Raw genomic sequence first — 71184 nt, 5'->3', positions numbered from 1 at the left:
CACATGGCTTAAGCATATCCAGGTTGCGTGGACAAAGTTATGATGAGGTTAATAATATTGATATGCAGGGTGAGTTCAACAAACTCACAACACTTACAATGGAAGAGAATGAAAGTGCGTATTATGTTCATTGTTTTGCTCATAAACTTGAATTAACTCTTGTGGAAGCAGCAAAGAGTCATATCCATATTGCAACACTCTTTTATGTGGTTTCAAAAGCTTAAGCCATGTGTAGAAAGAAGCATCACTTCAAAAGCTTTACCCTTGTTGCTGTATTGAGTTCTAAAGCTTTGTTAAGTTGTTTAGTTTTCTTAAATGTCATGACTCTGTTATGTTTCTTTCTCGCATTATGTAGCAACCTTTTAATATTTTCACTTTTTGTATGTAGGTGCTTTTAAACTAGATTTCAGTCAAACATGGCCTTGCTGAGTTTTTTGACTTAGAAAAGCAATCTTACAAGGTACAACTCATACCATTTCCCTTGTTTCGTTCTTAATCATTTTTGAATGACAAAATTGTTGGCTACTTGATAGAGAATTCACATTGAAAATAATGATGTGTTACTCCTTTGTAAAATGTTGCCAAGTTTGCTTGTTGAGAGGTAGAAACATTCTCAATTCAATAGCGACTAAGGAATCAGACTGGAGATATTGACTAGCACTTGTTTCTATTGAGAAGTGGAAATTTTGTGATTAATTACAGTAGGCAAATTACAATATGGAGAGTATTGAATGGAAATGTTGTTCATAAGCAAGAAAACAACCTTGGAATTAATTGCTAATTGTATATGACAGTGTTGGAAGAATAAAGGAAACTTGGCACACACTACCTAATTCAACCATCAATCTTCCATTCTTAAATAGTTTGTACCTCTCTTATTTGCAACTTTTTAGTTTCGTCATTTTTTTATAATGATTTTTACCATAAAAAAACACATACATAATTCAACAACTTTTAACATTAAAAGTAAAGTAAAATGATATTAAAACACTACTTTTTTATTTTAAAATATACATCTCAAAACAATATCATTTTAATTTACCTTTAAGCTTATCGATATCTTCATCCACTTCGCAGGGTCTATTAGAGGTTAAACAACTCACAAACTTTGATATTTCTAAAAACAATTTGAATTGATGGATACCAGATATTTCTATTTTTTTTTTTTTTTTAATTTGTATAAACGTTGGGTAATGGGTTTTTAAGCTTCAAAGGTGATAAATGACGTTTTATGAGATTTAAAAAAAAAAATTACAATTTTAGTATAATTATATCAACATTTTCTTTTATAAGGCTAAAATCCTTAACTAACGTAAATGGCGTGAAAATATAAAGATAGGTAAAAAATACATAAAAAAAGATAATAATATTATTTTTTATCGGACTTATATATTTCTCCAAAACTTGAGAGAGAGAGAGAGAGAGAGAGGTGTAATTTATACCAAAAAAAAATATTATAATGTGTTTGGTTAGCCAAGTTCAAGAAAAAGAAAAGAAAAGAAAATATTAGACCTGTCTAACTTTTAGTGTAAATCTTTTTTGAGTTTTAAAAATAATTTTAAAATTTTTAATTTGTATTTTTTATATTTTTAATATTTTACATGTGTCTCACTATTTTTTTAACAAAAAAATTAAATTATTATTTTTTAAACAAATTGGTTTAGAGGTTGGACTCAGTCAGGTTTGGACAACTCTAAGTACAACTTGAGAAACCTCTCAACCCAATCGGATCTGCTTGAGTTGCACCCGTAGTTAAAAATTATTAGCTATCTTAATTTAAACCAAAAATCCTAATTGAATTGCTAAAAGTGCATGCAAAAAAATTGGTCATACAAATCAATTGGGATGTGGGTCGACTTTTTTGCTATTTTAGCTTGTGACTAAAAAGTCTCGTTTGGAATGAACTTTTTGGTTTTTTTAAACTTTTGTAAAATTAAAAAAAAATAATTATAGCTTGGATGTGACATTTTGTCTAATTAATTTTTTAACTTATTTTATTTTTTTATACTTATTTTAATCACGTAACCTCTTCCCAAACGAGTGCTTTGTAAATGTAAGAAGATTTCATTTCACATTGTCAAATTTTTGTTTCCTTAATTGTCTGTGGCTTGAAAGTACATCTATAACCAAATCTGGAACTCTAAAGAATTGAAAATTTTGATCATAAAAATGAGTACATGAGATCATATCTCAATATTTCACCAAAATTAAAATGGAAATAATTGTAACACAAGGTTGGAAAAAGTTGATATAAAGAGACTGCTGTTGGATGACTTGGAAATCTCTCTCACTCTCACTCTCTCCCTCTCAGTACGAGTTCGGCCACTTTGAAAGTTCAACATGTGTCAACTTCAAACTACTTATGTCCAGCCATTCCATAAGAAAACCAACTTGAACTTGGAAGTCATGGCTGATGGATAAATAACGTAGTTGCAGTCCTCGACGGGCTGCACAGCTCATTGTACACGCTTTCTAATACCAACTCCAACTTTTTCTTGACTGACCAATCTTGACTTGCTTTGGGACCATTGGCGACTCCAAATTTTTCTTATTAGTGGTATCAATCAAAAACTTAAATGTCATATATCTTTTAGAAAATTTACATTAATCGTTATATTATCTATGAAAAAAAAATTCAACAAATTAATTTAAGTTTTGAAATTATAAAAAAAAAATATTTCAATATATTGATATTATTGTTTAAATAAAAAGACATGCTAATACACGAGCTTCTATAATTGATCACAATGAGATTTCATATTTTGAAATCATTGCATAATAAACTCATTATTAACACTATTAAATACATCTTTCTTAATATATGTAACCGAACAATCATTCAACTATTGATCTCCTATTTGGTTACGTAATCGATTATTTATGAATTTCGTTGCTGAAAATGCTCTTTCCACTGTTGCAGTCGCAACTGGTAAGCTTTTTTTATTGGTGGGTTCAAAGTTTTGGGACTGAAAACTATGGATTCAAAATTGTATTTTAGTGGGTTCAATTGCTGATTTTTTTCCTAAAATCTAATAGTTATATAATAATATAAAATAAAATAAAATAAAAAATCATTCAGGGGGTTCGGGTGGCACTTTTGGCCATGTGTTGGAGCCGCCCCTGTTTACCAACAAAATTAACGCCTAAAATATATTTAGACAAATTATATCAATAGTTTATGTATTAATATTTGATAACAAACGCGTTTATCAATTTTCTAATAAAATGAATAATAAATCATAAAACTAACTTTATTTTATTAATTAATATAATATTTAGATATAAAATGATATATATAGTTCTTAAAATGAAAGAAAGCAACACTAGTTTATTAATTAATATTAAATATATGAAAATGCTATGGCGTGCACCTCACACCCCTTTAGGGATACATATTATATGTATCCTACCACAAACGTTACTATAAAATTTTCTAACATCAATCACAAAATATATAATTTTGTCATAAATTGACATAACAAAATATCTAATATTTTTTAAAAAATAAATCTTGTTTTCAAGCGTATTATTGAGTCCTATTAAATTTCAATAGACAAATTAAGTCTTGTTTTTTCTAGTTTATTATAAAAAAGTTCACTTTTCCCTAATAATTTCTTTTATTCCAGTTATACCATTCTTATTAAAATACGAACAACAATTATATAAATAATTTTAATTTACTTTTAAAAAATATATTTTTAATTTAAAAAATTGAATAAACTTTTTTTAATCAAAATCATACTCAACAATTTGATCAAAAGAACTATTCATCATTTTCTATTGCCTTGTACTATGAAAAATATATTAGCTAGGGCAATTTCCAACTTTTAATTGCTTCATGACAATTTATATTAGTAATCCTTAATTCATATATTTTTGCTCTTACATCATTTTTGTCTTTATAATTTCAATAGACTTGATTTTGATATGAATTTATAATTTTGTTTCAATTTAATATAACTAATTACAACTTTAAATTATTTTTGATGAAAAATGGGCACATGAGTGGCACGTTTCATACTTTTCTAAGTAAAAATTTATAAATTTGTTCAATTTAATGATTTAATCTCAACCAATTCAATAACATTTTTCTTTCAGGAACCTTATTCAGCCTTATCAATTAGATTAAATTAACACAAAATTTAATATTTAGAATTCAAAATTAAGCAAATTAAAATTACTCAAACCAAAATGACGCAATCGAAAAATAACAATACTACAAATCTACCCTTATCAACTCAAAAATTTACTTATAAAAAAAATTAATGATTCAAATTCATTACATATGTGAACTTCATACTTTATCAATTCAATATTTATGAGAATAAATTTGGGGTCCGTAAAATGGGTTTCTAGCAGTTTTCATGGAAAAATATACGAGTAGTGATGTAATTTGGCCGTTGGTTTTATGGCAAACCATTACTACTGGCTTTGGGACCACTGGAATTAAAGATAAAAAGACTCACTGTAGCCAACTTCAAAGTCATGGCTGATGGAGGAAGACTTTGCTCTGTAGCCAACTTCGAAGTCGTTGCCGTGCTTGACGGGTTGAGCTGCTCCACCACCACTATAGAAAGACTTTGCTCTGTATAAGAATGAGTAATTCATTTACTCCTCCTCCATCATCAAACTACTATCCATCTTACTCTACTCTCCTTTTCATATCTCTCTGAATCCTCCTACCTACAAGAAAACAAAATGAGTTTGCTTATGTTTCTTTTTCATCAATTTCTTATGTTGTTTCTCTTGTCTTCTTCTTCTACTTCTGCACGCCACACCTGCCTTGAGGACCAGAGATTTTCACTTCTCCAATTTAAAAGAACATTTACCATAACTCATTTTGCCTCTTTCTATTGTTTTTCTGATTCTCATCCTAAAATGGTGTTCTGGAATGAGAGTGCTGATTGCTGCTCGTGGGAGGGGGTCACCTGCGATTGGTTGAATGGTCATGTGATTGGACTTGTCCTCATTGTAGCTAGCTTCAGGGCACCATCCAAGACAACAGCACCCTCTTCCACCTTCGTCACCTTCAAAGCCTCAATCTTGCTTTCAATTACTTCAATTTGTCTAGAATTTCATCCGAGTTTGGTTTATTTGCGAGTTTGACCTATCTCAACCTCTCTTACTCTGGTTTTGAAGGTCCAATTCCTTCAAAAATCTCTCATCTATCCAAATTGATTTCCCTTGATCTCTCTCATGTAATTGATGCTTATTCTCGAGTGAGACGACTTGAACAACACACTTTCAATATGCTCCTTCGAAACCTAACCCAATTAAGAGAACTACACCTTGATGCGTTAAATATCTTTTCACCTTTACCTCATGCTTTGCTAAATCTACGAGAGCTCAATGTACAGGGAAATGTGCTACTCACAGGTAAACTTCCATACTTCAATGTGACTAGTTCCCTTCAATTTCTTGATCTCTCTGACACAAGTTTTTCTAGCCAATTGCTTGAATCAATGAGCAATCTTAAAGCCTTGAATATTTTGTCCCTCGTTCAATGCGACTTTACAGGATCGATTACAGCCTCTTTTGGGAACCTTACACAAATCACCAAGCTAGATTTCTGGTCTAACAATTTTAGCGGTCAAATCCCCTCATCAATTTCAAACCTTGCAAAGCTTAATAGCTTGTATTTTTCCACAAACAATTTGAACGGACAAATACCGGATTCCCTTGCCAACATGAGCCAACTTACTAACTTGTATCTTTTCGGAAACAATTTGAACGGTCAAAGACCGAATTCCCTTGGCAACATGAGCCAACTTACTAGCTTGGATCTTTCTGGAAATCAGCTAACTAGTACAATACCATCTTCATTGTTTGCTCTACCTTCACTGATTAATATAAATTTGAGTGACAATAAGCTACATGGACCAATTCCAGGATCAATTTATGAACTCCAAAACCTAACAGACTTGGTGCTTTCAACAAATAACTTAAGTGGTGTAGTGGATCTAGATAAGCTTCTAAAGCTTAAAAATTTGTACCATCTTGATCTCTCATATAATAGTCTCTCATTGAACATCAACAACAGTGTCAACTCTACCTTGACAAACTTTTGCACTATAGGATTAGCTTCTTGCAATCTAAGCGCATTCTCAAACTTCTTGAGAGAACAAGCCGGATTGCGTTCTCTAGACCTTTCAAACAACAAAATTCATGGTGAAGTTCCAAAATGGTTATTCCATGTGGGGAAAGATTCATTGTATGATTTAAATCTTTCTTATAATTTCCTTACAAATTTAGAGTATCTTCCATGGCAGAATCTAGCAAATATTGACCTGCACTCCAACTTACTCCGAGGACCACTCCTTGTTTCACCTAACACCACAATTGTTTTCTCTATCTCAAACAATAAATTGAGTGGGGAAATCCCTCCATTGATTTGCGGTCTGAGTTCACTTCAAGTTCTTGATTTGTCTAATAATAGTTTGAGTGGCTTGATTCCACAATGTTTGGGAAACTTGAGCAACAGTCTCTCGGTGCTGAATTTAGGGATCAATAGCTTTTCTGGCACCTTTACTGCAACATTTACCAAAGGCAATATTTTAAGGAATCTTAACTTGAATGGCAACCAAATTGAAGGACAAGTTCCGCCATCTTTGCTCAATTGTGAATGCTTGGAAGTTCTAGATCTTGGAAAAAAACAAGATAAACGATACATTCCCCCATTGGTTGGAAACTCTTACAGAATTGTAGGTTCTTGTCTTAAGGTTTAATAGGTTTCATGGTCACATAGGCACCTTCAAGACCAAAGGCAATTATCCTTTTCCTAAGTTGAGAATTATTGACATATCTTGCAATGAGTTCACTGGCCTTTTGCCAACAAATTATATCAAACAATTTGGAGCTATGATGAATGTTGATGAACATGTGAAATTGACATACATGGGCCAAACATATTATCAAGATTCTGTGGTGGTGGTGATTAAAGGAAATGAGATTAAATTATCACAAATCTTAACAGTCTTCTCAATCATTGATTTTTCAAGAAATAAATTCCAAGGAGAGATTCCAAAATCCATTGGGAGGCTTAATTCACTTCGGGGTCTTAACTTATCCCATAACAACCTCGAAGGCCACATTCCAACTTCACTTGGAAATTTGAAAAACCTTGAATCATTGGATCTTTCCTCAAACAAGTTTGTTGGGGAGATTCCTCAATAATTGAAAAGTTTGACGTTTCTTGAGGTACTAAACCTTTCGGACAACCAACTAGCAGGACCAATTCCTCAAGGGAGCCAGCTTAATACATTTGGAAATGATTCATATAGTGGGAACTTGGCCTTATGTGGATTCCCTTTATCAAAGAAATGTAAGCCACCGCCACCTCGACCAACACTACAACAAGATGAGAATTCAGACAACTCAAGCAGATTTAATTGGCAAGTTGTAATGTTGGGGTATGGATGCGGATTTGTATTTGGAATGGTTATGGGATATCTTATGTTTGTAACTCGAAGACCAAAATGGCTTATGAAAATTGTTGAAGGAAAACATCACAAGAAGGTGAAAAGGTCTAAGAAGGGTACCCATTGATGCAGTGAAAGAAGAAATCAACAAAGACAAATGGCGTTATCCAGTAATTGGAATTTATCTTTGCCGCATTACTTTGTTGAATTATCTTTTATGGTTTCTACGTATATGCTGTATTTGAGTTATTGATGTTCTTATTTCAAAACCAGGTCTGTTCCATTAAGTAGCACAATAAAGCAATGTATCTACTTAAAGGGGTGTTTCACCTAGCTACTACATTTGAGTGGGTGAGCATCTGGATAACAGCCATACAGGACCACTTCAAAAGCTTTACCCTTGCTGTTGTATTGAATTCTAAAGCTTTATAAGTTGTTTAGTTTTCTTAAAGCACTGAGTTAAATAAGAGTTTCATGTCATGACTCATTCTTGTTTTTTTTTTCTTGCACCGTTTAGCAACCTTTTGGAGATTTTCACTTTTGTATGCAGTTGCTTTTAAATTGGATTTCAGTCACAGAAGATTGGGCCTTGCCAAGTTTTTAACTTTGAAATGCAATTTTACAAGTTACAACTCAAACCATTTCCCTTGTTACATTCTTAATCATTTTGAGTAATAGAAATGTTGGCTAGACAGAGAATTCACATTGAAAATAATGTTACATGTTAATCTTTGAGTAGTGCTTTTACTCGTTGCTATTCTATTTTTTTATTTTTTCCATATTCAATGGCGATTGGAGGATCAAACTGGAGATATTTACTAGCACCTATTCTATAGACGTGGGAATTTTGTGATTAATTGTAGTATGAAAATGGTGATATGGGGAGTATTGATTGAAAAGGTTGCTCATATTTTTACTGGTGCAAGTGTTGTCATGAATAGGAACATATTTAGATTTTTTTAAAATTCAAGTTGTTTAGTTTATGCCAGGTTGTTTGACAAGTAAAAAATTTGGTGTTGCAAATTCATGTTTGAGTTTGGTATGTCTGTATCATTAAAAATATTAGTTACTCCATGAAGGAGATTAAAGGATTTGTATAGTTTTATTGTCTGGCCACAAGCTCATACATCCAATGAAGATATTAATCTCCACATTTATGAATAGTTTTAGTTTCCTGCAACCCAAAACCCTGGTGGCAATAATTAGCGAGCTTGGTATCAAGTCGTGTGGATTAGGGACTAGTGAAGAAGTAAACGTCACGCATGAGACCATAGGATTTACATGCCTAAGGTAAGGTTATATAAAGGTTCTAGACTTTGTAATGTGTGAAAACTTGGATTTAAAGGGGTGATAGGCTGTTAAAATTTTATAACTGTGGCAAGAATTGTTTAAACAAAAATTTGGGATCCCAGTTTGTGTTCTAGTGGATACTTTGTTCTAGGAATCTTCATTAAATACTTTATGACAAAAAATTATTTTTTGAAATTGAAATGATGGAAATGAGCATAGGTTTTGTTGTCTCCACTATGTTTTTAAATACTAAATAACTACTTGGTGATACTTTGGTGTTATCAATATTTAAATGTTGGTCTAGCTTGTTTGAAGGGTGGATGCTAAAATAATTGTCGTCCTTGAAGGGTGGATGAGAAAAATAATTCAGCTTAAATTTGTTGGTAATTTGAGCGTAACCCAAGTTCAATTTATTGAGATTGAGTCAGCCTTGGGCAAACAAAATTCGCTTAGAGGTCAGGTTTAAGGGGCTTAGGCAACCCCCAAAACAATTTGGATAACTCTTCATCTTATTGCATCTACTGAAGTTGCACCCCTAGTTACAAATTACTAGCTACCTTAATTTAAACCAAAATCGTAATTTAATTGCTAAACTTTCAATTTTCATTGCACATCTAACAAGACTTCATGTCTCAGTATTAAATTCTTTTGTTTCCTTTGGATCATGAATTTTGGTAAAGATTTGAAAAGGAAGAAAAAAGTGATTGAATAAAATATAAATTAGTTTTTTCTTCATTTCTTTTTCCATTTCTAAATCACTATCTAAATTTATGATTCAAACACAACATTAATGACTGCGTTTGAAAATTAGACTTTTCACATCTACAACATAATCTGAACTCAGATGAATTGAAAATTTTGATCATAAAAATGAGTGTACATGAGATCATATCTCAATAGTTAACCAAAATTAAAATGGAAAATAATTGTAACATAATGGTGGAAAAGGTTTTGTATAAGGTTAATATAAAGAGGCAGAAGCTAGCTAGACCTTGTATTGAATTTCTAAGTTCAACATGTGTCAACTTCAAACTCCTTGTTTCCAGTTACATTTCTTTAGAAATATCCCCCACCTACACAGGTTAGGTTGGTTTGTCTCCCATCTCTCTAACAATTTCATCAGTCTCAAACAAATTATTTATCAACATTCGATTGCGATTTTAAAATTAATGTGCATAAGATATATTGTAATAGAGTCGAATGGAGAAAAAAGATTCATGTAACCGACTTCATTTGATGAGACTTAATGTGCATAAGATATATTGCGATAGAGTCGAAAGGAGAAAAATGATTCATGTAGCCGACTCCATTTGATGGGACTTAAGGCTTGGTTTGGTTTATAAGATATGTTGCAACATGGAATTCAGGGTTTATGGAAGAGCAACTTGTTTGAAGGGTCTGGATAATTTATTAAATAATTTCATCCTTGATAGGATTCACCATAGAAAATACTTACTGTTACTTTGTAGTGTGTATCAGATTGAATAATAATACATTTAATCCTCTTATATATCCAGCTCAATCATCATCAACTATCCAATACTTATTCTTTCCTTTTGATATCTCTCTGGTTCATACCCACATAAGGAGAAAATGAGTTGGCTAATATGGCTTCATCAACTTTTTCTAGTATTTATCTTGTTTTCTCAACTAGTAGTTATGACTACATATTCACCATCATCATGGTCTTCTCCTACTTCTGCATGCCATACGTGCCTTAAGGACCCGAGATTTGCACTACTCCAATTTAAGAAAACATTTACCATAACTGAATTTTCTTTCCCACAGTGAATTTGATTCTCTCCCTAAAATGATGTTCTGGAATGAGAGTACTGATGGCTGCTCATTGGAGGGGGTTGCCTGCGACTGGTTGAATGGTCATGTAATTGGGCTTGACCTCAGTTGTAGTGCACTCCATGGCACCATTGAAGCCAACAGCTCCCTCTTCCACCTTCGTCAACTCCAGAGGCTTAATCTTGCTTGAATGACTTCAAATTTTCTAGAATTTCATCTGAGTTTGGCTCGTTTGCAAATTTGACCCATCTCAACCTCTCCAACTCTTTATTTGCAGGCAGAGTTCCTTCAAAAATCTGTCATCTATCCAAATTGATTTCCCTTGATCTGTCTCTTTTTCATTATGAGGTGAGTCTTAAACAGCACACTTTCAATATGCTCCTTCAGAACCTAAACCAATTAAGAGAACTACACCTTGTTGAGTTGGATATTCCTTCACCTTTACCTCATGCTTTGCTAAAGCTATCTTCTTTGACATCTCTTAGTCTTGCTTCTTGTCAACTACGTGGGAAATTCCCAGAAAACATTTTCCAACTCCCAAACCTACGAAAGCTCAATGTACAGAATAATTTGGGCGTCACATGATAAACTTCCAAACTTCAATGTGTCTAGTTCTCTTCAGTTTCTTGATATGTCCCTGACAAGTTTTTTTGGACAACTGCTTGATTGAATCAGCACATCTTAAAGCCTTGAATAGTTTGTACCTCTTTGAGTGCAACTTTTCGAGGTCCATTTCCAACTTCTCTTGGGAACCTTACACAAATCACTAATTTGGACTTCTGGGCTAACAGCTTCAGCTATCCCTTCATCAATTTCAAACCTTGCAAAGCTTACTTACTTGGATCTTTCCAAAAACAATTTGAATGGGCAAATAACGAATTCCCTTGGCAACATAAGCCAACTTGCTTTCTTGACACTTTCTGAAAATCAGCTAACAGGTTCCATTCCTTCATATGTTGTTGGGATCTCAAAGCAAACTTACAGCAGATTGCAAAATAACTCGCTCAATGGGACAATACCATCTTGGTTGTTTGCTCAACCTTCATTGATTTCTATAGATTTGAGTAACATATGCTGCAGGGACCAATTCCAGGATCAGAATATGAACTCCAGAACGTAACATACTTGAGGCTTTCATCAAATAACTTCAGTGGTGTAATCAAGCTAGATAAGTTGCTTAAGCTAAAATATATGTACTATCTTCATCTCTCATATAATGGTCTCTCATTGAACATCAACAACAATGTCAACTCTACCTTGCATTACTTTGAGACTATAGGATTAGCTTCTTGCAACATAAGCGAATTCCCAAACTTCTTAAGAGTACTGCTTGATTTGATTGCATTAGACCTTTCAAACAATAAAATTCATGGTGAAGTTCCAAAATGGATATTCGATGTGGGAAAAAATACATTGGATAGTTTAGATCTTTCTCATAATATCCTTACAAGTTTAGAGTGTCTTCCATGGAAGAATCTAGAATATATTAACCTGCACTCCAACTTACTCCAAGGACCACTCCCTATTCCACCTATCACCACAATTGTTTTCTCTATCTCAAACAATAAATTGACGGGAGAAATCCTAACTTTGATTTGCAGTCTGATGTCACTTGAAGTTCTTGATCTATCAAATAATAGTCTAAGTGGTGTGATTCCACAATGTTTGGGAAACAAAAGCATTAATCTCTCGGTGTTGAGTTAACGGATGAATAGCTTCAGTGGCATCTTTACTGCAGCATTTGCAAAAGGCAACATGCTAAGGAGTCTTAACTTGAATGACAACAAAATTGAAGGACATGTTCTGCGATCTCTGCTCAATTGTAGACACTTGGAAGTTCTAGATCTTGGAACAAATAAGATAAATGATACATTCCCCTGCTAGTTGGAAACTCTTCCAGAATTGCAGGTTCTTGTCTTGAGGTTTTATAGGTTCCATGGTCACATGGACACCTCCAAGACCAAGAGCAAACATCCTTTTCCGAAGTAGAGAATTAGTGACATATCGTGCAATGAGTGCACTGGCCTTTTGCCAACAAATTATATGAAACAATTTGCAGCTATAATGAATGTTGATGAACATGAAATGAAATTGAAATACATGGGCCAAACATATTATCAAGATTATGTGGTGGTGATGATTAAAGGATATGAGATTGAATTATCAAGAATCTTAACAATCTTCTCAATCATTGATTTTTCAACAAATAAATTCCGAGGAGAGATTCCGAAATCCATTGGGAGGCTTAATTCGCTCCGTGGTCTTAACTTATCTAATAGCAACCTTAAAGGCCACATCCAAACTTCACTTGGAAATTTGAAAAACCTTGAATCGTTGGATCTTTCCTCAAGCAAGTTTGTGGGGGAGATTCCTTAGCAATTGACAAGTTCAATATTTCTTGAGGTATTAAATCTTTCGGATAACCAACTAGCAAGATCAATTCCTCAAGGGAGCCAGTTTAACATGTTTGGAAATGGTTCATACAGCAGGAACTTGGCTTTATGTGGATTCCCCTTATCAGAGAAATGTAAGGAACCACAACCACTGCCACCTACACTAACACTTCAACAAGACAAAAATTCAGATTGGTGAAGCGGGTTTGGTTGGAAAGTTGTAGTGATGGGGTATGGATGCGGATTTGTATTTGGAATGGTTATGGGATATCTTATGTTTGTAACTCAAAGACTAGAATAGCTAATGAAAATAGTTGAAGGAAAACAATATAAGAAGGTGAAAAGGTCCAACAAGGGTGCGCACTGATGCAATGAAAGAATAAATTAGAAAAAACAGATGGCATTATCAGGTTAGTGCAATTTATCTCTGAAGCATTACTTTGCTGATTATCTTTTATGGTTTCTATCTATAAGCTATATTTGAGTTAATAATGTTTTTTATTTCAAAACTAGATCTGTTCCATTAAGTAGCACAATAAAGCAATGGTATCCACTTGAAGGAGTGTCTCACCTAGCTGCTGCATTTGGGTGTGTGCGCATCCGGATAGAAGCTATACTGGATCACTTCGAAAGCTTTACCCTTGTTGCTGTATTCAGTTCTAAAGCTTTGTTAAGTATTTTAGCTTTATTTAAGCACGAGTTAAATAAGAGTTGCATGTCATAACTCTTTATTGTTTCTTTTCTTGCATCATTTAGCAGCCTTTAGAGATTTGTACTTTTGTATGTAATTGTTTTTAAATTCCATTTCAGTCACTGAAAACTTGGCCTTGCCAATTTTTTTACTTTGAACTACAATCTTACAAGTTACAACTCAAACCATTCCCCCTTGTTACTTTCTTAATCATTTTGAATGATAGAAATGTTGGCTACTAGATAGGGAATTTGCATTGGAAAAAAATGTTATATACTACTCTTTCAGCAGTGTTTTTGTAGCCATTACTATTGTAGTCCAGTTGACTTCCGACATCTTGTATCATCCACACCTTTCTATCACTAGACAGAATTGATGATAATTAGTCCTTTTTCTCTTCTTCTTTTTTTCATCTTCTATGGAGATGGGGTATCAAACTGGAGATATTTGCTGGCACTCGTTTTTATAGAGACGTGGGAATTTTGTGATTAATTATAGTAGGAAAATGGTGATACGTATTGACTGAAAAGTTCTCTCATAGGCATGAAAACTTTTGGGATTGTGAAGCCTGATTAGTATTGTACTCCTCTTAATTGATCAAGAATCTTTGTGTCATGTTTTTTTGTTTGTGATTGATTAGTTTTGCTGGTGCTTGTATCTGTGGTTTATTCCATTTCCTTTTGCTAAGGAAAACTGGACACAGACACACACAGTTGGGTTTTCTTTTTTTCTTATTCTCTGTTTTCAATTGTTTATGGCTAAATGTGGTAGTTTGGTGTACTGAGATTGTCATTCGTTGCATCCTCCTGGGAAGCTAATTTGTCTTTTCATATTGCTGCAGTTTCTCTGCCAACTCTCCCAAATACAATGAACTATTGAATGACTGCTATGACCCTTAAGGCCTTGTTTGGCTTTGTATAAAATAGCTATTTTTTTGGCTATTTGAGCAAAAAAGAAATAGCTCTTTTGACATTGGCTTATTTAGCTGTCAAAAAGGAAGAAAGAAAACAATTTTTTCACAATTTTTTTTTAAACTTCCCCAAGCATACAAAACCTTCAGATGTGAAGAGTAGGATGCTGATTTTCACATTCAAAAGTCAAAAAAAATTGATTAACTGATGTTTCAATATAAGTTTTTTTCTTTTCTAAGCTTGAAATTTAATTTTTTATCTGACGACAAACATAATGGCAAATTTCATTGATCTTTTTTGAGATTTGGTGAAAATACAATAAATTTTATAACTTTGACATATTATATTGATTTCATTTCATGAGTAAGAGCATCTCTAACCTTTCATTACTTTTTAATATTTTTGATCTAATTTGATTTCAAATTTGAATAAAAATTTTGATTTAATATGAACTATTTCAACCCTCTCATCAATTTTTTTATCAAAATCTTTTTAAAAATTCTCATTTATTCCAAAATTTTATTTTCTTCAAATTTGTTGAAAAAATCATATCCACCAATTCCTTATATTTTTAAATTTTCATCAAATTGAATTTAATAAAAAAATATTTCTCCCTTAATTTGATAAACATTTGATACAAAAAATTAGAGATTATTTTTTAACATTTTTACTGAATTTAAATTTGAAAAAAAAATAAAAATAAAGAGGTCATTTGATAATAGGCTGATTTTAGTAAAAACAAAATCACAAAATTATTTAAGAAGTTAAAAAATCAAAAAGACTTACAAAAAGCCAAAGATTTCTTCTTATTTTTTTCTATTTTTTACCCTTAAGCAAAAGTATTTTCCAAACACTTTCAATTCTTTCAACTCATATTTTAATTTTGGTAAATTACAAATACACCTACTAAAATTGCTTAAAAAATGATTTGCCCCTGTAATTTTAAAAATTACATCTCATTTCTTGAAATTTCTTATTTCATAACAAATTATCATTTTTACTAATAAATCATCAAGTCAATTAATAATTTTTAAGGATGCCAAAAATTTATTTTAATTAATAATTCAAGTAATTTTATCATTGTATAGGAAAGCGGTTAGAAATTTTATTTTTTAGTTATTCTGTTAAATAAAAAATTCTAACATGTGGATATTTATAATTTTTCAAATTATATGAGACAATTCTTATTTTAAACAAATCTCAAAATGTGTAATTATAATTTACCCTTTTAATTTTAACAAAAAAAAAGAAAAAAGAATAGCTTCTATAGTATTATATACGAGAGTAGTTAGAAATTTTATTTTTTTAATTAATTTTATTAAATAAAAAAAATTTGACAAGTGAATATTTATAATTTTTAAAATGATAGAAAATAATTTGCATTTTAAGCAAATAGTAAGAATTGTATTTGTAATTTGAAATATAAATAATAATAAAAAAACAAAACAAAAACCAAAAAAACCCACCAAAATAAGCATCTTCCCAAACAAATCTAGGAATGGAAGGTACTCTATAAATTTGTGTCCGTCCCCATACTCCCACTTGTTTCGAAATTGTCCGAGATGATGAACACAACCAGTTCAGTAGCATCACACTCTCTTCACCCTCTTTAGCCCTAATCACTCTTTCTTTGTAGTTACAGTTTCTGCGGATTGTTCAGAATTCTCATGGAAGTTGCAGCCGAATCCGCACTTCTCAATCCATCAACATTTTTCCCTCGTTCCAACCCTTCATTTCTCGCTGCCTCTCACCCTCAGATCAGATTACCCACCAAGAATTTCCCTTCAAATCTGCTTTTCTCTTCTCGAATTCCCACCAATTGCATCGTCCAGTATGCTCGCAACGACTTGTTCAGGTCCAGATTCCAACAAAATCGGAGTTTTGTTTGCAGATTCCAACAAAGTGAGGTTCATGGCGTTGAAGACTCGATTACGAGTTTGAAATTAGGGTTTTTTGTAAATCGGAGAATTATTGTGTTGGCTGCTACTGTTATTGGGGTTTTAGTGTTTGGGTGCCGAAGAGTTTTTGCGGTGGAAGAGGTTGTGGATTCGGGTTATGGGGTTATAGGACAGAACATATTGTTATTGAAGAGTTATTGGCCGAAACTTTCGCAGGTTCTTCGGGTTTTCAAAGAGCAAGGTTTGGTTTTGGCTGCTCTTTTGGGTCTCTCTGCGTTTTTCTCTATGGCTGAAACTTCAATTACCACTCTTTGGCCTTGGAAGGTACATATTTTATACTCTTAATGGGGATTAGTTTTATTTTTATTCTTGGCATATTATATTAGATTTTATCTTGTGATAGAAATGAACTCTTAAGAATGCAAGTTGTTGGGTTATGCCAATTTAATGTTGTTTGTACTTGAGAGTGTAATTAGTGAATGAAAGCACTTCTCAATTTTCTTTATCCACAGCAGCTTCTTGTGCCTGAATTTTGTTGTTAGTTTTACTTGAGAAATGGTAAAGTGTCATTTGTACACATTTTTCTATTGCTTAATTGCATTTGTTTGGAGACGAGTGTTGGCTAGTCGATGTAGTGCTACCCTACGGTGTGCATTTATTGGAGACCAAGAGTTGGCTGGTCTCATCGCTGTATGATCCAGTTTTCCATTCTCCTGTTCCCCACTTACTAATTTTAAAAAATAAAAATAAAAATAATTGCATTTACTGGTCAGAATGTCTTGTTTGACTAATAGTAAGATGTTGGGTGAGTTCATGTATGGCCCCAAACCAATTAATGTGTTGGAGAGAATGCAACATGTGGTCCTTCGAGCGGTCAAAAGAACCACTTTTCATTTTGTAGAGCAGAATTTTTTTCTTCACTGCATGTGTGGTGTGGTGTGATATCTTCTATGATTTGGCTTTGAAAGGGTGAAAGAAAGGTTCTAGACTTCGTAGCGTGAGAAAGAGCAAGAATAGACTTGGATTTGAAGGCTGTTAAAATTTCGTAACTGACAAGAATTTTTACAACTAATTTTGGGTAGTTGGTGTTAAGTACGTTGTACAAGGCAGGGAGAGAGTTGAGGTTGAGGAATTAGGTTTTAGGTTGAAAAATCAATGGATGGTGGAGCTAGTTGTGACTGAATGGAAAATACGTTTTGCATATAATGATGTGGGATAACAGTCAGAAGTTTAATAGCCATCTACAACATTTAATTTGCAGTTAAGGATTAGAATGGTCTGTGGTTTTAAGGTTTTTGAAGACAGAAGGGATGTATTATTGTGCTTATAAAAAAAGGATGTACTATTGTATGTAAACCACCATTGGTTGCTTTTATGTTTGAGGCTGCTGTTCTTTTTAATACATGTTCATGCAATCGGGTGCTTCTATGTTTATAGGCTACTATTATCTTTTAATGATCATAGAAAAGAATGCAGCCTGTAGAAATTTTGCAATCTTGCGTGCATGTGCACACATGCATGTTGTTTTTTTCTTTTAAAATTACGAACTTGTCATTGTTTATTTGATATTGATGTATACCAGGTGCGAGAGTTGGCTGAAAAGGAATCTGAGGATGGTGTTTTCAAAATGCTTAGCATTGATGTTACGCGGTTCCTAACAACTATACTTATTGGCACAACGTATTGCCCTACCTGTACTTGCAATCATCATTGGTGCTGTTCTCTCAACTTGATTTTGAATATTATGTCTTATTGTAGATTTTATTTATGTACAGTGTGGTAAACATTGGAGCAACTGCACTTGTCACAAAAGCAGCAACGACAATATTTGGTGAAGCTGGTGTGAGTGCAGCTACTGGGGTGATGACTGTATGTCTCAGTTTCCTTGTTTAATTATTTATCCAAAAAAAGAGTTTCCTTGATTAATTAGTTGAAGGACATATATTCAATAGCGAAAAATTTGAGATAAAAATAAAGCTTGAGATTTCAAATGCCCAAACATGCTATCATTAGTGCTTTAGGCCATGGAAGATTATTCTCTAAATGTCATGTCCGTATAGCTGTTAGTGGGTCTCCTAATTTAGAATTTGTCAGTCTAAAGTTTCTGAGATTGTATTTGCTATAAATACATATTTGGTTTTCTTGTATTCTAGCTAGTAGTTAGTGCCTGCATAGAAACTCATTTATACATTGATGCGTGTCATAAACCAGATATTATCCCTTCAATGATATATCAGGTTGCTGTTTTGCTCCTCACCGAAATTACTCCAAAAAGTATAGCTGTGCACAACGCCACTGAGGTTGCTAGGTTTGTGGTAAGTCTTGAAATTGCTTCTTTCTTTTGAATTGAACCAAAGATCACTTGGAGTTTTTGACAGTCACCATAAAAGAGTTCTTTTTGTCTCTTATGTGATGGGTTGATATGAGTGCTTTTAAGTTAATTTAACCTGCGTCACTTTCAATGCCTCTAGGTCAGGCCAGTGGCGTGGCTTTCCTTAATATTATATCCTGTGGGAAGAGTTGTTACATATCTATCAATGGGAATGCTAAAAATGCTTGGTCTGAAAGGAAGAAGGTGTGCTTTATCCTGAACCTGCTTTGATCTCTTTGTAACTTCCATGTCATGTTGTATCTAGTATCTTTATCGAAAGAGGGGAAAAAAGATAGCTGCTTTTGATGATTTTCTTTTGGTCTTTATGGTCTGTTGTTTATTGGTGATGTTTCCAGTGCTGTTCAAGTTTCTATTAGTATTTTGGGTAAACTACCAATAGGTCCTAATTGTTGGACTTAAATTCCATCAAGTCCTACTAAAATTGTTGCTAAAAATAATTTTTTGTGACGATTATTTGCATGTCGCTAAAATTTGACAATTAGTGACTTTTTTTTGGTCACGTTTTTTTATAAATTGTCGCTAAAACTTATCATTAGTAACGTTTTTCTGTGATAATTTTTTCAAACTGTCGTTGAAAGTTAAACATTGGTGACTTTTTTTTGTAATGATTTTTTTAAACTGTCGCTAAAACTTATAATTAGTGGCATTTTTTGTGACAATTTTTAAAATGCCATTGAAAATTAACAATTAGTAATGTTTTTTTAGTAGTGTTTGATGAAAAATGCCATTAATTATCATCGGATCTATTGGACAATAAGTTCACCTATTAGGACCTCAACATAACTACCCCTGGTATTTTCTTGGATGTTTTTGTTGTTTCTTTAAGGCAATTTTTCATCAACCATGATTATTAATTTCAAGGATTTGGTGAAGCAAATAAATTTAGAAAAATCATGAATAAGACATTTTCTGTAGGATGCCTTGACAATATCTGAATTTATGTTACCTTGCTATTTTTATTATTGGTGGTTATAAGGATGTTCCAGTTGTTTGTTTGTGTGGTGTTTTGCATCACAAGTCACATGAATCGCGAATATAAGCAGTAGGAGAGGATGAAAGAAGTTGTTTGCAGTGAACACAAGTCATGTGAATAGTGAATCTGTATGCTTATCATTTATTTTTTTTTACTTTCTATATGGTATTCTGTTCTGCATGTTTTCCGTGTGTGGCTAATTTTTTCTTCGATACTCAATTATAAACTTTCGGTGGTATTGGTTGGCAATTTTTCGTGAACTTGTGGCTATAAGATAATGCTGTTAATTGACCTTGTCAATTTTGAGGTACTAGTGAACCATATGTTACTGAAGATGAACTGAAGTTGATGTTGCGAGGAGCAGAATTAAGTGGGACAATTGAGGAGGAAGAACAGGTAAAGGAATATGCTTCTTTTGAGTTTCCAATGTTTATATTTGTTCTTGGTGTTAAAACCTATCACCTACTTCACCCACTTAAACCTACTCCACTAAACCTAACCCACTACACCACTACCACCTCACCTACTCCACTAAACCTAACCCACTACACCACTACCACCTCCACTTCACCTACTCTTTACCTACTACACACTCACCCTCTTCTATATATAGGAATCATGAATCATTGTAATAAATATAACATTATATCAATCAATAATACAATCCATATATATACAATTCTCTATTTCTCTTTATACATTGATTTCTTACATGGTATCAGAGCAAGGTTGAGAACCTAGTAATTCCGCTTCACCGGCGGGCGGCAGCCTTGCCTTGGCCGCCTGCCGGACCTCTACACATGCCTTCACTCTCTCTCTCTGCAAGTTCAACCAACCTCCATGGCCTTGTCGTTATTGGAGGGGTAACATCAAACACAGATGCAGCTCAACTTGCAGAAACATTTGCAGAAGCAAAATGCTCAACGAAGGTGGTTGGGGTTCCTGTTACTTTAAATGGAGATCTCAGGAACCAATTTGTTGAAACTAATGTTGGTTTTGATACGATATGTAAGGTTAATTCTCTGCTGATTAGCAATGTCTGCACTGATGCTCTCTCTGCAGAGAAGTATTATTATTTTATCAGACTCATGGGCCGTAAGGCATCTCATGTTGCTTTGGAATGCACTCTTCAGTCACATCCAAATATGGTTCTCTCTCTCCTCCACACCAAAACAGCGCTGCAATCTGTTATGGTGTTGGAGAAAGCAGCGGCACTATCTCTCGATCTGCTGCATATCAGAATGGCAGATTCCACAACAAATCACCTTGATAAAAACATCTTCTGGACCATTGTTCCTGAGAGTGTAAGTATCAGGAGAGAGTACCCCAGAAGGGTCTGTTGCAGCCCATCCTCTTGTTATTCTTTCGTCCTCCAAGCTTCCCATCTGCTCTTACTTTGCCCAGAAAAGTTGCCTCCTTTGTCTCCGACACCGTGCCGCCAGCTTCTTCCTTTGCCGGTGCCGTTTCCGGCGGCGGAGCCTCGTTCTTCAACCCTTTCGGCTTCATCGTACAGTGGCTCAGTGAACCAAGTGGGTTCCAACCAGAACCAAAGACAGGGTGGTCAGTCCGCGTTCAACTGACCAAATTCTGGGTTTCTGATCTGTGTTTTGCCTACCCACTTTCTCTCTCCTCCTTTATTATGTGAGGCTGATGATGGGGTAGCACGATGCTCTACTTTTTATCTCTTTCTTTCCAAACCCAACACTCTCTCTCTCTTTCTCTCTCTATACATCATTCTATCAACTCAGGGACAGAGCTTCCACTTTTTTGCATAAAGCCACCACATTATACAAAACCAATTTTTTTTGTATTCGTTTTATTATTATTATCATCCTCATCATCATGCACCCCACTTTCTCTCTCTCCCTGATCACACACAGATACATGCATACACTGGGGCACATGCTTTCGCCATTCATATATTATTATTATTATTATTAAAAAAAAAAAAAAAAAAAAGAAGAAGAAGAAGACGAACTGCACACCAAACTCATTTTATTCATGTCGGGGCTCACCCCGATCACCATTTTACACCACAAAAAAAAAAAAAAAAAAAAAAAAAACCAACACAAATCGGAACAGTGGGATTTTTCTTCTCTACTCTGCCGCCGGTCTCTTCTTCTTGCCTCCGTCCTGGGCGGCCCTTGACGGTGTTGCCTCCGTGTTTCCCACTCCACTGGGCACGATCACTCCACCCTGCTCCTCCACTGCAGCATATGGCGGACCTCCAAATCGGAACATAACGGTGGCCTTCCGCTTCAGCTCCTTATTTTCCGCCTTTAGCATACTTATCTCTGCTCGCGCATCCTGATACATGCGTTGGAGCAGAGCCAGCTGGGCGTTTAACTGCTGCACCTCATTTGTCCTACTCTGCAGCCGGTGCGACAGGTTTGTGACCGCCGTCATGGTCTCCACACATGACTTCAAAGTATACTGATTGGCCTCAATATCAGTTTGCACCGCCATTTTTTGCTCCACCGACGGCATCGGAAAGTTCAACGGAGCAAAACCAGAGGCGCTTGGTTGAGGTTCACTGGCCACCGCACCAGTTATCTCTCTTGTTGACTCGTTGAGGTCGGGAAAGAGAGTGAGCAGACCACGGGACGAAGAGGCCATATTCTGGGTAGCTGAACGGGAAGAAGAGGCCATGTTTTTTGGGTTGCTGAGTGTTTCAGAGAAAGGTTGGTTACAGAATGGCAACAAAGTGTTCCAGAATCTCTTTCTCAGAAACGGAGGAGTTTTTTCAAAGGATTTTCGGCGGTTTCAGACTGGTTTGCACAGCCTCCGCCTCAACCTTGGTTAAATAGCCGAGGCCGACACGCCACTCTGTCGCTCACGTGCCTCGTCGCGTCTCCGGCTCACCTTTTGATGGCTCGACGCTTTCTGTCAGGCACGCCTTTTGATGAAGTGGGCGCGCCTTTTGAGGGCGCGACTTTTGAGGGCTCACTATATATATCCATATATATATATATATTTGGGCAGCCTATATACACCATCATACAGTGTATTTTTTAAGGGTCCGACAAGACTCTGTAAACTGTCCCGACATTGATTCTGGTTAGCTCCTTCAAGGGTCCGACAAGACTCTGTAAACTGTCCCGACATTGATTCCGGTTAGCTCCTTCAAGGGTTCGACAAGACTCTGTAAACTGTCCCGACATTGATTCCGGTTAGCTCCTTCATGGGTCCGACAAGACTCTGTAAACTGTCCCGACATTGATTTCGGTTAGTTTCTACAAGGGTCCAGCAAGACTCCGTAAACTGTCACAACAACTATCACAACATTGTCTGCTACAACGGTCCGACATGACCCCATAAACTGTCTTCTACATCGGTCTGACACAACCATCCAGTGTCCTCTACAACGTTATGACACCACCATACAGTGTCTTCACCATCGGTCTGACACGACCATACAGTGTCTCCTATCCTCTTTTCTTTTATGTATTCGTCTATTTTCTTGTTTTGTTACTCTCTCCAAACTCAAGTTGGTTAGTTCCTATCCCCCTTGAGTTTGTGGGGGGCTGTTAAAACCTATCACCTACTTCACCCACTTAAACCTACTCCACTAAACCTAACCCACTACACCACTACCACCTCACCTACTCCACTAAACCTAACCCACTACACCACTACCACCTCCACTTCACCTACTCCTTACCTACTACACACTCACCCTCTTCTATATATAGGAATCATGAATCATTGTAATAAATATAACATTATATCAATCAATAATACAATCCATATATATACAATTCTCTATTTCTCTTTATACATTGATTTCTTACACTTGGTTTCATTGTATGTTCTGAAATACAATGTCACCTGTAAAATACATGAAACTGGCATTTATAATATATTGGCCTAACAAAAATATGTGATAAGTATTTGCAAAGCTAATTATCGCTCAACATGCTCTAAATGAGATAAGGACTTAATAAGATTTATAACAAAACACTTAACTAATCTAGACTCTGAAAAGATACATACCATAAAACTACCATATCACCCCTTATCTAGAAAATTGCAAAGATAGTCTTGATCAAAGAAAATTCTCCCTTTTTTCGTCTTATAGCGTATATTTTAAAGGTTGATCACCATCAAAATCATTTATATATACATATATATATATATTCCAGATGAATGTTACTTTCTACTTTCTAGAAAATCTTTACTGCACTATTTATATTTTCATGTATAATGGGATAAATTCTGAGAAGTCTATTGCAGGATATGATTGAAAATGTGCTAGAGATAAAAGATACCCATGTTAGAGAAGTAATGACACCTCTTGTGGATGTTGTTGCCATTGATGCCAGTGCAACACTCGTTGATTTTCACCACTTGTGGGTGACTCATCAGTATTCTAGGTATGCCAAACTTGTTTGTTTGCATATGTTAAATAATAATTCCTATCAACATACTAAAGTTTGTATAAACACATTCATAGGGTGCCTGTTTTTGAGCAGCGTGTTGATAATATAGTGGGTATTGCTTATGCTATGGATCTTCTGGATTCTGTTCAAAAGGTTGGTTACTGCCATTCATCTCTCTCTTTAAGTTATTGTTGCCATAATTTTTGTAAGGGTAAATTATAATTTAACCTCCTATGGTTTGCCTCAAAAACACTGAGTCCCCTTATAGTTTCATTTGTAACACTTAAACTCCTATACTTCAGAAGTTGTGAAAAGTCATAAATGCCCCTAGATATTTTACATCCCTCAGTCGTTTTGTTTCATTTGACTAACACTAGTATTCGCATCTCCATCTTCTCTCTCTCTCTCTCTCACCGTGGTTGATTGCATTGAACTAGGGCTTCATCATCAATTTCACCATCATATTGCGAACGCCATTACTAGTTTAGGTATGTGTTGTTTACCCTAATTTATTTTGATCGTTAGATGTTGATTTTTCCTAATTTTGATTCATAACTGAGTGTGTGTTGACTTCGATTTACAAAATTTGTAATGTTTTAGGTATGGTATACCCGTATTGCTTTAATTTTTGGGGATTGTGGTTAAAGTGGGGCAGGGTGGGGTATAGCAGTGTTGTGAAAAGCGTGCCTAGGCGCTTGCCTAGGCGCAAAGCGAGGCGAGGCGCACTGCCTACAACTGAACAGGTACCAGGCGTGGCGCTTTTAGTTAGGCACACGCCTTAGCAGTGACTTGAACCAGGCGAGAGAGGCGCAAGGCTCACGCCTAGGCGCGATTGATTGTTTAAGAGGTAGATCTGATCTAACAGCTGTAGGGGTGTGTTCGAATGGCTCGTAATCACAGAGGATTACAACTCATGTACCATATGAGCCAAATACGACTCAAATGAACCCTAATCTGTGTCGTCTCTTCCTCTTTCGCCTCACCTTGGACTTCGACTTCAACTGGGCTACTGGAGCTGGACTTCGACTGCGACTTCGACTTCGACTTCGGCTTCGCAGGTCTGTTCGACTTCGACTCTCTCTCCCCTTCTCCTTCTTCTTCTTCTTCGACTTCGATTCTTCTGCTTCGACTTCAGTTCTGCTTTTATTTTTTTGGGGCTTCAACTTCTTCAGGTGTGCGTGTGTTCGACTTCGACTCTTCCTCTCTCTCCTTCTTCAGTGCTCTGTTTTGCTTCTTTTTTTTTTTTTTTTTCAATTATTTGAGTTGAGTCTCTGAAAAAAAATGTAAGAGAAGAATTTACAAAATTTACAAATAATTAATGAATACACTAAAAAAAATACACTTGAGTTGGTCTTTTTTTTTCCTTTATCTGTTATGGAAAAAAAATTACAAATAGTTAATTATTCACAAATAATTAATTATTTGTAATATGCTATTGATCTTTTTTGTTCCTTTATCTGTTAGGGAAAAAAAAATTACAAATAATTAATTAATACAATGTGGTATTGGTCTTTTTTTTTCCTTTATCTGTTAGGGAAAAAAAATTACAAATAATTAATTCATCACATGATCACACATTACATTACACTGAAATTATTTTTCATTTATTAAATTTGTTGTGTAGAAAATGACATCGGAAAGTAATAGAAAAGATCCGGCGTGGCAATATGCCCATTTGGTAGAGGAGAATAATTTAAACAAGTTCTAGTGTAATTTTTGTGGGAAAGTATCAAATGGAGGTGTTTATCGGGTGAAACAACACCTTACAGGAGGTTATAGGAATGTCACTGCTTGCCCGAAGTGTCCTTCTCATGTAAGAAGAGATTAGAGAGTTCATGTCAAAAAAAAAAGACACAAAAAGAAGAAATGAATATGTTGCCTGATTTCAATGACATGGACATGGACATGGAAGATGAAGATGAAGATGAAGATGATGATGTTGAGATCAATGTCAATCAACGCCGTAAGTTGACAAATAGTAGCCAAGGTTCATCCAAATCCAAATCCAAATCAAAAATGCCAAAGAGAAAAATGTCTATGGATGTTTACTTCACACCCAATCCTGAATCAGTGGTGAAAAATCGAAGAGACCAAGCAAAAGGGAAACAAACCAAAATTGATGCAAATGACCCTTACAAAAAAGAAATGAGAGCTCGGGTAGTGCAAAGATTTGCAAGGTGGATGTATGATGCTGGTATCCCTTTTAATGCAGTAAATTATGAGAGTTTTGGACCAATGATTGAAGCCATTGGCCAATATGGTTCTGGTATGAAGCCACTGACTTACCATGAAGTGTGGGTTACCCAACTCAAAAAAGAAGTGAAACATACTGAAGATTTGATGAAGAATCATAAAGAGGATTGTGCAAAATACGGGTGTTCCATAATGGCTGATGGTTGGACTGATAAGAGAGGAAGGACATTGATTAACTTTTTAGTTAATTGTCTAAGAGGAACCATGTTTGTTGAGTCGGTTGATGCTTCTACCTATTCAAAGAATGGGCAAAAACTATTTGAATTACTAGACAAGTTTGTAGAGAAAGTTGGAAAAGAGAATGTGGTGCAAGTTATCGCTGATAGTGGTGCTCATTCCTTACATCAAAATTGTTTACTCATAGTTTGTTTTGTATTTAAAATTTAAAAACTTGGAAATAATAATTCTTCGTTATTGTTACATTATAGGGAGGTTTTTGGAAGCTAAGTATGAACACTTGTATTGGACACTATGTGCTGCTCATTGTTTGGACTTGATGTTAGAAGACATTTTCAAGATACCTAGATTGAAAAAGACATTTGAAAGGGGTATTGCAGTACATGGCTACATTTACAATCAGCCTACGTTGCTAAACATGATGAGGCACTATACAAATTTGAAGAATTTGATCAAGCCTACAAAAACTAGATTTGCAACCGCCTTTTTGACTTTGTCTAGGATGCATCAACAAAAAAACAATTTGAGAAAGATGGTCACCTCCGAAGACTAGACCTCAAGCAAATGGGCAAACTTTGTTGATGGCACAAACTTTGTTGATGCCTTCATTTTGGAATACTGTTGTGTTTGCCCTTAAGGTCTCGGGTCCTCTTGTCAAAGTGCTTAGATTGGTTGATACTGAGAAGAAACCTCCCATGGGATTCATTTATGAGGCAATGGATAGGGCAAAAGAATGCATTGCAAGTTCATTTGATCATAAAGAAGAGAAGTATAATGAAATCTTTGAAATCATCGACAAAAGATGGGATGTCCAATTGCATCGGCCTTTACATGCAGCTGCGCATTTTCTTAACCCATAATTCTTTTACCCAAAAGCGTTAGAGGTGCAAAAAGATCATGAAGTGATGAATGGGTTTTATGAATGCTTGCAAAGGTTGGTCCCGGATGTCACTGTTCAAGATTTGATCACTAATGAGATGAGTATTTATATGAAGGCTGAGAATCTTTTTGGCAAGTCTGTTGCGATTAGGCAAGGAAATACAAGAGCACCAGGTAATATATTGTAGAAATTTAATGTATAAAGAGAAATAGAGAATTGTATTATTGATTGATTTATATTGATATATATTACAATGATTCATGATTCCTATATATATAGAAGAGGGTGAGTGTGTAGTAGGTAAGGAGTAGGTGAAGTGGAGGTGGTAGTGGTGTAGTGGGTTAGGTTTAGTGGAGTAGGTGAGGTGGTAGTGGTGTAGTGGGTTAGGTTTAGTGGAGTAGGTTTAAGTGGGTGAAGTAGGTGGAGAGTAGGTGTTTACGGGGTCATGTCGGACCGTTGTAGCAGACAATGTTGTGACAGTTGTTGTGACAGTTTACGGAGTCTTGCTGGACCCTTGTAGAAACTAACCGAAATCAATGTCAGGACAGTTTACAGAGTCTTGTCGGACCCATGAAGGAGCTAACCGGAATCAATGTCGGGACAGTTTACAGAGTCTTGTCGGACCCATGAAGGAGCTAACCGGAATCAATGTCGGGACAGTTTACAGAGTCTTGTCGGACCCTTTAAAAAGTCGCACCCTCAAAAGGTATGCCCAATCTTTCAAAAGGCGTGCCATCAAAAGGCGTGCCCAATCCATAAAAAGGCGTGCCATCAAAAGGCGTGCCATCAAAAGGCGCGCCCACTGCATCAAAAGACGTGCCCGACAGAAAGCGTCGAGCCATCAAAAGGGGCGCCTGACACGCGGCGATGCACGTGATTGACAGAGCGCGTGTCGGCCTCGTCGTCTCTGTCTTTATAAACCAAAGCGAAGTCTGAGGCTTGGAAGCATAACAAACCAGTTGAAACCTCTTCGTTCTCTGTAACATTCTGTAACCAACCCTTCTCTGAAACACTCAGCAACCCAAAAACATGGCTTCTTCTTCCCGTTCAGCTACCCAGAACATAGCCTCTTCTTCCCGTGGTCTGCTCACTCTCTTTCCCGACCTCAACGAGTCAACAAGAGAGATAACTGGTGCGGTGGCCTGTGAACCTCAACCAAACACCTCTGGTTTTGCTCCGTTGAACTTTCTGATGCGGTCGGTGGAGCAAAAAATGGCAGTGCAAACGGATATTGAAGCTAATCAGTATACATTGAAGTCCTGTGTTGAAACTATGACTGCGGTCACAAACTTGTCGCACCGGCTGCAGAGTAGGACAAATGAGGTGCAGCAGTTAAACGCCCAACTGGCTCTGCTCCAACGCATGTATAAGGATGCGCGAGCAGAGATAAGTGTGCTAAAGGCGGAAAATAAGGAGCTGAAGCGGAAGGCCACCGTTATGTTCCGATTTGGAGGTCCGCCATATGCTGTAGTGGAGGAGCAGGGTGGAGTGATCGTGCCCAGTGGAGTGGGAAACACGGAGGCAACACCGTCAAGGGCCGCCCAGGACGGAGGCAAGAAGAAAAGACCGGCGGAATAGGCGAAAAAGTGAGGTCGGTGGGTGGCCGTCTGCAGAAAAGAAAACAAATCTTGTGGTGTTGTGGTTTGTGTTGTTGTGGTTGTTTTTTTTTTTTTTTGTTAAAATTGTGATCGGGGTTGATCCCTGAGATGAATAAAAGTTGGTTTGGTGTGCAAAGCTATATGGTATGAATGGAATTTGAAAAAGATTAAAAAATAATGTGAAAGAAAAATAAAGAAAGAAATAATAAAAATATATTTGAAATCAAAATGAAAGATGGGGGAAATAAGGAAAGTGGTTTGGAGAAAATAAATAAAAATAATGGATTTTGAAATCAAACGGAGGAGAGAGAGGGGACAAGCCCATGTGAGAGAAAGAGGGGAAAAATGATAGCCGATGCACCCAAAAATAATCTAGCTGCTATCCACAGGCGCTTAGGGGAAGGAAATGGTAGCAAGAGACGGCCAACACCATATATGGCTATAGCAAAGAAATGGAGTATCAAGCTCAATGGGCTAGGATTTAGACCAGAGAGTAAAGCCACTGGTCCTGTTGAACACACACCTCCAAGGCTCAAATAATCAAAACATGCTTCACGCATTTCCTTCCTTGCTTGATCAGGAGATGCACAAAACACCTTATACAGGGCTCCAGTCATTCCTCCACCAGTTAAAGGATGACGCATGTTGAAAGCATCACCTATTAATAGTGCTCCAGGAGTAGGGTAAGGAGCAGCTGGCATACTTCTATTGGGCATTGTTCTAATACTTCCCTTATCAATTGCAGCTATAAATGAATCATGCAGCTCAGGTGGAACCTGGGGAGCCACCAGAGGGAAGCAAAGCCGAAGGCTGCTGCAAAGCCGAAGGCTGTAAAAGCGAAAAAGGAAAAGAAGGCTCCGGCTAAGACAAAAGCTGCTGCGCCAAAAGCTAAAGCCGCTGTGAAGCCCAAGCCAGCGGCAAAGGCCAAGCCAGCTGCGAAGCCAAAAGCTGCTGTGAAACCGAAGGCTGCCGTGAAGCTGAAAGCTGCAGTGAAGCTCAAGGCTGTGGCGAAGCCCAAACCAAAGCCGAAGGCGAAGGATCCTAACAAGAGGCAAATGAGCATGGAGGAGAAGCATAGATTGAGTGTTGGGTTGCAGAGTTTGCCCCAGGAAAAGATGCCACAATTAGTGCAGATTATGAAGAAGAGGAATTCACATTGGCCTCAAGAGAGAGGATTTAGGCAGTGATGGGAAGGTATGTGTAGAAAATAAACGGAATAGGTTGAGGTCCGGCGGGCGGCCAAGGCGAGGTTGCCGCCCGCCGGTGAAACGAAAAATACTAAGTGCTTAACCTTGCTCTGATACCATGTAGAAATTTAATGTATAAAGAGAAATAGAGAATTGTATTATTGATTGATTTATATTGATATATATTACAATGATTCATGATTCCTATATATATAGAAGAGGGTGAGTGTGTAGTAGGTAAGGAGTAGGTGAAGTGGAGGTGGTAGTGGTGTAGTGGGTTAGGTTTAGTGGAGTAGGTGAGGTGGTAGTGGTGTAGTGGGTTAGGTTTAGTGGAGTAGGTTTAAGTGGGTGAAGTAGGTGGAGAGTAGGTGGATTTTAACATATATTATAGACTCATAGAGTTTATTTTTAGTAATACTTTTAGTAAAACTCAATACTTGGTAACAGTTATTTCTAACTAGTGGATTATCGCAATTGATTGGTGGGCATCATATGGTTCTAAAACTCCAAACTTGCAAACTTTTGCCATAAACATCCTTAGCCTAACATGTAGTTCATCGGGTTGTGAACGAAATTGGAGTGTATTCGAACATGTATGTATTTAACATTCTAACTAATTTTTTGTTCAATTCAAATATTTTTTATTCTCATTATATAGAATTTAATATCTTTTTAATACTTGCAGCTTTATAGCAAGAAAAGAAATAGATTGGAACAACAACGTCTCAATGATTTAGTGTTTGTCAAATACAATAGAACATTGAGATTTAGGTATGACATGCGCAACACTCTTGATCCCATATCTTTGCAAAATATTGATGAAGGCAATGAGTGGTTGCTTGGGAGGATGGATGGAGAATCAGATGAAGATAATGAGCTTGTGTTTGATGATGATGATGGCTTGACGTGGACCACTGTTGCTAGAGCTTCTGGAGTAGAAGAAAGTAGCCATGCAAGTAGAGCAACAAGTTCACGCTCAAAGGCACAACCGATGATATCTAAATCATCAACATTGACTCCACTTCAATTAATAGGTGAAGAGGTGAAGAGGAAGCGGGCTCAGATGACACAAAGGAGGAAAATGTTGAGGGATATAAATCAACTGATGGAGAAGATGTTGCCATTGATGTTGAGGATGATGATTGACTGACACCGACCTAACCTACCCTTTCTTTTGATATTGATGTTTTTAAGTGTTAAGACGTATATTAGTATTTGTTGGATATTTATGTTTTGGATGTTTAGTGTTTATGTTTTTATTTTTATTTTATTGAATGTGGATTATTTTGTCTTTGAAAATTGGAATGCTATGTAATATGCACTTTCATGGCTTTGAGAATTATTCTATATTTTGTCTTGAATCTTGATTACTTTTTATTTTTTAAAAAATTGTCTTGTACTATGAATGATTAGTCTATGTTAATTTTTCTATTTTTTACGAAAACTGTGCGCCTTACTTCAATAAAGCCCGCGCCTCGCCTTGCGCCTAAGCCCCGAGAGACCTTCAGCGCCTTAGTGCGCCTTGAGCCTTTAAAAACACTGGGGTATAGAACTTCATAAATAATGGAGAATTTTTTTCATGATGTTAACTTTGAGTATTTTTTATTCACAGATTTGTTTTTGTATACTTTAGTATTCATGCCTTTTATTACTTTATTTTTTTGGGATTTGGTTAAAGTGGGGTGGGGTGGGGTATAGAGGTTCATAAACAATAGGTATTTTTTTATGATGTTAACGTTGTATTTTTTTTATGATGTTGACTTTTTAGATGGGGTATTCTATAGTTGTATTCATATATTCCATTCATATATTTTGATATGTGGTCCAAGGATTATAATTGTTGTTATGCGGTCCCAATGAGTTTGAGTTTTGTAATGTAATATTGTGAAATTTTGTTGTTTTCTGCAGTGAGGTAAAAAAAAATGATTTTTGAGATCAACTATAATGGGTACTTCAGTAAGCCTCCAAATATTGGTTATAAACAAGGGAAAGTGGAATATATATATGATGTTGATCCTGACAAACTGTCTTTTATTGAGATTCATACCATCTTGAGGGAGATGAAAATAGATGTCTATAGTACTTCTGTTTTGTGGTATAGGAAATCTGAGAAAACTTTGGATGATGGGTTGACAATAATTGAAGAAGATGTTGATGTATATACCATGATATGTGAGTATGAAGGTTTAGATGTGATTCAATTATATGTGAAGAAGGGTCAGGACCCATTACAAGTGGTAAGTCCAAAAGGGAAACATTTGGTACTCCCAAGAGTACCAGTTAGTGCTAAGCAGGCACTGACTTGGAATGACATGGAAAATATAAGTGAAGAGATGGATTGTAGAGATGGAATGCAAGATGTAGGTGATGAGGAAATGCATAATGGAGATGGGGATGAAGGAGCAACAGATGAAGATGTCAAAGATGAGGAAATGGATAATAGAGCTTGGGATGAAGAAAATAGTGATGATCTTGATTACATGGATGATGGGAATGTTGATAGTGGTTCAGAAGATGAAGACTATGAAATTGATGAACCTGGCTGGTTGAATGAGGGTTTAGAGGGGCTAGAAGATGATGATATTTTCTCACCAAGGGAGACTGTAAAGAAAAAAAAGAGGCAATGTCCTTCATGTGATCAAGAGGCAGATGAAGGGTGGTATTCTGATCCTAAGGATGAAGATTTACATAGTGTACATAACTCATCAGATGATGAATGTGAAGATAAATATCCTGAGTTCATTGAGAAAGTAGATATGAAGAAGCCACAACTCAAACTTGGAATGAAGTTTGCCACCCCTCAAATTTATAGAAAGGCAATGAAAGAGTGGAATATCCAACATGGTTATGACATAGAGTACATAAGGAATGACAACTCTAGGATTACTATAGTGTGCAAGCATGGATGTGGATGTGGATGGAGATTGCGTGCTTCTCCTATGCAAGGTGAGAGAACTTTTCAAATAAAATCATTCTAGCCAAAGCATGCATGTGGAAGGTCATATAATAATCACTTGGTGAACTCAACTTACTTGGCACACAAGTATATGGACAAGTTAAGGGATAACCCTAACATCACAGTTTGGAGGGAGTTCATGGTTGATGTTAGTAGGCCTCAATTGTATAGGGCTAAAAAAAAAAGCAAGAGAAGTTATTGAAGGGGATCAAAGGGTCCAATATGCAAAGGTGTATGATTACTGTGAAACAGTGAGACTGCATAATCCAAACAGTGTAATGCAAGTAGTGGTGGATAGGCCCAATGAAGACATACTTAGGCCCAACTTAGAATTTCCTCCAGTTTTCTAGAGGTTATATGTTGGGTTTGCAGCCCTTAGAACAGGATTTGTTAGAGGATGCAGGCCCATTATAGGATTGGATGGGTGTCATTTGAAAGGAATTTATGTTGGACAATTATTATGTGCACTTGGAAGGGATGGGAACAACAACTATTTTCCAATTTCATGGGCAACTGTTGAGACAGAAAGTAAAGATTCTTGGGTGTGGTTTTTAAGGCAACTCATGGACGATATTGGTAGTGCTGATGACATGGGATGGGTCTTCATTTCTGACAGACAGAAGGGGTTGGTACCTGCATTTGAGGAGATAATGCCAAATGTGGAACATAGGTTCTGTATGAGGCATATTTACTCCAATTTCAGAGCAAAGTTCAAAGGGATTGAATTGAGGGACCTATTGTGGAAGGCAGCTGCAGTTGGGACTGTGAGGGAATTTGAATTTCACGTGAACAAGTTGAAGGAGATGGATCCAGAAGAGAAAGCATACAAGTGGCTAAGGAAGATAGATCCTACTTTATGGACTAGGTCCCATTTCAGCCCAAGAAGTAGGTGTGATACATTGGTCAACAACATGTGTGAGTCATTCAATAACAACATCTTGGAAGCTAGGGACAAACCCATAATCAGCATGCTTGAATGGATTAGAAGGAGGGTAATGCACAGGATCCAAATCAAGAAGGAAGGGATGGAAAAATACACTGGTGAAATTTGTCCCAACATTGTCAAAGATTTGGAAGCACTGAAAGTGCAAGCTAGGAATTGTTTTGCAACCTATTGTGGTGACAAAAAATTTTAAGTAGATTGTGGTGATACCACACATATTGTTGATTTGGAGGAAAGGAAATGTAGTTGTAGGATGTGGGATTTGACTGGAATACCTTGTAAAGATGCAATAAGTTCCATAACTCACAAGTTCATTTGCTTTTATAGTATTTCACAAAATGTTATTGGATACTTGTGTGTGTTGCTTTGCAGCCCACTAGTTATGGCAGAGGAAGGGGTGAACCAGTTGGAGGTGGTAGGGTTATGTCCAGATCTGCATTGAGAGGTAGCTTCATTACAAGAGGTAGAGGAGGAGGTAGGTCTGCAAAAGCTACAACTCAGAGGCAAACTAACAAAGGCAAAGGGAAAGCATGATGGACTAGGCATCTGTTTTTCTATTTTTAGTCAGCTTTTGTTGTGTTTTGAGTAATTTTCAACTTGTTAAACCATTAAGTGGCTTGTACCAATTTGTTTTTTAATTTGAAACTAGCTAGTAAACAATAGTATCTTAGTTTACTATGTTTTGAGAAGCCTAGTGGGTTGAATTATGGCTTGTATTAAAGTAATGTGAATTGAAGCAAATGAAGCATGTTTCAAATAGGGGAACAATGGGAAGCATGTTTTTGTGTACCTTTATTAATACATGTATCTTAGTATACAATAGTATCTTAGTTTACTATGTTTTGGGGTTGAAGCATGTTTTTGAATTGTGGCTTGTGTACCTTATTGTTTGTTTTGTGTACCTTTATTAATACATAGGTTTACTTGCTAAAATTGCTTTGTATGAAGCAAATGAAGCATGTTTCAAATAGGGGGAACAATGGGAACCAATATGTTTTTATTCTTTAATATTCTTGGAAGATGTAATCAACAAAGCATTCTTTCATTACAATTTCTTTAGTTCATCAGATGCATACATTTCTTGACCAAAACATTCTTTTATTACAATTGCTTCACAGACCATTGTACACCTTCATTTTCTACCTTGACTATATTTTTCATCTCTCAAACTCTATGGCCCAATAACAACCCATTTTTCTTCACTCCAACAAACTTCATTTTTCTTCACTCCAACAAACTTCACCCAGAACATTGTCATGATAAAGAAAAAAACCCATGTCTCAAACAGAGCTTTGCAAAACATTTTCTTCCTTCTACGACTCCTTGCTAGTTCCTTCTCTAACCTGTTCATCTTTGCAACCATCTTTGGCAACACCTTCCTCACACGTTGGCACATAGGTGGATCAACCCATTCAAAGTAGCCACAAGTTGCATCTACCTATAATAAAAAATATGAATCCACAAATTCCTTTTCAAACAAAATTCAATCTTTTTTTCCACAAAAAAAAAAAAAAAAAAAAATTAAGTTTTGCTTACTTACCCCATATTTTGCACAACCATAAAACCTTCTACTCATATTTCCAGATGTCATTGAAGGCTTCACAGGAGATCTCTCTCCACAATAACATAGTCTTGGAGCATTTATCCGTGACTGTCCACTTTCGGAAGCAAATGAAGAAGCCATCCAACAATAATCTTCAACTTTGGGAAAATCTGGGCAGCTTTTGGACAATCTGGGAAAATTTCAGTAGGGTTCTATGTTGTTTGGGTCTTGATTTGTGTATATATATGGCAATAAGGGTGTTTTGGTCATTTGCCATATGTTTTTGGGAGGAAAAATGTGCTACACTCACCAGTTCTGGTCATGCAACACACGCACTGTTTAAACAAACAGTTCTGTTGGATTTTGCACTCTGGTATGAAGTATAGGGGGTTTAAGTGTTACAAATAAAACTATAGAGGGCTCCGTGTTTTTGAGGCAAACCGCAGAGGGTTAAATTATAATTTACCCTTTTTGTAATTATATATGTGTGCAGAATTATAATCTGTTTGATTTTGAAGGGGGAGCTACTAGAGAGTTCTGTTGTGGGGCATATGGCACACAAACCTGCATATTTTGTTCCTGGTAAGTTTTTGGTTGGCGCTTTAAACTATTGTTTTTGTTGAAATATCCTTTAGATTGTTTATGGCTTATTTTTTTTTTTAGCACTTCTTAGGCCATCTCCAACGTTGCATTAGATCTTTTATCAAATTCAATTTTGATGAAAAATTGATGAAAATGGTGCTCCAACCGTTTCATCAGATTGGTATCAAATGAAGGGAGCTGTACTTTTTTCATCAAATGAAGGGAGCATTTATCCTTTCATCAAATTTGTAGGTGACCGTTGGGTCGGATGTCCTCCCGGACAACCGGGCTTTCTTTATCTGAACCCAATTTTTTCTCATGTCCGGACGTCCGCCTGGATGTCCTCTTAGACATCATCCCGAACAACCGGGCATTTGATGAAAATTTGAATTTATCGTTGGAGTGCACTGTATCAGATCAAACTTTTCATCAAATTTTTATTTAAATTTGATGAAAAATTTGATGTAACGTCGGAGATGCTCTTAAGAACGAAATTTAGATACACACATCATTGGCAATTCCCTAGGTATAATTTATGTGGTTGCCTAAAAATTTGTTGAAAAGTTTGATGCAACGTCGGAGATGCTCTTAAGAACGAAATTTAGATACACACATCATTGGCAATTCCCTAGGTATAATTTATGTGGTTGCCTAAAAATTTGATGAAAAGTTTGATGCAACGTTGGAGATACTCTTTAAGAACGAAATTTAGATACACATCATTTGGCAATTCCCTAGGTATAATTTATGTGGTTGCCTAGGTTGAGAGTCACCAATATATTTAAAATTTGTTATATGGTTGAAACTACTGTAGATAATTTGTTTGTCACTTCATCTTCTTCTAGGTCAGATGTGACATGGAATGCCTCGTCCATAGAAGTGTCTGTGCTTTTTAGGTGGTGATTATGAATTTATGATGACTATTTTTACAACTCATGGAAAGATGATTGTATCTTGGGGTGTATCCTTGTGTCTGTGTCATGTCCCCAACATGTCCAATTGGAGAAAAATTATTGAAAAAATGGGACACACCTTGTGGCTTGTACGAGGCATGTTGGTGTTGGACATGTGGAAAATATGGCTACGCTTCATAGTGGCCAATAGAATTTGTAGTTAATAATTGAATTAATTATATGAATAATGTTGCGATGAAACATCTGAGGCCAAATTAACATTTGCTATGCTACTCAATCTCCATGCACTTGTAACTTTTGTGTTTTAGGGTTTCTAAATCAAATTATTGCTCAGATTCTATTAATTCATTGGTTGAAACAAATCAATGCAAACTCTAAAGTTTGATCATCTGGTTTAATTTGTGAAATTTATTAGACTGTCTTGTGAAGAAGGGTGGACTTCTTGTTTTCAAGTTTTTGTTTAGTGTCATTTTTTGACTTGATAAACTTACAATCATAGAAGTAAATGAATTACATATAGATTTGCTGTCGATATTCCAGATTCAATGTCAGTCTGGAACCTTCTCAGAGAGTTTCGCATCAGGAAGGTCCACATGGCTGTGGTACTTAATGAATATGGTGGAACTGTTGGAGTATGTATACACCCAAACTTTAGATAGTAAAAAAAAATTATGCTTAACGTGTGATACCATGAATTTGTAGCTTACATATGTTGTGTTGTTAAGCCTTTCATCATTATGTTCAAGGATTCGTTTTTTTCTGTCCATATTTGGAACTTAACTTCTTCTTGTATTCCTTGGATGAAACAGATAGTAACCCTAGAAGATGTGGTTGAGGAAATTGTTGGTGAAATCTTTGATGAAAATGATTCAAAAGTAAGGTTCCTTTAAACTTCGCATGTTTTTGTGTTCACTATTTGAAGATATCCATAATTCTTCTCTTACTAATTTCTATACATTCATTCTTGATTTTATATACATTCAACTCTATGGAATTGCGATTGAAGTGATGCTTGTTAATAAAAATGTAAAAATACTTTACTGCAACAGTATTCGTATTCAATGGGGCTGATAAATAGAACTCACCGCATATAGATAGTCTGGTGGAGAGATTGTGATTTTCATTAGAAATTTGTAGACATTCATAATTTAAGCCTTGATTATCAACCTTATTTGTTTTCTGCCAACTTCAGTAAATTGTTTTGTCAGTACACATGAGATATTGCCACCATCTTATTTTATATTGTTCCCTAAACATTCTTGGAAGAAGATAATGTAATGTATGGAGTTTTTACTTCTTTGTGAAGGCCAAATTGTGTTTTGACTTTGCTAGTTCTTGATTAATGGAGTTTCTAAGGTTTTGAAGGGAAGAAAGTTGCTCCTTTAAAATGGCCAATAATTGGGGCTCCAGCCCTTTGAAGATCAAAATTGCTGAATGGTGACTAGCAAGACCACATCGGTCCATTATGAATAGATTCATTGCAACATCAGATGAAACTTGTGTGTGTGTGGCTTTATATATATATATATATATATATTGCCAACTTTTAAAGTGGGTATAGAAGTAGTTAGTGCCTTTATTATGTATAATTGATAACCTGGATTGCACTCCAACCTTTACTGTTAATTTTATATATGTTCTTTTGCTGTATTACAGGAGGAAATCCAGAAAAAAACTGGCTATATTGTAATGCGAGCAGATGGAATATATGATGTGGACGCGAATACATCAATTGACCAGCTTTCTGAAGATCTCAATATTAAAATGCCCGAGGTATTTCATGTTTCTCTTGTGATAATCAGTTGATTGTTGGTCTTGATAATTAAATTTCTTTATGCTTTACTCAATTATGTGGTGTGCTTTTTGCAAACTACGTAAAAATTGGGGTCCTTTGTGTTTTTCCTCCTACTTTTTATTTTCCTCATTGTTTTCCATGGTAACCAAACAAATGAATACTGATTTCCTTTTGGATTTTTTTTTCCTTTGCTCTAACCAAATCCATGAACCAAAGAGAGCTTTAAGTTCAAATACCTTATTTTTATTTCCATTCTTATTCTTAACACAATTCTGTTACTATCTTGACATGGAATAACATTTGAATACTAAAGGACAAATTAATATACTGGCAATTTTAGTAGTTTTCTATTTTAGAATCTTTGTTGATAAAGGAAGTCTCTATAGTCTATATAAAGTCATGTAATGCTTGTAATTTAATAAAGTTGATATTTTAGAGATTTTCAAGAGCTTTGATGCTTTCTTATGGATTGTGTGATGCAATCAAATCCTGAGTGTGATGCCTAAGGCCTCTAAGAGTGATTCCTAGAAACTATCTTCCTCTTCTCCATCTTTCCCTCTTGTAGACACTCAAACTCTGTTCACGGGTACTGTTCACAGCACTTAAAGCAGCTCCTGAATAGTGCCAAAATCTCATGTTTTCATACTTGTACTCTTACCCCTTTATTACCCTAAACAAACCTTTAAAACCCCTATACTCTTACTGCAATTTCAGCCATAAAACCCCAATTAAAATCAGCCCCAAAGCACATTGTTACTGCTGTCCCTACTTGTCCTGCATCGCTAGGTAATTAGTTTTTATGCATCATTTGTTACTATTTTACTAGTTTTATTGGAGATTCTTTCCTTCCTTTTTTTCCCTTCCATTTTTGAAATTAATATCTTCATCTATGAAGTCCAAGCGAGGGAGATTGATGCGGATGTGACCCATAGGATTAAGGCGGGATGGTGTAAATGGAGAAGTGCGTCTGGGGCACTGTGCGATAAGTGAATACCCACTAGTCTAAAAGGTAAGTTCTATAGAACAGTTATTAGACCAGCAATGTTGTATGGAACGGAATGTTGGGCAACCAAGAAACAACATGTAGATAAGATGAGCGTGGCTGAGATGATGATGTTAAGGTGGATGTGTGGCAAGATTAGATAAGACAGGATTAGGAATGAGTGTATTCGGGAATGGGTAGGAGTAGCACCGATAGAGTTGAGAGAGAATCAATTGAGATGGTTTGGTCATATTCAACGGAGACTAACAGAGACAGTAGTGAAAAGATGCGATTTTGTAACAGTAGATGAAAGTGTTAGGAGACGAGGTGGGCCTAGATTAACGTTGGCTAGCGTTGTAAATAGAGATATAAATCTACTTAATTTGACTAATGAATTGGCCTTTGATAGGGCCGCGTGGAGAAGAATGATTCATGTAACCGACCCCATTTTATGGGACTTAAGGCTTGGCTTGGTTTGGTTTGGTTTGGTTATCTATGAAGTCCAGGCAAAATGAACTCATGCCTGTCTAGTGGCATAATTTTTTTTTTCTATTTTTTTTCCTTACTTTGCTTGGTCAAAAAGGAGTAGCCATCGAGTGTTAAATACACTTTTGACGGCCTATTTTTTTGCCTGTTTTGTGACAGGGTCATCAATACGAGACAGTGTCAGGTTTTATCTGTGAGGCGTTTGGATATATCCCAAGGACTGGTGAGACTATAAAAGTAGTACTTGAAAAGGCAGACCAAGAAGAGCATGATGAATATATTGAAGCAGAATCTGACCGCCAAGATGAAAAAGAAAAACATCAAAATTTTAAGCTTGAGGTATGGCTTTCATTTTTTTCTCTAGATTCAGTTCTTAGGGAGTTTCTTCACCTAAATTAGTAGTTTCCTCTATGTCTGACCTACGTGTTAACTGGTGATATTACTGACTAGGAAGTGGTAGTCTTTTTAGGTAGCCACAGAATTTATCTCATAATTTAGTTTAACTTTTTATAAAGCCATCAATGGGGAGTCAGCTTTTACTTTTACCAGTTCACTGGGGTATAAAACTTTGGTTGGAAATTCACCCCCCGCCCTGCCACCAGAAGATAAATAATTTAATACTGCTGTTTGCCTAGGAATTCTTGAAACAACCCCGAAGTTCTCAGAGAAAGATATAAAGTGCTGAGGAAATTTTCACTTATAAACAACTATTGAATCCCGAACTAGATCTAAGTAACGGTTTATCCTTGTATAATGTATATGGTACACTTGATACCAAAACATATTTTTCAAACACCTATATCTAAAAGTTAGCAACATATTTATCTCTATTTATGTTGCTTTTTGAGGACTTAAATGACAAAGTTCTAACTAGAATTGTTGGTTCTTCAAAGAGGGGTTTGAATTAACCAAAGATCATTTGAGATGCGTGAACGAGTAAAACATGAACTTCAGTTGCGGACTCAATGAAAACCAATGCAAAACCTTTCACAGAATTTGGATCGTTCATAATAAGAGAACATATTTACTTGTCCAAACTTCACAAGTGGTTGACAACATGATGACGACTTTACCAGGCCACCCCAAAATGGTCATTAACCATGGACTTTCTTTTCTTCTCTCTTCTTCATTTATTTTTTTATTTTTATCAACAACAAAATGGAATTTCAATAAAAGAAAGAAAATGTACAACAAGAGGACAAGGAGTCCTCCAAGAGAAAAGCAAAAGAACAAAAGAAATCAACATTTCAACCTACACCTCACACACTGCTCTGCAATCTGAAGAAATCAAAAAGAATGAAATTCCTTTAGGCTGTGTTTGGTTCATGAATTTGGGGATAGATTTGGAAGGGGAAAGGGAAAAAGTAGGTGAAATATGAATGAAATATAACTACATTTCACCTCCATTACACACACCCTTTCCCTTTCCAAATCCCTCTCTAAATCCATGAACCAAATACAATGTTAAAAGGAGAAGAAATGGAAACCCGAAAAGATGCCAAATGGCAAACTCTATCCCATAATGACTATTGTCTTAAAGCTTCTCCACGAAAATTCTAGCGTTACATTCCGACCATATCATACCACTCACAAAAGTGAGTAAAAAATGCAATTCCACATCTCTTTCGCTTTCTTATTTCCTATAATAAGAGAACATCTTTTGTTTATGTTTTCCCACCTGGATTTTGAATGGATCTATTATCATGCATCAAGCACTTAGCCTAGAATTTGTCTGGTTGCCGCATTTGATTCTTGAGACAGAAGAACACTAAGAAGTTTCCAACAGCCCCTTCAAACCTCAAGCTGTGAAAAGAATCCAAAATTCAGTTCTTTTAATTTATTTTCTCAGCAATATGGCAGATCAAAAAGACAGCAAATACACGATTTTAATTGGCAGTTTTAGCAGTCACCTAACTGACATGTAGTTGTATTGTCTGTGGTGCAGATATTAGCAGGAAATTGCAGAAAGGTGAGTGCAGTTCGGTTTGAACAGGTAAACTATGATGATGCGACACTGGAGGTGAAAGAAGTAACACGCTTGTTTCCTAAAATCATGAAAAGGAAATGGAGCAGCAATGAAGACTCAGACAAGACTGATGACTATGAGGAGGTTCCACACGAAAAGAGAGCAGATGATGATGATCTTTCTGATGACTATATAATTAATGAACATGAAAATGATCATGATGAGCATCCCTGTAAACAGTAGTTAACATTATTCACATTTTTCTCACTCTTACAACACCAAAAAGGAGCTATAGGAATGAAAACATCATAAAAACAGGAGTTTTTTTCACAGATGAAGAGAAGTATCAATATCCGAGTCCTCACAATTACTTGATCTGTACATGACTGTCTCTGAATACTGTAAGTTTGCCAAAGTTGGAGTCTCAGTGGCCCGGAGGTTATCATTTTTGCTCTGCAAGTTATGTTGGAGGGAGGGCAGACCTTGATGGGGCTGCCTCGGTGCAAGGATTATTTCAGAGTGGAAAAATAATCTAGTTGGGTCATATGTGGTTGAATTGACGCGTTGGGATTCAGGGACCTGTCTCGAGAGCTCTCTCTCCTCTCTCATCTCCTTTGCCCTCTGCAATCGTTTGAACCTCTCTTGCAGAAGAGCAATGGAGGAATGATTGACAAGGGAGTCACTGCTCTGCCTACTCATTTTATAGGTAAGAACCGAAAAAGGTTGTTGAGTTTCGGTGCAGATTCCTTTAGGGTGGTTTCTGAAATGGCTCTACAGGCCTATATATAGGAAGATTGTCTATGATTTGAAGCTGTTCATGCATGCATTTGGAGCCTTGTGATATATTTTTAATATTATTTGGAGAATCAGCAACTGTTGTGCAGCATCCAAGGACGAAAAGTTACATAGCCAATCTTAGGATTGTTGGGTTGGATGTGAAGAGAGGCAAAGGACTTCTAAGGGAGAAAAGGGTGAGAAAGAAAGTCAAGAGGAGGTGGAGTGTAGCTTTTGGAAGGGCTTCTTTTGTGGAATAAATGGAAGGGTGGTAACTCTGTCGGCTTGTCCGGTTGGGCTTTGGTGAAGATGGTGCCTTTTTTGGTTGGCTTTTGGAGGTATGTTATTTTTTTTTTTCTTTGTTTTTTTCTCCTTTTTTAAACATCCTCTCCTATTTTGTGGAGGGCAGGGTGCAAGGAGAGGTGGGGATGTGCAAGACGAGGGAAATTTATTCCATTCCCATGTAGTAAATATTTTATGTAACGACGTCACCTGTACTTTTTGATCACAGTAGGATATGAGAAGTTAGTCAATGTTCAACTCGAGATGCTGAGTGTTTGGCCACATCAAATTTCGACCTCACTCTTTAGGATGCATCAATCAATGAGTAGAAGGGTACACCAGCTCGGCACGTGACATACCCATTACATAAAGTAATTTCTCATGCCTATAGGGCATTGTCAAGTGGTGCCCCATATAGATTGTAATTGTTGGAAATTGGGTGGCCCACCACGGTATATTGGAGATTGGGGAGACACTTAGGGGTGTCCTGACATTTAGTGATTGGTTTGTAAAATGACCACGAGGTGCCTCATTCACCGAATAATTTTTCCAAGACAAGACGGGGATTGGAAGAGGGAATAATTTTTTAGGTTGATTTTTTTTGTGTACTTTTGATTGAGCCCCCTCGTATGGAGAGGAAAGAGAGAAAAGGATCAATCTCTGTCCTCTCCATGTCTGTATTGAAGCTGGCAACAGCTTACTGTTCTCTGTCTCTCTCTCCTGGGCAGTTTCTGTGGTGTCTTGGAGTTGCTGGATGGTAATGGCATGGAGGGAAAGTGACTGGAGATAGTGGATGCCTATATATGCTTGATTTTGTTATTGGATGCTTGTGTAGTGTGAAGTTTTAAATGGCCATTTCCAGGAGTGGCTGCATAGCCTATGGATTGTTGCGAGTTTTTTTTATGGAAGATGCCAGGCCATGTGTTGTAAGAATTGACATAGGTGATCCCTGTAGAGATCTCGGGGCTATAATGCCATATCAAGATTTGACACCATTAGGGTGTAAGCAGTTGGTTCGGTTGAGATTCAAGAAAAATTTAGCGTCAAAAGAATCAAAACCGACTGCATGATACAGTTTGGTTTTGTCAGTTTTTAGTTTTGGTGAATAGGAGATTCATATGAGGCTTTTCTAAGGGTTTTATACAACTAATACATCTATATTAGTTGTAATAGCTTTAGTTTTATTAAAAGGAAAGTCGGTGTAATTATAATAAACTTGTGTATCCTATTTTATTTTTTCTTACTCTCAGCGGTGGTCAATGTAATTTAAGCAAAAAAAAAATTTCAAGAGGGGTGAGCTAGTGACCAAACAACAAGAGGAAAAGTCATGGGAACAAGAGAACAAAAAAAAGGAGTTATGAGGGGTAAAAATATACCAAAAATGATGGCCGCCGAGAATCCATTTATGTTTTTGTAGATTTGTGATAATGAGACCAAGATCTATGTTTTTGTTGTTTTGGTGTTGTCCTGTGCTCTTGACATTGGCTATTATGGCCTCTATCTAGATAGTATACACGCTCCATTTGAACTTTTTGATCAGAAGATTGATAGTTATTGATTGAAAAATGTGTAAAGATTGTTGTGGATGAAGAAACTTACTCACGAGATGGAGACAAAAACAGAGTAAACCTAGCACAGTTTAATGGTTGGGTCGGGTGTCAAATTGGCTTCTAGCCTAGTGGCACGTGGTTAATTCTCACGCATGAGAGGTTAGGGGTTAACTCGTCCACTGACTTCTATTTGTATTTTTCCTTCCTCTCACCATATCATATTGGGGCGATGAAAATTAGGGGTTGGTGGGGTGAAATTATCATCCCTAATAACTGTATTTTGAATTTTTCTTTATATATTATAAAAGGTTGGGTTAAAATCAAATTATTTACTTTGTTTAGTTCTGATTTTTAGAAAACAGTTTTTAGAAAATTTTACTTTTTTATTTTTCAGATTTTAATGTTTTCAATGAATTTTTTTAGTAATTTAAGCAATTTTTTTAAATTTTTAGACACGCCAGACATAAATACACTTAATAAGTACTTGTGGAAAAAAGAAATTTAAAATACACTAAATAACAAAAAAAAATAAAAATTTAGTCCATTTTTCATATTTTTGTGTATTTATTAATTTTTTTAAAATATTTTTTCATAAATATTTTACTATTTAGAGATGCATCTAAGTAAGATGTATTTAAGAAGTAAAAAATTACTTAAAATTTTAAAAATATTTATTAAAAACAAAAAAAAAATACGAAATACAAAAGACTTAATTTTTAAAAAATTAAATTCAGAAAATTAAAACTAAGCACACTGATTATTATTTTTGTTCTCTTATTAGTTTTGTTTTTCTGCTCTTTTCTTTTATTTATTTATTTATTTATTAAAGGAACATGACAACGGGGTTGAGATGGGACATTGCAAACTCGGTCCTTGCCTTTTCATCTACGTTCCCATTGCCATTGCTAATCACAATTAAGTGAGATTGACTAGATGATTTTTTTTCATTTTTTTTAATTCCACTCTTATCAAAAGTAATTGGTTATGTAATTAAATAATATGAAATATAAAAACATATATTATTTTTCATACCAAAACCCACCTCACAATATAAAGGGGACTTATAGGTCCTTTTTTTTTCACCTTTTAAAATATGTCAAAAAAATATTGTGGCAAAATAACCATTTTAGGACTTATTAGAGCATTTCTAACGCTTCTTCAAAATTTTCATCAAATTTGAATTTGATGAAAATTTGATCTAATATGATGAACTCAATAAGTTCTCATCAATTTGGTCAGTCGTCTAGTGAAGAGTTAATTTTCATTAAATCTTTTTACAAAATTCTTAATTCATTTCAAAATTTAGTTGTCCGGTCGGTCGTCCACCAACGACTACTTACAAAATTTGATGAAAGGATAAAAAACTCCTTTTATTTGATGAAATATTTGATTCTTCTTCTATTTAATATCAGTTTGATGAAATGGTTGGAATTAACATTTAAGATATTTTTCGTCAAATTTAAAATTGATAAAAGATTTGATACAAAATTGAAAATGGTTAATACATCAAAAAAAGTATATCAAACTTTCAGGTATTTAAAGTCCATCACATAAGACTTGCCTATAATTTAGCCCAATATTATTTTATATGGGCTCACAATTTTAACAGCCTGATTTTATGGGCTGAAATATTTATCTCAAACCATGAGTTAGATTGAACAGATTGGGCAAACAACTGGGCCAATGGCGACCCATCTTTGGCCCAATTGGTGTTCGCAGGGTTTCCACGTCGTAAACCCTAGCTGCTTTCTCTTCCGAAAATGTCAATCTTCTCTCTCTCTCTCACACACACACACACTCAGTAATACTATATAATAATAGAGGAACCTCCTCAAAGTGTTAAACCCTAGTCTCTGACTCACTCTCTTTTCCTTCATCTTCATCATCTGTAGTTTCTTGGAGGAGCCACAACACCAACAGTTCTAGGTTTCAGCCTTCTCTCCCTCTGATTTTGTTAATCAACTCTATTTTCTCACCGTACACGATCTAAATTTTATTTTTTGATGAACTTGATTATTGTTTTCAAATCGTATGAAGTATGATCATACATATGAATATACAAATTGGTCGCAGATACTACATTATCTATAGTTGTATACGCATAAAAATTGAAAAAATTTATATTAGTGTTTGGGAAATGATGCTAATAAGATCTAAACAGGTTACATAAGCTCAGTGATCTGTGCTCTGCTGAACATGTTTTTGCACGTCAGTCTGATCCCAAACTTTGAATAAATTTTCCACTTGGTTATGATCTTGATAAAATTTTCCAGGAAAGTATAAAGAAAATGTTAATTCATTGAATTTTCTTAGAATAACTTTGATTATTTAGCATTGGTATTTATATAGAGCAGTTAAACTACATTGTCTATAGTTGTTTATATATGTATAAACTGAATATGAAATTGTGTGTCAAGGTTTTTAGGGTTTGGGAAATGATGATAAAACAGCTTACATAAGCTGGGTGGTCTGCGCTATGCTGAACTTTTATTTGCACGTCAGTCTGATCCCAAACTCTTATCATATTAGGAAAAACTAAAATGAATTTCCATTCGGTTGTGGTCTTGATAAATTTTTCCTAGTATTCAAACCTTCGATCCCAAAAAAAAGTCTATATGATGTTGCGTTGATGCTTCTATCTTGAATTGTTGACCGGGGTTACCTAAGCTTCTCAACTCTAGCAGCCAACCCTAAAATGGAGTTATCAAGTTGTTGTGTTTGCTTCTGCAAATCTGTTGTATGCCACAGCAGAAGATCAACCTCATGAAATTAATTAGGCTGTGAAAATGGTGTCTGCCATGGCCAAACCATTGCAAAGCTATTGTATTATGAGATGGATAAGCATGCAACTGTTACTTTGGTTGACATTTTATAACGAATTCTGTGAAATATTGAATAATTTTTTGCTGTTAAAGTTTCTGTCATGCCCTTACATTTGTTTGTGAAATGGGTGGAAAATTCACTGGACTTCATATTGGTTATACTGAATCCCCTCCCAAAAGACTTTGTAATTTGTTTTGTTTTGGTTTGGTTTTACAAACTGCTTCTACACTTCTATTTCAGATAAGCTCACGTCCTGATAATTTGCATTAATAGTCTATTCCCATCAGGAAAAGGGTTAATTACACCATACTCTTTTAACTACTAGCAAATATTATTTTGCCTGCTTCCGCTATGAACTTTCGTATTTTGATTCCCTCAAATACTACATATATCACTTGTGCTCTTCAAACTACCTTCAAAAGTGATATTTTTTATAATTGAGGGGTTAATAAATGAGGGGTAAAGAGTTTGGTGGTGTAATTAACCCTCAATAAGAATCAAACAAAGGCCCACATCATCTTTCTCTAAGAATACTACGGGTTGGTTTGGTAAGGGCTTATTGGGCTTTTTTTGACTCAATGAGCCATAAAAGACAGAATAGGTTCATGAGCCACAACAGACAAAACATCCCATCCAATCTCATAATCATTACACTCTTCTCTCACAAAAAAATCAAAAAAGCCAAAAAGCCAAAAGCCCTTCCCAAATTAAACTTTTGAGCCCAGGCTCATATAGTCAAAAAAGTCAAAAAGCCAACCTACTTTCCAAACGGAGGCTACATAATTTTCCCTGATAAGAAAAACTGTTGAATAGTAAAAGTAAAAGAAAATGGAAAAAATAGAAAAGAAAAATTGTAAACATTTGATTAAGACAAATTTTACAATAAAAAGATGGAACAAATTGAAATTTTATTTATAAATAACTCCTTATATAAAACACATTTAAATTTTCTTGTATTTTTTACAAGGAATTAAAAAGTTATTTACAATGCTAATATAAATTGTACAAAAAAAAATTAATTTCTTTTTAACTTTTCACCACTTTCAAACAAACTGACAGAAAGATATGTTTTCTTTTTTTGTTTTCCTCACTTTCTAAAGTTTCTTTATCATTTTTATCTTAAACAAACTCAACAAACTCGGCCTAGACTAGTAATGAATTTTTTTTCAACTATCAAAAGAAAAATAAATATTAAGACAAATTACACTTTATTCCCTTCAACTATAGGCTATTATAACTCTATCCCTTCCCTTCAACTGAAAAGTGTTATATTTTGCCTTCATAATCAGTTAATTTGTTTAAACTCCTCTTAATATTTCGTAAAGAAAATGAAAAAATGACACAAGTTGTACATGCCAATTTTATAACACGAATGTTCATTCAAGAAGTAATGTATATACTCATGAAATAAAATATGTATATACATATATATTTTTATCAAGTTATAAAATTGACATGTGCAGGTATCTTTTCTCACATGTCCCAATAGAATAGGAGAGGAGAAGATAAACACAAATCTCTCATTATATGTAAATAAATTAGCTCTTGAATAAACATTTTGATTATAATAATATTGGTATGGATAGTTCACACTTTTTTCCGTCCACTTTCATAACAAAATGTAAATATAAAGTATTGAAACGAATCAAACGATCAAAGGGTAAAGTAAAGCAATTTTTAGTTGAGAAGATCAAAGTGATAACAGCCCTAGATATTAATATATAATCATTTCATACAAGAAAAGCTTAAAATGTGCCTCCTTTTGGTTGAAAGTACTCTGTCATTACAATGGTATTCTCCCCCACCATCTTGCTGCAATTTCAATCAATCAAGCAAGCAAGAGATAGATAAGTTTTTTCAAATTGCCAGTCACTGCAAGTAATCCATTTCCTGTGAAGGACCAGCCCTTTGCAATTGCAAAACAAAACTGGAATATTTATGTATATCATATAAAGCTGATATATAACATCTCTCTCCTCCTCTTCTTTGTCAGGAAAATAATATGTAAAACCTGTATTCATAATCCACCAATCCAAATAGCAAACCAAGCTTAGGTCTACATAGCAAAACGCAGCGGCAAGTCCAAATAACCATTCAGGTGAAGAAGCACAAGAAGACATTGTTTTTGCTTGAAAAGTGACCACAAAGAAACTGGTAGACCTAACGTTATTCAAACAATCATATCCATTTCCTTGCATCATATTATCTTCTCAAAATTGTTCCACATAAATTTAGGAACAAGTAACATGAGTAAACAGAGGTCACCTAAATGTGAGATTTTATATATGTTTTACGATAACCTATTACCAAAGAGGAGTTTTCTGTGGATCTATCAAAGTTTTGAGTCGCAACAGCTCACACAACTTTCTCATGCAGTATTTGAAATGAATCTACCTCACCATTGTTATAGATAAAAAAAAAAAAAAAAAAAAATCAAATTCCACATACACACTACAAGAATAAAACCATATTCCAAATTCCAAGAAATGCTATCATTTTGACTTTCATGTCCAATTTTGTGTTGCCCCTCTTCTTTCTAAAGAATGCTTCATATTCAAAAGACCTCTTTACTAGCCTACAAATAAAGGTTACTTAATTACGTTGGAGACCTTGTATCTCCACAAATATCTATACTTTCCAAATGGAGTTGTCTTCTAACTCTAAGCTAATTTTTCCTCTTCTATGTCCGAATACTACATGTCATCACTATTTTCGGTGGGGCTTCTCCATCTATTAACATCACAAATTATTTGACTTCTTTTCTTAACCACGACCAGAACATTGACAGTTCACACTATATTTGCAGATTACAATTTTCCAAAAAAGGCTTTGTAGTTTAATATTGATTCCAAAATATTGTTCACTATGAGCTAATTCAATAGGATTGCCATTTCATTGATCCTTTCATGTTACCTAGATTTTATTTGGTAATCTTTCAGGGATAAAGTCCATAATTAAAGGGGGCTTTTCATTCTTATTGATTTCTTCCTTGAGATGGTCTAACTAATAAAGCATGATACCACTAATGAATCTCCAAATGAGGACTTACTATCCCATCTAAAAAAAACTACGAGAAGACAATATAACACCCAAGCATGAGAAGCCTCAATCAAAACACAAAATGCCTAGTTCCTAAAGTGCACTATAAACCCAATAACTTGTCATGAGATAAAGTGAGCAAAATGTTTATGACATATGCCTTGTCTAGGCAGGCAATCTATAACCAAGAATATGTGAATGAAGATTGCTAAATCCAGAGTCCTCCAAAGTTACAAACAAACTTAACAACCATCAACCAAGAAGAATTTAAAGTCCACCTTCTAAGTTGTAATTACCTATCAAAAAAAATCCTTGCATAAAAAGGCCTTTCAAGGGGAAAAAAGAAGCCCAGCTCCAATGGTGAAAGCCAAATACCCTTGCTAGAGTCATTTTTTAGCTCGCAACAGCGCAAAAAAGTCATTTTTTAGCTATACCACTACAATAGTTCACATGCTATTTTGGCACAACCATCTCCCATATCAATTTGTGACCATTGGATATATTTTTCAAAAAGCATCTAGTGATCATAAAGCCAAATCTTGTGCCAAATTTTGGCTCAAGGTTTGGCATACCATTGGAGGAGGTATTTTGTGAAGGTATAGCCAAAAATGGCTTTGGCTTAAGAATTTGGGACACCATTGGGGATGCTCACCTTTTACTCATTTTCTTGACACAATCTATCTTTAGGAAAGTGGAGATAAAGTGAAAAACTACAATTTCAGAATGGAAGCAAGACTCTATAAGAACAAAAAATCACTTGAGTAATCAATAGAAAACAATAGAAGGTTAAGAAAAATGCCACAATAAGTCAACAAAGAGAGTGCACAATTGGAAACAGAAACAACAATCTGATTATTCCTAGCAAGATCAAATGCCTCGTACAGAAACCAAACATACCCAAATTGTTGCCTTTTCGATTTTCTCTACTTCGAATGTAAACACCAAATTAAACCCTAGAAGGTTCCAATTTCTTGTACCGAGCAACCTCAACCTCGTTGGGGAAGAAACCCATGAGCCTCCCAGCAGAGTTCTGGTAAGCGTACATGAACCCTCCCATGAGACCGATCAAACCTCCAGTCACCATCGAAGGACCCCTAATGTTGGGCTTAATTCCTACCGATCAATCACACCAATGATTAGATTAATTGACAATTTCTAAGAGCATCTTCAATATCAAATTCAAATTTGATGAAAAAATGATTAAAAATTAAAATTGTGTTCCAACCGTTTCATCAAATTTTGATCAAATCAAAGGAAGAGGCAAATTTTTCCACCAAATCAAGGATGAACCAAACCCTTCACCAAATTCCCAACAATCATATGTTTAGTCAGTCTCGTTTGAGAACAGGCTATTTTAGTAACCTTTTAATTTTTTTGGCTAAAATATGAGGTAAAAAAAATAGTATGCTTGGGATGACTTTTTGACTTTTTACGAAAAGATGTGTAAAAAGTAGAAAGAAAAGAGAATCTTTGACTTTTTAGTATAAGTTGTTGGCTTTTTGATCTTTTCGTTTGGGAACAGGATAATTTAGTAACTTTTTGGCTATTTGGCTAAAAAGGTAGGTAAAAAAAACTTGTATGTTTGGGATGACTTTTTGACTAATTACGAAAAGATGTGCAAAAAGTAAAGAGAAAAGAGAATCTTTGACTTTTTGGTATGGGTGGTTGGCTTTTTGGCTAATTTAGTAACTTTTTGGCTAATGGGCTAAAATAGCCTCTTGCCAAACGAGGCCTTAATAACGTTTTGACTTTTAAGCTAAAACAGTCACTTGCCAAATGAGGCCTCAAATTTGATAAAATTTTAAAAAGGACCATTTCATCAAAAAAATTATCAAATCAAAGGAAGATGCCATTTTTTTCCACCAAATCAAGGATGAACCAAACCTTTCCACCAAATCCCCAAGAATCATATTTTTACTAAAATTTGATAAAATTTTAAAAAGGGCCATTTCATCAAAAAAAATTCAAATCAAAGGAATAGGCAATTTTTTTTTCCTCCACCAAATCAAGGATAAACCAAACCCTTTCACCAAATCCCCAACAATCATATTTTTACTCAAATTTGATAAATTTTTTAAAAGGGCCATTTTTATCAAATTCAAAGGAAGAGGCCATTTTTTTCCACCAAATCAACGATGAACCAAACCCTTTCACCAAATTCCCAACTAATTTGATAACATTTTTAAAAGGATCATTTCATCAATTTTTAATCAAATCAAAGAAAGAGGCCATTTTTTTTTTCCCACCATATCAAGGATGAACAAAACCCCTCACCAAATTCTCAACAATCATATTTTTACTCAAATTTGATAAAATTTTAAAAAGGGTTTAGGGCTGAAGATAAGTTTTCTATATCAGATCAAGCTTTTAACCAAATTTCATGAGTGTGTGAGAGAGAGGGAGAGAACAAGGATCGGAGATTCTCTAAACACACACACACACACATATATATATATAGAGAGAGAGAGAGAGGAGGGGGGGTACCGGAGAGGTAGCCGACGGTGACGGAAATGCCGGTGATGGTGGAGAGGCGGAGGTAATCGAGGGTGTTGAAGTTGGCGACAGTCTTCGTGAAGGGAGGGTTTCGATCGATCACTGGGTACTCCGGCTTTGCCGATGCTGTGATGTCTGTGTTCATCTTTTTCTTCTTCAAAACTCTCTCTCTCTCTCTCTCTCTCTAACTGATCGAGTGTCGTTTGGGTTGGGAAATCATGAATCTATCAGGTGGGGTTTGTGTTTATGGTCCCAATCACAGGCCTCGACCCGATATCTAACCCGGCCCATACCCAAGTTTTATTTTTATTTTTATTTTTATTTTTTTTGCATATCGAAAATGGCCTGGATTAATGATCATTTGTCATGATTTTCTTTCTAATAATCTTAATATACTTTGATATTAAAATGACGTAATTATTTCCTTCAAATTTAAATATGGACCATTAGATTATTACAAAAAGGTCATTACAAAAAAAATTAATTTATTAATGGTCGGAATTTTTCCTTTTTAATATTAGCTTAAACAAGATTTATGACCAAGTTAATTGGGTTTTCTTGATAAGGGTTTTGATAACCATGGTCGTTAAGTCTCGTTTGGAAACAGAATTTTTTAATAATTTTTTGACTAAATATGATGTAAAAAAATTAATATATTTAGAATAAATTTTTAATTTTGTACGAAAAAATGTATAAAAAAATAGAGAAAATAAAATTTTTAACTTTTTGATATTGATTGTTAATTTTTTAATTTTTTTTAGTGACTTTTTAATTTTTAAACTAAAAAACAATGTTGTGATACCTTAGTATGAGTTACCCCGATTTTATGATGTATATCCCCAATTTCTTTTGTCATTCTTTAATCCTAATAAGGAAATCATTTATCTTTCAATATATTCCTTTTAATAGTTCAAATTTTATTTACATCTTTTGATGAGTTTTAGCGCCATGAATCAGGATCGTCGGCCGCCCTTCTCGGCGGTCGTTCCCGGCAGCCCCCCAAAACGACGTCGTTTTGGGGGTTTTCTGATTTTTTTTTTTTTTTTTCTTTCTTCTTCCTTCTTCGCAGACCAGAGCAGAGGGGAGGGGAGGGGAGGGGAGGGGAAGAAGAGAGAGAGAGGAAGGGGAGGGGAGGGGGTCTCGCCGTCGCAGGTCGTCCGACCGTCGCCTCGCCTCGCCTCCGCCGTCGCAGGTCGTCCAGCCGTCGGATCGTCGCCTCTCCTCCGCCTCCGCCTCCTCCTCCTCCTCCTCCTCCTCCCCGGTGATTATGGCCCCCTCCAGTCCGGCCCACCGGCGGCTCGCCTCCCCTCCCCCTCTCTCTCTTCTTCCCCTCCCCTGCCCTCCCCCCTCTGGTTCGTTCGAACAGGAAGAAGAAAGGAAAAAAAAAAAAAAAAATGAAAAAAACCCCAAAACGACGTCGTTTTGGGGGGCTGTTGGAACGGCCGCCGAGAAGGGCGGCCGAGAATCCGGGCTCTTAGCGCCATAGCCTTTGTCGAGGTATAGGTATCTGTAGAAGGTCTTGTCTATTTCACATCTCCTTTCACCATACTAGTTTCCAGACGAAAATCCACAGAATATTTTGGATACATGTGCCTTCTGTCGAGAATGGATAACTTCAGTATCTTTCATGTGCAGTTTGCTTTTCTTTATAAATGCTTCAATTTTTTTACCAAAAACAAAAAGCACAGATCAGGAATAGGAATGGCAATGGGGTAATGGGGTGAATATTAATTCCTCATTTCCATTCTCCTATAATAAATTTTTTTCATTTTTCATTCTCCATTCTTCATGGGTACCACCCTCCCCATTTTTTAATGGGTATGGATTTTCCCCAACCCACTTTAATCCCCATTTTTATTTTTTATATTTAATGTTAACAAAAACTTTTTTTTTTTTTTTTTAAGGTTCACAACAAAACTAAATATACCTTCAATCTTTTTTCTTTCTTTTTAAATATATTTAATGTTAACAATTTTGTTTTTATTTTTTATTTTTTATTTTTTTTTAAGGTTCACAACAAAAGTTAAATATACATTCAATCTTTTTTCTTTTTTTTTTAATATATTTAATGTTAACAATTTTTATTTATTTATTTATTTATTATTTTTTTTTTTTTTAAGGTTCACAACAAAAGTTAAATATACCTTCAATCTTTTTTCTTTCTTTTTTAATATATTTAATGTTAACAAATTTTTATTTTTTTATTTTTTTTTATTTAAGGTTCACAACAAAAGTTAAATATACCTTCAATTTTTTTTCTTTCTTTTTTAATATATTTAATGTTAACAACCTTTTTGTTTTTCTTTTGTCTTTTTTTTATAAAGGTTTTAGCTAAATATACCTTCAATCTTTTTTCTTTCTTTTTTAATATATTTAATGTTAACAACTTATTTTTTTATTTTATTTTTTATTTTTTTAAGGTTCACAACAAAAGCTAAATATACATTCAATCTTATTTTGTTTTATTTGGTTCAACAACAAAATCAAATACACATTAATTAATTAATTAAAAAGTTTGTTTTATAATAATCAAATATATAATTTTGAGAAAATCAAAAAGTTTGTTTGAAGAAAGTGTTATAAGACTCATATTAAATTGCATCAGGGCATAAATAAGGAATTGTTAGCCACGGACAATTTAGACATTAAACCATCTTTCTCTTAGCAAATTTGAACAATTCATTTTAATTTATCCAAAATCTAATTATACCTTTAACAAATCTGAACCACTCATTTTAAGATATCTATGCATTACCACACTCAATCCATCCTCCATCTTCTTCCTTTAGTCCCCCACGAATTTTGTTGTTTGTTACTTTTAAAAAACAAAAAATGTTTTTTCAATTAAATTTTTACTAATTTCACAACACCATCACCACTATTCTCACTTTCACTGTCACACTACCATCACCATAGCCAATACCATCATCACTGCCGCCATCACCCCACCACTATGTAACAATTTCTACTTTCACCTTCGTTCCATCACCACCACCACCAAATATAAAAAAATATATTTTGAATTTTTTTTATAAAAAATATTTTTCATTAAAAATATTTTCTATCTAAATAAATGAAGCATAACATTGGGAAACAAGCTGATTTCAGTTAAATCTGTTCATAACTAAGAAAAATTCTTTTAATTTAAAAAAAATTATTTAGTATGACTTTGTATCCCCTTTTTGTTTTTCTAGCAAATAAATCTATGTACCCATCATTTCTAACCAATCACAACTCATGCTTGTTTTGATTCTCTACAATTTTCTTATTTTCAAATACATTCATATATATATATATATATATATATATATATGTTGTATAAATTGTGTGATAACATAAAACAAATAGATTCATACTCGTTAATTGAAATTTCAAAACAAGCAAACCATTCTGAAAATTACAATACACAACAAAATAAAATAACATAGAAAAGCAAACCGAAACCTACACTAGACAATGTCCTTAATTTTTTTTAAATAAATTTAAAAAATTCTAGATATGCATAAAATTTGACAAGAATAATGTGACAATGTTAATTAATGTGTATTTGATTTTATTGTTGAGCGAAATAAAATAAAATAAGATTGAATGTATAGCTTTGGTTGTGAATCTTAAAAAAAAAAAAAAAAAAATGGTTGTGAACCTTAAAAAAAAATTAAAAAAAAAAGAAAAAAAAAATTAAATATATATTTAGCTTTGGTTGTGAATCTTAAAAAAATAAAAAATGGTTGTGAACCTTAAAAAAAATTTAAAAAAGGAAAAAAATTAAATGTTTATTTAGCTTTTGTTGTGAATCTTAAAAATTTAAAAAAAATGGTTGTGAACCTTAAAAATAAAATAAAAAAAGATTGGAGGTATATTTAGCTTTGGTTGTGGATCTTAATAATAATAAAAAAAATAAAAAAAAAAAAAATAAATTGGTTGTGAACCTGAAAAAATAAATAAATAAATAAATAAAAAAAGATTAAATGTATATTTAGTTTTAGTTGTGAATCTTAAAAAAAAAAAAAAAAAATATGGGGAAATTAGTGGGTACCCATCCCCAACCCATCCCCTGTGGATATTTAAAGAATATCACCTACCCTACCCAATGGATAAGAAAAAGAGGGAAAAACCCATGTATTTGGGTTGGGTCTCCATGGATACCCACAGGGTAGGTTATCCATTGCCATCCCTAATCAGGAAGTTAGAAATAAAGACAATATAACAAAAAAACCAGGCACCAACCATCCACAAATTTTGAGAACACCCAACACAAAAAGACAATACTGCAATCTCCAACCCCAAGTTGTTCATAGATAAGCAAGACATTATGAGCTTCCCAATACAACAACTTTCACAACACAGTAAAATATTTACAACACAATTGCAAAACACAATAATGACTAACTATGAAAACACCTGACCTAATCCTCTGCCTGCCAACAAAGAATCCTGTAAATTTGATAAAAATTCAAGCCCAAGAGTCATTTCTCTGCCTTTGTGATCAGAAATGCAAGAAATTGATTTCAACAGCACACAAAAAGGTTCAAATTGACTTCTTTATATCAATTGACAATAACAAAAACATTTCCATAAACTAGTATTAACTGCTACTGAACTTTGTTTTCAAGTTATTTTCTGTCCATTGCACGGTTTTTACAGACATTAAACATATTTTCACCTCTCTGAAAACCTGCATGTGTGCTAGTTTTCAGCTAAAAGACTACACGACATTCTATTCAGACCTCTTGCCTTCTATGAAAACATTTAAAAAAACGAAAACTGTAGAACCTTCTTACATGTACTTTCTTTCCTGTTATCGTGTTCTTCTACACGCCTGATATTTCTTACTTTCGCCAGTATGTACTTGCAGGAAGCTTTCGAGAAAACAGAGAAGGGAAAAAAAAAAAAAAAAGAGCTGTATTCTTTGGCAGTAAAGGTGTTGAGTTTCAAAGCCAGTACTCTGTGAACTCTATATTTCTTCTGATTGTTGCTTTAATCTATGTGACTGTAGAAATGTTGCTTGCTATCGGAGATGCAAATGGGCTCTCCGGGAGATTGAGACCTTGACCACTGAACAAATGAACATAACAAAAGCCGAAGTAAGAAAGCAGTAAGCTATGAAAATGCAGGGATGGATGAAGGATAACTGAAGAGTGCGAAGCAAGATTGATCAGAAAATATGTTTTTGAAACCAGTATCGTCAAGCGTTTCCACTGTTATCCCCTAAACTATCACCATTTTTTTTCCATCTACTTACTCACTAGAGTTTCTAATTTCAGCTGAAGTGGTCTAATTAGAGATGGTTGCCTAAATCACAACTGTTCAAATCAAATTTGAAGGGGAAAAAAGTTATTTCAAAATTTAAACAAACTTAAATCATACAACAAAACACTCATTTTTCTTACTATTTTGAAATGAGGGGTGGAGAAGAAGATGGGTGTTTGGTTGTATAATTTAGGTTGTCTAAACTGTAAAATTAGCTTTTTGCCCATTAGGTCAGGTTTCCACCATTACTAATATGAATAAATAGACTAATTTGATAGTTTAGAGAATCGTTTAGGGGATAAAAGTGAAATTAACCTATCAACAATGAGGTAATGACAACTTGCAATGAGAGATAGACGGGGAAGGGGGGGATAGAAGAAAAAAGAAAACACGTTATCCACCAGAAGAAAAGTAGACTAATCATGATCATGATTTCAATGGGTTAGAAATTAGAATGACAGGACAACTTGTACTTTCCCAAAGCACAATTGCTATGAGGCCCCTAGTAGACATCTGTTCATACCTCTCCTGATCACCGTGATTGATCCCTGCATGCTTGGGATTATCATCACTTGTAGGCCTGCTATTCAGAGCATCCAGCAGATAGGTAAAACTTTCTGCCGATGGGAACTTGGAATGATCTGCACAAGCAATGGTTTTGACAAGAATCACAGACAAACTAAGAGTGCAATGAAGAAAAAGCAAATGAAGATGGAAAATCAAATATGTAATAATAATTATATAGTAAATGAAAGAGACGATACTAAACCTTCGGAAGCTTTGACCTCATCCATGGAGTAGCCAAAATAGGAGTTATTGGTGGGAGTTTTTTGTGCAAAATGCATCTCTGAGAGACGCCATGTCTGGATTTCCAGAGCGTTTTCCGGCTCTTCCATAAACTGCTTCCTGAGCATCCGGGAGGACTCCCATCCTGTTGGCACGGTAAGAAATGTATCAGGTTATATGGTAATGATACTAGGATTAAATAGAAGGCACCTCACATGTTAGAAATGCTTGCATGATATGACCTCAAGAGCATAAACATATAAGTTGTGTTTGTTAGGGGGATTAAGGCATCGGATTGGACTATGTATCCTGTTCAATTCCAAACCCCATGTTTGGATACAAAAGTAGACCTCAGGATTGACAGTCCCCTCAGACTGTATATCCCCACATGGGGGACTGACTGTACATTCTTCTAATCCCCCTCCTAATGCGTCTTCCATGCAATCGAGTCCAATGAACAAACATGGCCTTTGAGTACCAATATATGAAACTTAATGGCGATAAGAAACAGTCTATGAGAACTTATCACAGTTGGACATTAATTCTTCGAGCTTCACTAGAATTACTGAAAGGTATTACACACTTGAGTGAAGGTCAGAATCCATGTCTGTAAAGTGTGAACCGTAATGCATCAGAGGCTCCATTTTCTCTAGGTACTTCCTGCATTTAAATAAAACACCATATGAGGGAGGTAGAGAGGGACAGAGAAAGTTGTATTGTTAAAGTTTAGATGAAATAGCTTTCTCAAGTCCCATCTAGCAATGAGAACAACAGACTAGCTGATATATTTTAGCAGCCACAAAGTTATTAATGATTACAAAAGCAAAATGTAACCAATGATAACCCCAATGGTTTAGCCTAGCACCAAGTTGAGCCATGATAAGTGCCTCAGGAAGCGTAGGTCATGAGTTCAAATCCGTGATGTTCTTGAGCCCCTTAGAACCAACCCCAAGGCTTGTGCCCAGTAATTACCTGCTATCTATGAAGCACGGGTGCGGGTGCGGGTGCGGGTGCGGGTGTGGGTGTGGGTACAATACGAGTATGTCAATATGGCAAATTCTTAAAAAAGTAGGGTACGGGTACAACTGGGGTACATCAATTTTTTTAATTTTTTTTTTTTTAAATGTATAGCTAAAAATCCAACATTCAAATTAAAGTTTCAATATCAAAACTAAAAAGAGAATAGTTTGTCTGAAAAATTATATAATTATTTATTTTTCTTTTTTTATTGTCTAAAACAGGATGCAAAAGAGAGTAAAATCATGACTCATGGATAAAGGGTGTTGGAAATAAATTACTTGATATTTTCAAAATTGAAAGAAGAACAATAAAGGCTGCAACAAATTCTAGCAGCTGAAAAAAAAAAAAAAAAAAAAAAAAAAAAAATTCAACTCACTGTACCGGTGTCGTACCCATGCCGTACCGGTGTCATACCCACGACATACCCAAATGTATTTACCGTACTTGGCATGTATTCGGCGTACCCGGTACGCGTAATGCCATACCGGTACACGTACCCGCACCCGGTTAATACCTGGTACTCGTACGGCACCATTTTTGGAGTACCCGTACTTCATAGCCTGCTATGTGTGGGACGAGGAGACATGATGTACCTGAAGGGCAAAGCTTTGGATACCCTCATTACCCAAAAAAAAAAATGATTGAGAATTTACCCATAAGCTTTTTAACCAATCGTTATCCTTCTAACCCATTCATGGTCTCAGGTCACAGGATTTGGGGGGTGAAGATTTGACCAATGTCACACATTAAGAATTAACATTTAAGATTAGGAAGGACCAATAATTGCAGAATCAACACGGAAGTTGTTTGTTTAGTCAAAATGAGAAAGAAAAGAGAGAATTATACCTGTCAAAAAGCTTTGATTTTTCTCTATACGGTTTCACAAGAACACGAGCACCACAAACATAATGTGGATTTCCCTTCAACAAAATCATCTTCACAGTATCTGCATTAGCAAAAGTAACAAACCCAAACATCCTTTTCTGTTGGCAAGGAATTCTTACATCTTGAACCGGCCCAAAGGTACTACAAACCAAAGAAAACAAATGAAGTGAAATAAATACATAGATAAATAAATTCATAATGCTAAATAACAAAAGTCCCGGAAATTTAACAATTTGACATTGAATTACTCGAAGTAGTTGGCAACATCTTCCTCAGTAAAAGTGCTCTCAGCCGGAAAAGTTAAATATATTTGCCGTGATCCACTAACAATTGGGCCCGGATCATTTCTTTCACCCCGGTTTTCCATATACTTCGGTGCATCTTCTGCCAGTATAACTGAATGCTGCCCGTGAGGTCTGTAACCGAACCATTAAAAAAATAATTGTTAATTTTTTGATATAATAATAATAATTAATATACATGAAAAATCATAATTACACCTGTCAATCAGCCGCACACTGCTCTTCAATCGGGCAATGAGCTTTGTCAAACTATAACCCACTTTACCATGCCTCTGGCTTTCTGTGAGGTACCCTTCGGCCTGAAGAGTCCTCCCGTATGTCTCGAAGTACAACATGGGCAGTGAGGCAATTGAAATGGGACTGCCTCTTCCTAATTTCAAGAGCTCAGTAATTTCCAATTCCAACTTTTCAAGTGAACCGGGCAAAAACATATGATCATCATTAGCAATTTCATTCGAACCCGGGCTAAACATCGGAGAGAAGCTCTCAGGAAAAGGTTGTCCGTGAAAGTACCTACAGTTACTTCCATGCTTACAAAACCCCTTATTAAAATAGTGACAAGCTTTTATTGGGAAATCAGATAGGGTCGGAGACCGTTGGCTTCTCACTTCTGGGTAATAATAATCACTCGAAAAGGCAGGAATTCCTGAATTAACCGGCTCTAACCGATCCTCCAAGCCTATGATTTGGGCCCGATTTTGGAGCCTGAAATCTTCCGGGACAGAATCGGAGTAGCCAACTGGTATGAAATGGGGATCATGCATTGTTTGGTGCTCAGGATTGACCTGTGGGTCCCAGTAGGGAGTTGGGACCCTCAACGTCACCCGGGATGAAAATGGTGAGAGCGGAGTAAAGGGGTCCAGGTTCATAGAAGGTGAAATCGGAGGCGAAACAACTGGTTTTGGTACTAATCCTAGTTGAATTTTGATTATGTGTATCAAGTTTTGGATTAAATTGTCCGGCCCAAAAGCCAACCGAATCATTTCATGACTGCCATCTTGTACAAGAATATAGCCGATTATCTTCTTTGAAACATTCTCCGGTTCTAACTTCCGAATTCGACTAAACACAATACTTAAAGCCTCAAAAGGATCCATTTCAAATCTAATCGCTCCTACATAAATATAAAATAATATAATTAGAGAAATAAACGTTACACGTGGGGGGAAAAAACTTTAAATCGAGATAATCTAGTTCGAATTAGAAAATTATACACAGGGATCATCATCAAACAGAAACTAGTTTCATTTTTCACCAAAAAATAAAAAACATTTTGAAAAATATAATTTAGTTTGACAAAAAATGAACATAAATATATTTTTGCCCGGAAAAGAGAAAAATCATATGAAAATGAATAGTGTTTTTAATTTCTTTCATCAAATTAATTTTTTATATTTTTTTAAAATTTCAGAAAACCGATTCTGAAAACAAAACCAAACAGAGTGAGCAACACAATGAGCCCATTACTAGATTCAAGAGGAGAGATTAGGGTTTCTAGTTTCTGTCAGAAAAAAGCTGCATAATTTATTTTTATTTCTTTTTATAAATTTGACATAACATAAAAATTAAATAAATTAAAACTCTGCATACCCACAAGTTTCTCAATATTTTTCTTTCTTTGCATTTAAAAAGAAATATTTAACACAAAAGTGCCCAAGTCCTTTTTTTCTAAATATGGAAAGAAAAAAAAAATTAGAACATATACATTCTACACAGAAAATAGCACCTACAGAAAACAATTTTTCCACAACAGATAATCCAGACATAGAAACAGAAAACACTGAATATTCCTCAATACAGAAGCAATTAAAAGAAGTTAGAAACAAAAACATACAATTTTGTTTTCTAAAATCATGCTCAAAACCACAAAACATTCTATACATGCACAAACACAAAACAAAATACACAAGAACACAACTAACACTTCTAACAATATCAAGATTAACCCACCCACAAAAATTAAAGAAAACATTTTTAGTCATTTGGGTAGTATATTTCAGATCCCAAATCACATCTTTGACAAGTGAATCTAAAGGAAAAAAAAAAAAAAAAAACTCTTCAAAAACACAAAATTTCAAGTGCATGAGTGAGAAATGATTTGAAACAAAACAAGGTAAGAAAGAGAAAGAAGAGATTAAACATATACATACCCACAAAATCTTTGAGTCTGTGGTAGAGGAAGACAGATAATCAGGAGGAAAAGAAACATAGAAAACACTCAAACACAATAAAAGGTTTGTTTCTGTCTCTTGCTCTCTCTTCTACTCTCACTCTCTCTCTTCCCTCATGCCTTCAACACTCTGCAAAAACGACACCTAATCTCAGAAAACAAAATGACAGAAATGATGCTTTAAAGATGACAGTGCTCTCCAGTTAAACTCTTATTAATCATTAACTATAAAGATTTTAATACTATTATGTGTCCTATTTGTTTAAAAAAAATTAAATAATTATGTCTTTATATGTAAATAAATTAATCACAGAAATAAGAAAAATAATGCATCCCAGAGAACTTCAATTGCATCTCAATGAAGTGATTAAAATTCATATAAAAATATATATACTCCTCTCTTTTTTAAATTTTATTTTCTCATCTACGTCATTAAGAGTAAAATTAAAAACTCAATTTAAAAGTGTATAAGTGTCCCTATACATTGTTTAATATTGAGAAATATATAAAATGTGTATTGAAATATTTAAAAATATATTAATTTTAATAAAAATACATTAAAATTAATGAAAAATATATTGTGCTTTATAGATATTTTATCTTTTACTTATATTATAAAAATATTTATTAGCAAGACTATTTTTTAAATTACATATCAAAGTTGTGTCTAATTATATAATCGGCACACATGCAACGAATATTTTTTGTCTAACACTTTAAATTTTTTCTGTTTTTATTTATAACACGATTACTTATTATTGGAGAAATTACAATTCAATGAATCAACATTAAATTTTATCAAATTTAATAATTAAAATTAAAAATTTATTTTTATTAATTTATAAGTATTTTGTTAAAATATCACTGATTTGTTATTTTTCTTTATGATATCACACATTAATGTATAATGATTTTTAAAATTTGTTAATAAATTCTCTCAAAATACTTATTAATAAAATACTATATATATTTCAAATTTATTTTGAATATTATTTTTTTGAATTCAAATTATTTAGATAGATTGTAATGAATCCTTACTCTCTCATGTTCAAAATCTTCATTTCAGTTTTAAATTGATATTCAAATTTACAGGTAAGATTTTCTTGTTGAATTTCCACAAAAAATAAGGATGACTAATTAAAAACTTTCCTAGATTTGCGAATTTAGTTTGAGAACAGCTAGTACATTTTTTATTACATAATTACCCCTATGAAATTAGTGAAATTTGAAAAAAAAATTATGAAAAATTATATATAAAAAAATTAGAATAAACATACTTTGATTCTTATAAAAAAATAATACTGAATTTTTTATTTTATCAATTTAAAATTTATTTATTTATTTATTTTTAATTTAAACTATTTATCTATTTTTCTTAAATAAAACAGAAAAAAAAATATTTTAAACAATTTATATACACTTACGTTAAATTTAATTAAAGTTGTTAATCTTGTGCCAGATAAAGTATATTTTTTCTGTCCATATGGTAAATTACCGGCACCGGTATATTTTCGGATACTGTTTCGGATTTATCATAAAAAAAAATTATATATGTATTAAAAATATTGTCTAATAGTAAATAATTTAAATATATAAAATATTGAGTAAACTACCGATAGGTCCTAATAGTTCAATTTAATTCCAATCAAATCCTATTGAAAATAAGTTTTGGTAAAATTGTAACTAAAAATAATTTTTTTGTGACAATTTTTTATATATGCCGTTAAAAATTGATAATTAGTAACTTTTTTTTGCCATGATTTTTATAAATTGTTGCTAAAACTTACAATTAGTGACTTTTTTGTGACAAATTTTTTCCATAAGACCTATTAGACAATAAGTCCATTTATTATGACCTACACGTAAGTACCCCTAATATATTTAGGCATATAATTTAACCATCCAAAATTGTATTGTTTTGCTTTCTTAGAATAACAATGTATATCATATAATATATATAATAAAATAAAAATTAAAAAATTCACTTTTACTTTCATGTCGTTCGATTCTGTCGGAATTACATTTTCTAGACGGTATAGTCTGATATTTATATTTTTTTTTTAATCAACGAAAGTTAGTTGTTAGTTGTTAGTTGTAGGGATATACACGAATGGGATTGGTCCGATTTTAGAATAAATCAAGAACCAAACCATTTTTTATGATTCCAGAAAAATTGGAACCATAACTTAGGGGTGGTCGCGGGTCGGTTGCGGCCACGGAACCTCTAATCCGCCATCCGTCCGGCGGATTGGCGGATTAGAGAAAATCCATCTGCATCCGTCCGCCAATCCGGCGGATGCGGATTGGGCGGATTGGCGGATGGATGCGATCGGTTTGGCAGTTTAAAATTTTACAAAATTTTGACATAATTTAATATGTACACTTTCAAAAAAAATTAATAAATTAATGTGCACTTAATTCCTCAACCACCACACCACCTATGTGCAATGCATACTAAAATTGTCAGTGAGAGAGTATGCCTATCAAAATAAAGAAACAAGTATGGACAGACACAAGCTCAGATTGATAACATGGTCACACAAACTGTAAGTCTCTCTTTTGCTGCTCTGGAAGTCCCTTTCCTGCTGGAAGTTTAGTTTTTGGCCAAGTTATCCATTTGAACAAGGTGATTCTGGCTCTACTTGTGGCTGAAACGAGGCTTCTTTGCATAGATATGTTGTCTCAATTTTGCTAGTGGTAGAACTTTTTTATTATTTTTGTTACACGCAGAAATTTTCGCTATTTTTTGCGAGGTGGAGTGTTAGGGATCTGGATCTTTTGTAACTAATAACTATTAATAAATTATGTACCAGTATTGCCAATGATAATACCATTTTCTACCTCCTAATCGCAATGGGATTGGGTAAACAGTGGTGCCTCTAATCTTATTCATTATGTTTTTCTCGTAACAATGAAGAGAGTGGAAAATTGAGACCCCTCAAGAAAGTAGCCATTTTGTTGACAAACATGTCAAAATTAATCAAATTTGTCCTTAAAATCAATTTAGCAGAAGATGTAGTAGGCCAGTATCTCATGTATTGCATAAACCTTAATAGATGACTGTTGTGTAAATCAAATAGAGGCAATTCACCAGCCCACAATAACACAACTATTGTAAATTTGTAACAAATAACAACCTGCAGCAGTAGTCCTCAAAAAAAAAAAAAAAAAAAACCTACAGCAGTGGGCAAAACTAAATTAATGAGAATCAAATAACAACCTGCTATTGTAACCTGCTCATGCTCATTTAACAACCTGTTAATCAAATAACAACCTGTTAATAACCTGTTAACAAATAATAACCTGCTCATTTAACAATCTGTTAATCAAATAATAACCTGCTCATGCTCATTTATAAACAAGCTGTTATTGTAAAACAAACAAATAGTTTGTTTTTGTATATGAGAAACTTGGAATTTTTAACATCCAACCATCCAAAATAAACAGCTTAGACAAAAGTGTTACAAACAAACAATGCAACACAAATTTTTAACATACAACCATCCAAAATAAAGTATTACAATCATCCAAAATAAAATATTACAATCATCCAAAAAATTTAAAACTTCTTAATACAATCATCCAAAATAAAATATTACAGTCATCTAAAGAAAGTACCAACTAATAGTCATATTTTCAAAACAACTTTAAAAAAAAAACAATAAAGCCATTGATTTCTTTGAGCCAAACCATGAACCATGAGCCAAACCTGCATAACAAAAAAATAAAATTATTTAACAAGGAAAACACTAAAAGGTCTTAAACTTAAAATAAGTAAACATAATATTACAAAAACATGTGAAGTAAACATAATATAACAAGGGGGAAGTATTTTACCAATGATATTAAACTTCAATATAAGTACTCTCCGGACTTGGACTTGAACATGAACTTGATTCCGAAACAACTACATATAAAACATAATACAACAAAAATATGTGAAGTGAAGATAATAAATAAAATTTAAAAGAAAATAAATCATTGTATATATATATTACCCGAATCATATTGTTGTTCAAATTCTTCAATATTATCCATTGATTGTCGAAGGCATATTGGAATGTTACTTCGAAACCAATTTTGTGTACAAACAAGAACCTCCACCATCTTGGGAGCAAGTGAACTACGGAATGGATCAAGTATACGACCTCCTGTACTAAAAGCCGACTCCGAAGCAACAATGGAGATAAGCATTGCCAACACATCTCTTGCTACAAGTGATAATACTCTATACTTTGTTGCATTAACCTTCCACCACTCCAAGATATCAAATTCAGCATTTTTCCCACCTTTCTCAATATCACCCAAATACTTGTCCAATTCCGATATACTCACACTACTACAAAATTGCCCCTCCAAGAATGAGTTAAATTGAGAGTTCACAATAGAATGTGGATCATTTTCATCTATCACCATATCTATTGTTTCATTTACATTGGAGACATGCACATTTGTTGAATCAAATGTGGCATAATGATCATACAATTGAGTCAAACAATGTTTCACCTTGTCTAACATTTCTTTCACTTTCACCACATCCCCACCAAAAATTGTTGAAAAACAAAAGTGCAAATATGTCATTTTCCTTCTAGGATCAAGCACAACCGCAACATACAAAAGGAGATTGATTTTATTCTCATTTCCCCAATACTTGTCAAACTTCTCTTTCATTTTCTTCGCCATTGAAGACAAAATAGGGTCATTGTCTTTGATTAATTGTCCAATCATGTTTTCAATGACAAAAATTTCCGTGTAGAATGTATTTGAAGTAACAAATAAAGACCCAGAAAATCTTTTTGTTGCATTGTAGAACATTTTAAGAAATTTCAAAAACACCCTACAATTATCCCAATCCTCGGCTGTAGGCATCTCTCTCCTCTCACCCCCTTCATTATCCAAAAAATAGTGTTTATAATTGTAGTCCTCTTCACCCATTCTTTGAAAAGCACTTTCAAATTTTTTCACCACCTCCAACATAAGATATGTAGAATTCCACCGGGTTGGCACATCTAAGCACAAGAGACTCTTACTCTCAATTTTCAAACTTTCCACATACTTTTTAAAAGTGTCAAGGCGGTTTGGAGAAGACCTCACATATCTCACTGCATGCCTCGCATTCGCTGTACAAGACTCAAGATCCTTCAATCCATCACTAACAATGAGATTTAGAATATGCGCACAACAATGCATATGTAAAAACTCATGACCTAAGACAGTTCCCTTCCACAGTTTTGTAGTTCGTTTCAAGAATCTAATGGTTAGATTATTAGAACTCGCATTGTCAACAGTTAAGGTAAAAAGGCCATCAATGTCCCACTCTTTTAAGAGTGCCTCAATTTTTTTCCCAAGAGTTTCTCCTTTGTGGTCTTCAACTTGACAAAAATTAATGATCCTCTTTTGTAACTTCCAATCATCATCAATGAAATGTGCTGCTAGACACATGTAACACAAATTTTGTATAGAAGTCCATGTCTGTGGTAAAGTAAATTCTACGCCCCTTCACAAGTTTCTTCAACCTCTCTCTTTCATTAGTGTATATGTCTACAATGTCCCTAGCAACGGTATGTCGAGATGGGATCTTGAACTTGGATTGCATGACATTACAAAACCTTTTAAAACCAACCCCATCCACAAATTTAAAGGGCAATTCATCAATTACCATCATCTCGGCAAGATACCTCCTACCAACTTCTACAGAAAATGATGTAGCGACAACATCAACAACACCACCCTTCCCATCAACTTGTCTTGGTTTAAATCCCAATGTTTGTTGCCCTTGAGTATCCCTATATGGATACTTTGTACAATTTTTCAAATGGGTTAATAAATTACTTGTTCCATGACTCTTAGAGCCTGCCATATATTCTTTCTTACAATACTTGCACATAGCCCTATCTTTCCCATCAATACCCTTAATCTTTTCAAAATGATCCCAAGCCTTTGATTGTGTTCTCCCACTACTACTACTTTTGGCCAAGGGTGGTCTAGGAGGGCGAGCAATAGGTTGGGTAGAGGGGTCAATAGAAGATGATTCAGGCTCAACATTAGGATTAACAGAAAATGTTTCTTCGCTTGGAGGATCCATGACAAAAAGATTATGAAATAAACTGCCAAAAACCAAACATAGAACAAGAGAGAGAATAAATAACAAACACAAACATTTTAATAGCAATCAGAGTTAACTCAGTAAGCCTACATGCAGGACTTTTTTTAATAGCAAAAACATTATGTTATCATGTATGAGTTTTTGAGACACTTAGCATCACCTAACACTAGTTTTTCACAAACCTTTTAACTCTGATAGCAATCAGATTTCACTTTTCGCAATATTTGTGACATGATGCTGAAGGACTAAATAAGCATATATAATATGCTTATATAATATTATAATATGCTTAAGACCATTTGTTTATCATATATAATATGATAAAGACCATTGTGACAGTTATAATATATAATATGCTTATATAATATTATAATATGCTTACATAATACTATATATCCTCTAATATATGTTCTCATTTCACCCGTATAGATCACTAAAAGGACTGAATAAGCATATATAATATGTTTATATAATATTTGGGATCTATTTTGAAGACAAGACACCAGCCATAAACTCAATACATTTTGTTTTTAAAAAAGGAACTAAAAAATTAAACCAAACCAAAACAACAATGTAAATGTTCAATTCTCTGCATCCAAACCCAGTACTAGTCCAATTTTAACAAAAATAATCCCACAAGACTTGCTTAATTAAATAACAAACCAACCAGCATTAACAGAGCATAGTATAGCATAGCATAGCATAGCATTTTATTTTCTCTAGCTCAATTTCTTTGTTAAACAGACCAGCTCAATTAAATAACAAATTAGCTCAATTTCTTTATTAAACAGAGCATAGCATCAAACACAGTTAACAACTTTCAGACCAGTTCATAGCATCATTTCTTTATTAAACAAACCAGTTCTTTATTAAACAGAGCATAGCATCATACCAGTTCATCAGTTTTTCCATTTTTCATTCACAAATTTGCCTACAAATTCAATATTCAAAGACCATTTATCCACACAAAGCAAAAAAACAAATAAAAAAACAGATTCAATAATACAAAAATTCAATATTGAAATTTGCCACTTGACATTGTAAAAAAAAAAAAAAAAATCAAAAATCAAAAAACAGATTCAGTTACACCATTATTCAGTTACGAAGAGAGAGAGAGAGAAGTATAACCTCGCTGTAAGCTTCTTCACATTGTGTAGAAGTAGAACATCTCTTCTTTTCCATTGGTTTCACTTCAGAACTGCAACAAACTGGAACAAAAAAAAAATAAAAATAAGAACAGATTAGAGTAGAGATTAAGGAGAATGAGAGGAAAGAAGAAGACCAAACAGATGTCATCGAAGTT

At 34.6% G+C, this 71184-nt stretch overlaps 5 protein-coding genes, 1 long non-coding RNA gene and 2 other non-coding genes across 14 annotated transcripts; 4 read left to right on the top strand and 4 right to left on the bottom strand.

Moving 5' to 3' along the window:
- Positions 1–4878: 4878 nt before the first annotated feature.
- On the top strand, positions 4879–7173 carry LOC145796413 (uncharacterized). Its single transcript, XM_082881514.1, has 3 exons — positions 4879–5083; positions 5140–6618; positions 6746–7173. Exons 1-3 carry the CDS (start codon positions 4879–4881, stop codon positions 7171–7173), a joined length of 2112 nt encoding a protein of 703 aa, XP_082737640.1.
- Positions 7174–15829: 8656 nt separating this feature from the next.
- On the top strand, positions 15830–42733 carry LOC114300356 (DUF21 domain-containing protein At1g55930, chloroplastic). Of its 6 annotated transcripts, XM_028245240.2 has the most exons (14): positions 15830–16719; positions 17978–18075; positions 18171–18264; positions 18633–18710; positions 18867–18970; positions 20075–20156; positions 23994–24133; positions 24214–24292; positions 36195–36258; positions 37713–37804; positions 37982–38047; positions 38829–38945; positions 40595–40774; positions 42381–42733. In XM_028245240.2, exons 1-14 carry the CDS (start codon positions 16165–16167, stop codon positions 42642–42644), a joined length of 2013 nt encoding a protein of 670 aa, XP_028101041.2. In that variant the 5' UTR covers positions 15830–16164; the 3' UTR covers positions 42645–42733. The 6 variants fall into 6 exon arrangements, with proteins under 6 accessions (XP_028101041.2, XP_028101043.2, XP_028101042.2 ...); XM_028245242.2 differs by lacking the exon at positions 40595–40774; XM_028245241.2 differs by lacking the exons at positions 36195–36258; positions 37713–37804.
- LOC145796469 (uncharacterized) lies at positions 41504–42631 on the bottom strand. The gene is made up of 2 exons (XR_014336907.1): positions 42346–42631; positions 41504–42238 (listed from the first exon to the last, which is right to left on the bottom strand). It is a non-coding gene; the product is annotated as an uncharacterized LOC145796469 (long non-coding RNA).
- A 4403-nt stretch (positions 42734–47136) lies between the features above and the next one.
- On the top strand, positions 47137–47232 carry LOC114300366 (small nucleolar RNA Z122). The gene has a single exon (XR_003642649.2). It is a non-coding gene; the product is annotated as a small nucleolar RNA Z122 (small nucleolar RNA).
- A 202-nt stretch (positions 47233–47434) lies between these two features.
- Positions 47435–47521, top strand: LOC114300365 (small nucleolar RNA Z122). Its single transcript, XR_003642648.2, has one exon. It is a non-coding gene; the product is annotated as a small nucleolar RNA Z122 (small nucleolar RNA).
- Positions 47522–49491: 1970 nt separating this feature from the next.
- Positions 49492–53610, bottom strand: LOC114300349 (NADH-ubiquinone oxidoreductase). 2 transcript variants are annotated; one of them, XM_028245236.2, is made up of 3 exons: positions 53354–53610; positions 51767–51982; positions 49492–49841 (listed from the first exon to the last, which is right to left on the bottom strand). In XM_028245236.2, exons 1-2 carry the CDS (start codon positions 53505–53507, stop codon positions 51816–51818), a joined length of 321 nt encoding a protein of 106 aa, XP_028101037.2. In that variant the 5' UTR covers positions 53508–53610; the 3' UTR covers positions 49492–49841; positions 51767–51815. The 2 variants fall into 2 exon arrangements, with proteins under 2 accessions (XP_028101037.2, XP_028101038.2); XM_028245237.2 differs by having other exon boundaries at positions 49492–49642; positions 53354–53608.
- A 4277-nt stretch (positions 53611–57887) lies between these two features.
- Positions 57888–64135, bottom strand: LOC114300348 (zinc finger CCCH domain-containing protein 18). Its single transcript, XM_028245233.2, has 8 exons — positions 63756–64135; positions 61804–62719; positions 61552–61719; positions 61265–61444; positions 59982–60058; positions 59382–59543; positions 59136–59253; positions 57888–58417 (listed from the first exon to the last, which is right to left on the bottom strand). The coding sequence occupies exons 2-8, from the start codon at positions 62700–62702 to the stop codon at positions 58345–58347; spliced, it is 1677 nt and encodes a 558-aa protein (XP_028101034.2). The 5' UTR covers positions 62703–62719; positions 63756–64135; the 3' UTR covers positions 57888–58344.
- Positions 64136–66778: 2643 nt separating this feature from the next.
- On the bottom strand, positions 66779–69860 carry LOC145796412 (zinc finger BED domain-containing protein RICESLEEPER 2-like). The gene is made up of 5 exons (XM_082881513.1): positions 69269–69860; positions 67774–69207; positions 67466–67484; positions 66955–67030; positions 66779–66835 (listed from the first exon to the last, which is right to left on the bottom strand). The coding sequence occupies exons 1-5, from the start codon at positions 69858–69860 to the stop codon at positions 66779–66781; spliced, it is 2178 nt and encodes a 725-aa protein (XP_082737639.1).
- Between the last annotated feature and the right edge of the window lie 1324 nt (positions 69861–71184).

The sequence above is a fragment of the Camellia sinensis genome, chromosome 7, assembly GCF_055761805.1.
Source record: "Camellia sinensis isolate YWXY chromosome 7, ASM5576180v1, whole genome shotgun sequence".
In the NCBI taxonomy this organism is placed as follows: domain Eukaryota; kingdom Viridiplantae; phylum Streptophyta; class Magnoliopsida; order Ericales; family Theaceae; genus Camellia; species Camellia sinensis.
The sequence above is the reverse complement of the archived record's forward strand: the minus strand, read 5'-3'. Positions and strand labels throughout refer to the sequence as shown.

Bases quoted from the DNA above. Each gene is read 5' to 3' on its own strand.
- LOC145796413 (XM_082881514.1), top strand. From the start codon at position 4,879: ATGGTGTTCTGGAATGAGAGTGCTGATTGCTGCTCGTGGGAGGGGGTC. The intron at 5,084-5,139 runs GTTTGGTTTATT...CTGGTTTTGAAG, and splicing joins TTGTCTAGAATTTCATCCGA to GTCCAATTCCTTCAAAAATC. The intron at 6,619-6,745 runs GTGAATGCTTGG...ATGGTCACATAG, and splicing joins TCCGCCATCTTTGCTCAATT to GCACCTTCAAGACCAAAGGC.
- LOC114300356 (XM_028245240.2), top strand. From the start codon at position 16,165: ATGGAAGTTGCAGCCGAATCCGCACTTCTCAATCCATCAACATTTTTC. The intron at 24,134-24,213 runs GTATGCCAAACT...ACACATTCATAG, and splicing joins GTGACTCATCAGTATTCTAG to GGTGCCTGTTTTTGAGCAGC. The intron at 40,775-42,380 runs GTATGGCTTTCA...TCTGTGGTGCAG, and splicing joins ATCAAAATTTTAAGCTTGAG to ATATTAGCAGGAAATTGCAG.
- LOC114300349 (XM_028245236.2), bottom strand. From the start codon at position 53,507: ATGAACACAGACATCACAGCATCGGCAAAGCCGGAGTACCCAGTGATC. The intron at 51,983-53,353 runs GTACCCCCCCTC...ATTGATCGGTAG, and splicing joins CACCGTCGGCTACCTCTCCG to GAATTAAGCCCAACATTAGG.
- LOC114300348 (XM_028245233.2), bottom strand. From the start codon at position 62,702: ATGGATCCTTTTGAGGCTTTAAGTATTGTGTTTAGTCGAATTCGGAAG. The intron at 61,445-61,551 runs GTAATTCAATGT...TTTGGTTTGTAG, and splicing joins GATGTTGCCAACTACTTCGA to TACCTTTGGGCCGGTTCAAG. The intron at 59,544-59,981 runs GTGTGTAATACC...CCGTGCCAACAG, and splicing joins GGATTCTGACCTTCACTCAA to GATGGGAGTCCTCCCGGATG.
- LOC145796412 (XM_082881513.1), bottom strand. From the start codon at position 69,860: ATGGATCCTCCAAGCGAAGAAACATTTTCTGTTAATCCTAATGTTGAG. The intron at 69,208-69,268 runs GTAGAATTTACT...ACATGTGTCTAG, and splicing joins GAAGAAACTTGTGAAGGGGC to CAGCACATTTCATTGATGAT. The intron at 66,836-66,954 runs GTAGGTTTTTTT...TTTACACAACAG, and splicing joins ATTTAGTTTTGCCCACTGCT to TCATCTATTAAGGTTTATGC.